This window comes from Leuresthes tenuis, unplaced genomic scaffold, assembly GCF_036924035.1.
Source record: "Leuresthes tenuis unplaced genomic scaffold, fLeuTen1.0.hap1 SCAF_21, whole genome shotgun sequence".
Lineage (NCBI taxonomy): Eukaryota > Metazoa > Chordata > Actinopteri > Atheriniformes > Atherinopsidae > Leuresthes > Leuresthes tenuis.
In genome coordinates, this window is record NW_027325375.1 from 16,137,988 (window position 1) to 16,198,935 (window position 60,948).

A 60,948-nucleotide genomic window follows, 5' to 3' on the forward strand; every position below is an offset into this window, starting at 1 on the left:
AGTTAATTCTGCTTGGCTTTTGTAATGGTGGTGAAACAAGTTTCAAGTTAATCTTTAATACCAGAGGAGTATATTTCTTTCAATATTTGGGGAGTTCACTAACAGTTTGCTGATTTTTTTTTCTTTAAAATGTACCAAATGTACAAATGTTGACACCTAAAGTTGTTGTGCTGTATTTTGTGCTAAGTTACATGTTTCTCCTTGCATTGTTACATGTTTCTCTCTCTTGCATTACGATCGTACTTGGGAAGGTGTTGTTGCACAGTAGAACAGTGTACAATTTGCCAAAGGCTCCTCCTTTTGGAGTCAAATTGGGATTTGGATTTACTTCTGTAGCAATAATACAAGCGTGTCTCTGTAAGTGTTTCCTGGTTTTCCTACCTCAGGTTGATGAAACTGGGGAAACAGCTCCCTGAAAACACTTCGCTATCTTCTAATAGTCTTCTCCCAATCGGGGGCCATCAGCAGTTTCAATTCAGAGTGCTTGGTAGTTTCCTTCAAGAGCCTATGGCTGCTGATTGTTGGGAGAAGTTTAAAGGAGTATTTATCGAACGTTAAAATTTGTTTCACTCTAAATTTGTTTTAAACCAAAAAACACACCAGTAGAAATTCAAGTAGAAATAAATTCTCAAACCATTCCACAAGTGAAACTATATTGCAAAACACAATCAAATTAACATATCTGGAATAACATGATAAGATTATTCCCATCTCATCATGTGCACAGAGCTTCAATAAACTGTGCCTTGAAATGATCCGTCTACAAGGTCATATGCCACCTTTTCTTCATCTGCTGGTACTCCATAAAACTTCACAACATTATGCCAAATGCTGAAGTGAGTGAAAGTGAGTGAATGTGGTTCTTGTTGGTGTTCAGCGTGGGGACGGGGAGCATTGGAGTGATTTTTGTGCCAATCTCCAAGTATATCTGATTAGGCACATGAGTCTGTGTAAGTTCTATCATTAATGTTAAAACGCCCACACTGTGTCCTGATTCCATATATAAAGACGTACATAGTTAAGTAAAAAAGGAAGCAGAAGTTTCAAGTATGTATGTCTCAAAATTAGATTTCTGTTTCTTTTATCAGACACCAAAATGCTTCAGAAATTGTGCATGAAACTCTTCCTATTAAAACTATATGTTAACTCATGGCTGCTTAAAGCATTTCCAGACAGTCACTCTGCTCTAATAAAATCCCGATTATATAACCACAGCATCATCTGACAAAATAACCATTCCAATAACTTCAAGACTACAACTGTACAGTGCATTCGGCTACACTTACACTTACTTAATCACATTGATCCCCAGGGAACGTTCGAAGGGGCAAAATGTCTTAAATGTTTTTCCACACAGTGTTGCGGCACCAGATATACTTGGGATAACTATTTTCTTTTCATTCATTCCTCCCATCACACCCTCTCTTTCTTTTTGTGAATTTTACATTAAAAATCACTTGAAATGGATACACTCCAAACATCTAGTGCCAGCACTCATGCGTCACCCAAACCTCTGGCCTCAGTCTGTCGTCCTCTGAGTTTTTCTGTCTGTCTCTCCTACACAGGGCTTATATTGTCTCTCTCACACTGCTTGAGATTTGGAATCAGTTTCAGATGTCTCACTTTCCCTTCGCTGCCATTTTCATTATTTTTTTAATTTGTAACCCAGTCCCAGCATACTCATTTTGTTCTATCCTCAGGTCCCACTGACTGTTTTCCCCTATCTGTCCTCCTCCTTCCACTCAAGTCAACTCTAAAAGTCATCTCTTCCCATCTTCCAGTCTCCCACTTGGGGGAGACAGAGCAAGAAACAGAAAAATAAGTGGAAAAGAGAAGGGGGCAGGAGAGATGAAGACATAGTTGGGCTGGAGAAACCCCCTGGTGTTTGAGATTCACCTGCACGAAATCCCTGCTTCCCCCGCTTCTTTTCTCATCTGTATTCATGGTCTCTCTTTCTCCTGTTCTCTTCCTCCGCCCACATCATGCCTCCTCACCTCTCTCCCTCTGTCCCCCTCCCTCACTACCTCCCTGCCTCCCCCTCTCTGTCCTTCTGTGGTTCTTGTCATCCTGCATTGCTCCACCTGCACTGTGGTGCAGCACTGAGAATCAGAACTCTGCACACACACACACAAGGGGGCGCAAGCGCATACACACACATCGGGAGACACACGCCCACCACTTCCGGCAGCCCCCCTCCCTCTTTCACATCTCTCCACTGCAGACACGAAACATTCTACAACCCCTGGTGTGCCAGGGCTTCTGCTTGCACTACATCAAAACTGGATTCTGCATTCACACACAGTGTGTGGCTTCTTTGTTTATGCCAGATAGAAATAAAGGAAAGAAAGAAAATCCAGTACAGTGAATGAGTTAATGATACTGTACCAATTGCATGAAAACAATGATCATGACATCTATGATAAATAACGGTAATAATCGGGAATATGCCATTTCATTATTTGTTCCAGCTTTCTTTTGATTGCTTTAGTTGAATATGAAATGCAATAATAAAAATGGGATTGATAGATAATCAGATAAGACAATATAAGAAAGACTTAAAGCCTTTAATCACACTTAAAATAAGCTAAATGAATAAATGTATGATCTGAAATATTGAATTATTGCAGCTCTTGCTGTCTGCATTTTCTCTCCCTGCTGACAGCCTGCTATGTGATTTCGGGGTAAAGTCACTTTTACAGTGCAAAGTTACGACCACACACATAAGTGTGTTCTTAATAGTATATCAGTGAAGTGAGCCAAGCACTTTGGATGAATTATTGAGTGACACTATGGAGACACAAGTATAGAAGTAGAGGAGGTTCTGGATGAAGAATAGTGCGTAGGAGACAATAGGAAGGACAGGAGATTCTGGCCCTTTAATTTGGTGTTGCTAGGGAAATTAAGCTGTTTACTCTAGCATCAGCCACACCGATGATGTCTGCCTGAACTCTTCTACCTTATTCTACCAACCTGTATACGTGTACACACACATACATACATACATACATACACGCACACACAGATGCTCTCCTCATGTAACTTAGAAAATCAGTCGACATCAAACTCAAATGAGTGGACGACAGGAGAGAAAAGATGATGCATTGATTACATAAATTAACAAATCCCTACAAAGATGGGTAAAAATTTGTTGTTGGGTCAATCTCAAGGGTAAAAAGAGAGTAAGGTTAAAAAAATTAGACTACATAATCAATCCTGACATCTAGTGGACATTGTATGGAATATAGTAAAGTGTGTAAGTATTGCATGCTGGAAATCTGTCAGTTTCTTTATATAATGTGTAGACCTTTAAGCCCCCTTCCCCCAGGAAGCCCCCCTTATGTAGGTCAAGGCCTACATAATAATTATATAACCACACTTTCATAAGGATATCATTTCAAGGAAAGAAAAAAATATTTATTTAAATAGGTTAGAGTTTTAAATTTAACCTAATTAAAATGGCAAAAATGGGTGCTTTTTATGATCAAATATCCTTATAAATGAACATATCTATGTCTGCATAAGTGGATAGGCTGGAAAATATCCCTATTGAGTAATGGGTTGTAATATAATAAAAGTAGAAGAAGCAGTGCAACATATAAAAACTAATTTTTAAGTCTACACATTAATGATTTTTTTTCCTATTTCAAAATTAAGTTGAATTTTATTTGACCAAAATAATAAACTTCTTATTAACAGAATTAGTTGCAGTATTGATAATGGTTACAGTGGGAGCACGGATTAATTTGATCTAATTTTAACATCAGCACCCAATTAGCTATTCTTGTACAGCCATTACACAGCTGTAAATGTCCCTTTCCATCTACTGCTAAATATATATGATACATTGATTTGTTTATTGGCCTAAACAACGAAATAAACAGGACTTTTGCTTTCTATGTAAATATATATTTAATTTCTTATCCCTTTGTTTGTTTGTACATTACCTCTTTAATTAAAGAAAACACAATGTATATGATCAGGGTGACCGTACCCCACAGCTGTCGTCGCTATAGCTTCACAGGGTGAACATGTTTGTTCCAGTTAGGCCACCATAATTGTTGTTTTCGTGTGAGAGGAAAGATGGCGAACGAACTGGATAGAGTGCGAATCTCAGCTGCGGAACTGCGAGCTGAAGCTTCGAATTCAGTCAACTTTACCGACTGTCTGAAAGGTGAGGGGAAGTGAGTCAGATATTTGGAAGAAAAACATTCGGGGAAAAGTCGATCATTTCAAATAAAGAAGTAAGTAGCTTACCAAGTTGGCTAAAAGTGGCCTGGGGAGGAAGTTTGTAACAAGCTAATGTTGTTGTTAGCTAGCTTGCTAGCTTTCTGGCTGTCTATTCTCCAGTCCCGCGCGGTCTGTTTAAACGCCCCCCTTTCAAACTAAAACCCCTGCCAGATACTTTGTGTGTGAGCATAGTCACATTTTAGGCAATCCAGGTTTAAATGTTATCGCTAATGTTTCTTATATGTATGCTATATAGTATAGATATCTCACAATATTGACTGTGTGTTCTCTGACGTTAAGTCAACGGAAGGTAGGTAGGGAACGGTTACATGCTGCCAGTTTGACATGGGCCTCCAATTGTCGGAATGGCAACACTTAAGTTTCTATCCGATAGGAATGACGGCATGTTTTTATTTTTTATAAATACCGCCTTTCCGACAGTTAATTTTAATAGCCTATTTATTTGGCATTTGGCACAAACTCACAGCCGTTGCGCAAGGCTTTATACAGCCTGTTGATGTCTTAAGGACCGAACTGGTCACACCTGGGAGTAAATGTCTTGTAGAGATTGATTTTATATGTAAGGGGAGCTGAATATATAGCTTTCATCCATAAACCAACGTGGGAAAACCCGAAAACGCATGTGCCAGACGCACAGAGGCATGCGTAAAACACCAATTTTGATCACTTTATGCTGTTTAGTTGCTTTTTTAAAGATAACTTTCGTTTCTTTTGGATTTTTGTGCGTATTAAGGAGCCGTTTTGGTCCATCTATGTAAGGCTTTTTTTTCCCCCTGGATTAAATTTTCGGAAGTTGAAACAAGTGGCATTGAAGTGTGTGATTGCAAACCACCAGGGTCTGCTTCTTCTCCTCCAGCTACCGAGACTTTGTTTTTAATTAGCTTATCTGTAAACATTTGTTAAAACATGTAAAATGCATGATCAGAAAGAAGGGACTCGCCTGTTGATACCGCACATTTCCTAATACGGAAAGCCTCATCGGAATGGTGGGACGTTTGCATGTCGGAATAGCGGGATGTCGGTCTGGTGGGATGTCGGAATAGCGGGATGTCGGAATAGCGGGATGTTGGACTGGCGGGATGTCGGAATGGGTGTTGCCACCCTTAGGAAACTAGATAACGGTTGGTATGGCTGTCATTTGAACTGAACCAGCACGGGTCCTAATTTTACGGCTAGTTTCTTTTAATTTATTATTTTTTTAGCTAAAATAAAAAAAAATAGTATTAGCATCTTCACTGACAAACTCCATTATTGTTCAAATATATAAACAAACGTGACACCTTCACAGGATTAAACAAAGTTGATACAAGGCAGAGACCGATGTAAATGTTTGATAGAACATATAAGTAACACTTATAACTGTTCTGAAAAAACCGACAATTGGCATATTTATTGCAGATAGATGTGGTTGTCAGGATTGGGTATAAAAGGAGCATACACCTAAGATTTAGTCTCTATGCAAGGATTTGGGTCATGATTCACGACTTTGAATTATTGATCATCTAATATATATGAGTTTGAGTATAACAGTTTTTCAGTATTCAGGGTTCATTGCAGCTGCCAAACGTAGGAATGCATCTCTGTTTGCTTGGCACAAACTCATCTTTGTGGGACAGTAAAACAGTGGACTTCTTTTGTGGTCAGATGAGTCCACATTTCAGCTGCTTTTAGGGGGAGGGGAGAAAGAAGTATGGTTCCATGTGTCAAAGACGAGAAAGGACACCCAGGATATTATCAGCAGGCTTTTTCATATGCCATTTCAAGCTGGGACTGATGGACACTCGTTGCGCATCATATCATGTGTGAAAGTACAGAGGTAGAACATGATGTTGAGTTGATCTGCTGCTGACATGACTCAGAGATGGCAAGGGAGTGAACAATAGAGGCAAGACAGTGCTAGCTTGTAGGTGTTCACACACTTAAAGCTGGCATCGTGGAATCTGCCACTCTAACTAACATTGCTGTCATCACCCAACTGATTTTGCAATGCTAGCTTGATCTGTATAAGCATACACTGATGCCGGGCTGTTCCTCCTCTATCTTTAATGTGCGAGGAGAAACAGTGGCGGGTTAACAAGATGTCTTTTTTAGCCTATAAACACAACCCATATGTAAAAAAAAAAAAAAAAAAAAAAAGGGCAAACAAAAGGTGCAAAAGTCTGCATCTGTGATGATATTTGGATGCGTCACTGTCCGTGGCATAGATGGTTTGCACGTGTGATGGTACAGTTGACACATATGCAAACATCATGGTGACTTTTATGGTGGTTTTTAGGGTGGTTCCTGGTTATTTCAGCAGAACAATGCCAGACCTCATTTTGCTTGACTTAAAAGTCCATGGCTTTGTCGAGACAGTGTTTGTGTTAATGAAGGACTTACTTGTTGTCCAGATTTTTCTTCTTCTTTTCTTATTGGAAAAATATCTTGTGCAGCATGAGGAGGAAAATTAAACAACGACAGCCATTAACTGCTGAGCAGCTGTAATCTTGTCTTTATCAAGAATGGATGGATTCTTGTTGCAAAACTGCAGCAATTGGTATCTTTAGTACCCAAATTATTTTAAATTGTAAAGTAAAGGTGCTGTAATGCAAAACAAAAAAAGTAATTATGCCCAGATTTGTTTTGAGGGGGTTGCTAGATACTAGATTAGCTTGTTAGTATTAAAGAGTTAACACTGAAAATCATTTGCTTAGTACTGGTAGGTGCAATCAAAGTTGGACAGAATTACCAAATTAAACATTTTCTGTTGCAGTTAGAAAATTAAACTTTTCTGAAAATACAGTTTGAAAATACATCTGTGTTCAAGGGACTCTTTTTTTCTTTTATTACTGTATTAATTTAGTTGAATAAAATAGAATAGAAAAATACTTTATTTATGCTTTTAATGAATGCTTTATCAACTGTAGAAATTTTATTTTCTACCTTACCGTTGTTGAACTTGTGGGTTATTGTAGCTACTTTTCTTGAGAAGAAACCGCAGCAAGATTACAAACAAGATCATGATGTTGTTAAAAACATTAATGGTTTTTCCCATTTGGCTCTGGAGCTATAAAATTGATCTTTTTCAGCGTGACTCCAGTCCAGAGAATTTGTGGCACCTCTAAAAAGTGTATTATGTGCATCAGCAATAATGTTTGATATGGACAGAAAAAAGTTGACCTTGAGCAAATTACATTGCTAAATGTTACCAAAAAAATAGTTTTAAGTGAAAAATCAACAGCAGCACTGAATGCTTTTCGGGTTATCACTATTCACAAGTGAGTTTGCAGAGTCATCATTCTCTGTATCTTATTTTTTTTTTCCTTTCTACAGAGGGACATCAAGACCATCTCTTACACAAACAGTCCAAGAAGCGTGAAGTAAAACGTCCTGATCTACAGCGTTACCATCCAGCACCTGGACAGGGACGACGTCAAAGGGACAGCGGGGAAGGAGAAATCAGCCAAAACAATTCCCAGGCTGCTGATACACACAAGTGTGATCAGTCATTACAGAGTGAGACAAACCGAGTCACTGACATTGTTTTAGAGCGACAAGGGTGCACAGATGGTGGGTCTGGTATCAAAAAAAGGGATGAAGACAGAATGAGAGGTGACGGCAACAATATCCAGAACTCTAGAGAGGGCAGCCAGTCACAGGTTAAAACAGATGCAAGTGATGAAAAAGGACTTGTTGAAAATGACCGAGAATATCAAGAAGCTGCTGGAGCCACGAAGCCTACAAAGAAAGTCCGCAAACCTGACAGAGAATTTTATCAACCTGGAAGCCGGAGGAATATCCACGGAAAGGACTGTGGAGTTGGAAAAGAACAAGAAAAGCCTTCCTCTAGGAGGCATGAGCAAAACCCTGAGCCAGAATCCCAGTTTAATACAGGGGCAAAGGAAGTGGATGAAAAAAAGCCCATACAGAAGCAAAGAGCAAAAGAGAAAATAAAAAAAGTGCCAGAAATAGTAAAATTAACTGAATGCAATGAGGTAAACAGAATGGAAGGGGACCAAGATTTGGAAAAACCTCCATTACCCATTGATATTTCTGTGAAGAAAGTGACAAACAAAGTTGAAAAACTCAGCATAAAACAGAAGGGTAAAGCAGCGTGTGCAGGTAAAGCTGTTGGAGAGTTAAGCTGGAGGGGATGGGAAATGACTGATAAAGAAAGAAGAGGTCAGGGTACAGAAACCAATGATGAGGAAGAAAAGGAAGAAAAGGCAGAAAAGAATAGAGAGAAGGGAAACTGTCGGAGAAGAGGAGTGGAAAAAGACAAGAATTCAGATTCCAGAAAAGAAGGTAGTGGAGGAAAGACTGAGAAGGAAAAAGACAAGAGAACTGCGGATGGGAAAAAAACAGATAAGATAGGAGAGTTGCACCAAAACAAAAGAAAAGAAAATCGGAGAGAAAACAAAAAAGGAGGTAAAAACAACACCAATTCCAGAGATTCTGAGAAAGATGCGAGGGCAGCAAGAAATTTAGACAAGGCTGCAGAACGAGGCAATCACCACAGATCCAATGCAAATGCCACTATGTCAACCTCAAAACGCTATTCCAAATCTGATATTCGGCACTCACGAAATAGAACTTACAGCAGCAGCTCAGCTAGCAGTGTGACTAGCCAAGATGGTCCTGGACGTGGAGTGGATGTTGAGAGCACAAAGTGGACATGGCTGCACCGTCAGCATAATAAGAAAGAAGGGGTGAAAAACAGCGAAGAGTGCAGGCGCCATTTACAAAGCTGGACAAGTAATGGGGATTCATCATCAGAATCATTGGAGGGAAGTGAAATGAGTGACAGAGCAGAAGATAGACGGAGGAAGAGAAGAGGTGGGGATGAGGAAATAAGTACAGAGAGACAAGAAGAGAGGAGGAAACTAATGTCAAACAAAGGTGGAGGTTCTGGAGTCCTCAGGGTCTCTTTAGAAAAACAATCAAGTACTCGATCACATAGTGGGGATGCACAGCATCACAAGCAAGGCATAGGTCCTCGCAGCAGAGGTGGGGGTATCCTGGTGCTTCCAGCCCGCACAGACATCTCAAATTCACCAGAGTTAGGGCAAAGGCTTCTTTCTGGTGGGACTAGGGGCGGAGCAGCTGGCAGGAGTAGAGGAGGCAGAGGAGGAGGAGTGAGACGACTCTGGGATCCAAATAACCCAGATCAGAAACCTGCTCTTACTGGCACTCAACCCTCACAGCATTCATCTCTCAAACAGCCCGTTTATCTTCAGACTGGGACAGGATATGGACAGCTTCACTTTCTGGACACAGACGACGAGGTAGCAGGCAGTCCTCCAGTCCCACAGGGAGAGCATTTTCAGTCCCAGCAGGCTGTTGCGATGGCCTACTACAAATTCCAGAACTCTGACAATCCCTATTGTTACCCCATTCCAACCAGTAACCTTCCCAGCACCACCACCAGTCAACGCTATCCATATCTGTACAACATGGGGCCCTACCAAATGGCTCACCCAAATGGTATATACCCAAGCCCTGGTGTAGGTCAGTTTCTTGGAAGTTGCAGGGGAGCAAGTTATTCCCAGCCTGGAGTAGGAGGTGGTTTGACATTTGAAGAGGCAGAGCAACAAACCAGAGGGGAGATGGGGAGGCTGTTGAGGGTGGCAGATGCACATGAGCTTCAGCTCAGCAACCTGCTGTCCAGGGATAAAATGAGTGGTGATGGACTGGATCGTATGGCCCAGCTCAGGTGAGAGTTAAGGCGAATGGGAAATGTCGGTGGCATATTTCTGTGTGTGCTTTATTTTTTCCCCTCCTCTGTTTTACCCATTTCGTTTTCAACCTTTTCAGACTGATTCATTAAACATTGTAAACATTTAAAAAAAACATCATCCCACTGTGTCCTCCTGTTTTCCAGAGCGGACCTTTTTGGACTATATGAGCAGGTCATCCTGACAGACATCGAGTTCTCAGACTCTCAGAATGTGGATCAGGCTTTGTGGAAGAATGTGTTTTACCAGGTCATCGAGCGCTTCCGGCAGCTCCTCAAAGACCCTGGCTGTGATAACACCCCTCACATAAGAAACATGCTGCTCACGCTTCTAGATGAGGTAAATTTTGCACTGACCTGAAGAACAATGTAGTTTCAAATAGGGCTGGGTATCAATCAAAATTTTTAAATACCGATACCAATACCTTCATTTCCATACCGGTTCCTGAACAATACTTTTTTCAATACTAATTTTATAATATCAATTCTAAAAAAAATTACATTTGTACAACAGTACAAATCTTCAGTTTTATTTTTCAGCTCAGTATTTAAATTTCCCGGAGGGAACCTCCCAAAAGGATTAATAAAGTCGTCTATTTTTCCAATCCAAGCAGTTTTCTTGCAGAAAAAATTAACAAATAATTTCCAGTGCAAAACAGTTGCAAACAGGTGACAGATTGGTGTTTAAAACTATCCTACATACTGAGGATACTTTTCACTGAGCAGTTTTTCTTCAGAAAAATCAGCATGTCTGCTTTCTGCACATATTAAGTTGCAGCAACATTGAGATTACTGCCGACTTTCGCTGAACGTTAATTTACCTGTTAAAATCCCACACACTGCGCCGTCCTCGGTACTCTTAGATGAAGCGGAGTCCAGTTGTGGAGATTTTGAATTAGGCCGCTCGAGCTCTATAGCTTCCACAGGCTGACTTGAATGCTGAGAAGAGGATGGTTGCGGTCCAACCTTCTTGCAGTCAAACACGGAGCGACATTCTGCTCTTAAATTGATTTTATGGAAGGCCAATTAATTCATTAAATTAGTCGTGTTGCTGGCCTTAGCAGCGATGACTTTTTGGCATATATTGCCTCGCGCACTATTGGCATCAATCTTGGTGAAATGGAGCCACGCTTTAGACCGCTTTAGGTGGCATTGTTTAACTGGTTCGGCGACACACGCCCAACACAGATACACATAAACCCCATCAGTGAGCGTAACCACATTTTCCTGTATGCTGCAAAGTGTAACGTTTATATGGCCAATTGAGGGAAGCATGATCAGTTCTTGGATAATGTGATTAATCTCTGGGTACCGAAACTTGGTACCGACAGACGAGGTATGTTTTGATACTCGGTACTACCGAAGCATTTCGGTTGGTGCCTTTAAAGAACCGAACTTTGGTACCCAGCCCTAGTTTCAAGTCCTGTTTTCAGATACTTTAAATGTCAGGACTTTAATGTCAGCTCTCTTTGGCCTTTGTGAGGTATACAATTGCAGTTTTCTTGATAATTTGCTGAACTAAAACTTCTTATGATTGTACTTTGTCGAATGATATAGAGTATTTACATTTTGCTGATATCAAGGAACTTTTTGTATCCAAAATGGTTTCATAACTTGAATGGTAACAGACTGTAATGCATTGTATTGTATTGTATACATTGTAATACATAAGTTTTGTCTGTGTCATAGGATTTTGAAAGAATACAGTTTGTGTCCATGCACAGACTGAGGATGACTATGCAAATAAATGTGTTGTTTTTTTTCATGGCCTTTCTCTCGCAGGGAGCCCTTTTCTTTGATTCACTGCTCCAGAAGCTTCAGACAGCGTACCAATTTAAGTTAGAAGATTACATGGATGGCATGGCTATCAGGGCTCGTCCACTGCGCAAAACAGTACTGCTTTTATTTTTTGTTTGTGCCTAGATTCAACCTCTGATCAAAGTTGTACTGTCGAACTGCACTGCATGAAGAAATTTAAACTAGGAACAAATAATACATTTGCAGTCAGATCATTTATACAATGTTTAACTCAGTTTGATTGTGTCTGTGTGTTAGTTTGTATAAAGACAATTGACTTGAGCTTTGGCATTTTTCAGGTTAAGTATGCACTTATAAGTGCTCAGCGCTGTATGATTTGTCAGGGGGATATAGCACGGTACCGGGAACAAGCTAGTGACTCTGCCAACTACGGCAAAGCTCGCAGGTAAGCTGTAAATTAGCATTTACCCATTTCAAGCAAGTAGATTTTTATTGAAATTGTATGAACTTACAATGATAACTCTTTGTTCCACGAGTAAGATGTCAGTCCTGTATTTTATGTAACAATTTTATGCCAGTTTATTTTGTTTAAGGGAACTAATTAGGACACAAAAGTCGAATGCCTAACAACTCGTGTAGGTATCTTAATTTAAGACTCTTGCATCTTCAGATACTGTCGTCTTTAATATGTGCTTCCAGAGTTGTTTTCTTTTATCTTTTCCTTTGCTTTGTCATAATTTCATGTCTTCATTTTCTTTTTTAGCTGGTACCTGAAAGCCCAGCAGATTGCACCCAAAAATGGGCGACCTTATAACCAGCTGGCCCTGTTGGCAATTTATACAGTAAGCGACACGTATACATTTATTGATGCTCCAAAAACATCAAATCTGTGTGTTAACTTGAAATAGTGTATATCAATAGTTGTAGAAATGTATGAGAACTGCTTATGAGATTCAGTCTCTTCGATACAAAGTTTTCACATAATGTTCGCGTCTAAACGGTGGACATTTTGTTACTTATGGTGGCTGTGTGTAACTCGTGTGAGAGTTCACACATTAAATAAGAACTGCCAGTTAGATTGCGGTGAACATATTAAGGATGCAGACGGTCATTCATGCCTGCAGCCATAAGCTTATAAGTAAAGATGTACTGATACCAATTTTTTCCCCCCCGATTCCGATGCTTGTGCTGTGGGTATCGGCCAATACTGAGGACCGATACTAGTATGCTACAAAAAAAAATACCATACTCTGCATGACTGTGATATAATTATTGTTGTTATAATTACTGTGGTAAGGCCTGGCTCAGGTTAAACCCTTTAGCCATTTATTTTTAAATAGAACAGTATAAAAAACAGTAGTGTAACAGCAACATAACTAAATAAATCTAGGAATGCATATTTTTTTTAAAAATAAATAAACTGCAGCCACAATATCTTTAAATGAAAAAGTCATTTAAATAGATTCATATAAAAAAAACAGTAGTGCAACAGCAACTTAAATAATAAATCTAGGAATGCTTGTTTTAAAAAAAAAAATAAAACAATTGTGCAGCCACAATATTGAAGAAAATAAAACAAAAGTGCAGCCACAATATTGTAGAATATAAAAGGCATTTGAATAGAACAGTATAAAAAAGTAGTCCAACAGGAACTTGAATAAATACATTCTTTCATAAAAACTTAAAGTGCAACACCAACCTATAAAGTAAACATTCAAAAAAATAAAAACCAAAAGAGCAGCAGCTACATGGTAAACAAGAAATACTTTAACAAGTAGGCTACACATTACAGTTGCGTTTGAGCAATTTAGTATTGCTCATAATTTCAAGAGAAAAGGCAGATTCTTCTTCAAGAAGATGAGCATTTCTGCTCTCTCTCCTCCTAGCCTGTTCCTTCTTGCATCAACAATGTCATATGTCAATGTCACTGTCATAACTGGTACAAGGAGCACAGAGAAACTTTGTAGCAGTGGCAGCCAGGGTGGGAAACCGAATTTGGTTGACTCCCCAGTACTGGAATGGGCTGTCTGATCGTCGGACCGTTTGTTCTGTCAAATATTTCTATATTTGAACCTGTGTGCTTGTGCACGTTCCTCATCATGCATGATTTCCTCAAACAGACCTTTCAAGCTGCTCTTTCTGCTGCTGCTGTATGGCTGTGCTTCCATACATGGGGCTTTTTGGGGGTTGCCTGGTACTGCCTCTGCTCCCTCAAGTGTGGTCCTCCTGCTCAGTAATGCCTCCATCCTCTCCACCCCTCGGGTCAGAGCATCCTTGGCATGCTTGATACTGTCTGCACCTGTGAAGTATCTGAAACAACAAATAAAAAATATTAAATGTCTTAATGTGTAAAATAAGCAAATAAACAACCTCTTCCATAGCAGCTTTTAATGGTAATGTAGTGACCCACAATAAGGAATTTAGGAGAGACATTCACTAGAGGGCTTGTACCTTTAAGAGCAAGGACTTATGGGATATGCCGGTTCCGGATTCTATATAGTTTACATGTTGCCTAGCAACAAGGAGAGTTTCTTACGTTTGTTCTGAGATATATCATTTGTGGAGAGTAAATGGACTCGACTCGACTCGTCTCCTGTCTCATCAATATTATTTACGTCTCCACAGTAACATATTAATGCAATAGTAATCAAATAACTAGAAAATTTCTGAAGAAATTGATGGGCGCCGAGCTGCTGCCCGTCGAGAAAGAGAGGCTGCGCTGTGCTGAGAGAGCTGCTAGTTGCACGTCAAGCATAATATGATCATAATAAAGTCTGAAATATGAGATACTGGTTTGTTATGGTGAAACCTGTCTGTTTTAGACAGCATGAGTGAGGGAAAGCACAGAGAAGGCCTGTTTAAGCCAGAGAGACACAGGGGAGGACAGCTTGCGCCCCCTGAGAACAAACAGCTGTTTGAATGGATTTTTAACTGACAGTAAAAAAAAAAAATTCAGTTTAAAGGAGAGGAGGGCCTGTTTATAATGGAAATGTGTGATTTTGCTCTGAATCTGAGGTGATTTGAGGGAGAAGCATATGTTAAAGTACAAAGAGGGAAAGAAGACATAAATAGTTTCATTTTGAGTTTGAATTTATCCTGGTTTAAGAGAAATTGTGGATATTAGAGAGGTTTGGGCGTGTGATTAATGTGGAGGTGTGAGTGGTTTCCTTAGAACAAACAGCTGTTTCAATGGATTTATAGGTCACAGTAAAAACATTTTTAAAAACTTTTTAATAGGAGAAAGGTCTGCTGAAGACAGTAGAACATTTCTATCAAGGTCCTGTTTAAAATACAGGTTTTATAGCAGTTTGAATATAGCCCTCACTATCAGCTTAAAGGAGAAATAGCGAGCCTGTTTATAATGGAAATGTGTGATTTATCTCTGAATCTGAGGTGATTTGACAGAAAAGCATAAGTTACAGCAAAAAGATTAAATGAAGATATAAAGCTCCAATTTGAGCTAGAATTTATCCAGGTTTAAGAGAAATTGTGGATATTAGAGAGGTTTGAGCATGTAATTAATGTGGTGGTGTGAGTGGTTTCCTGAGAACAAACAGCTGTTTGAATGGATTTATAAGTGACAGTAAAAAAAAAAAAAAATTAACTTTTCAAGAGAGAAAGGTCTGCTGAAGACAGTTATGTAATTTATATCAAGGTCCTATGTATAATACAGGTTTTATAGCTGTTTGAATACAGCCTTCACTATCAGCTTCAAGGAGAGAAGGAGGGCTTGTTTATAATGGAAATGTGTGATTTCTCCCTGAATCTGAAGTGATTTGAGAGAAAAAGAATAAGTTAAACCACAAAGATTGTAAGAAGACATAAATAGCTCCATTTTGAGCTAGAAATTATCCAGGTTTTAGAGAAATTGTTGATGTTAGAGAGTTTTGGGCCTGATATTAGTGTGGAGGCTGAGTGGTTTCTGTGGATTTGCCTGTATTTCTAATGGAGAGGGACTGTGCTGTTTCTCAGGTCATTTTCTCAAAAACCATTTTAGTAATGAGAGAAAAAAATACAAGCACACCTCTACAGACCCAGACACACGTTTTGAGAGATGATGTGTATGGGTTCTGTGAAAACTGTGAGAGGAGTAGCGCGCCGACTGTTGTGACACATGATGGAACTTTCAGTTGATGTGTTGAGAATATTGGGAACATGGGAGTGAGTGCGCGCTGTCACGCGCATTTGTCTCGTCAGTGGCTGGCATGAACCTGTTATCACACATATGGCCCGGCTGATGTGTTCAGAATAATGGGAACATGGGAGTGAGTGTGCGCTATTGCGAGCATTTGTCTCGTCAGCGGCTGTCATGAACCTGTTATCACACATATGGCCCGGCTCATGTGTTCAGAATAATGGGAACATGTGAGTGAGTGTGCGCTATCGCGAGCATTTGTCTCCTGAGCAGCTGGCATGAACCTGTTATAACAGTTTAACCATGTTGGCTGCCCTGCTGCTGCCCGCTGAGAGACAGAGGCTGTCATGTTATATTGTATTAGGAGCACACATAAAACAGGCTGGCATAAAGCTGTTACAACAGGCCAGCCATGTTGACTCTGCCCTCATCAGCCATCTTGGCTCTGGCCTCATCAGCTGTACTAGAACAGGGCAGCCATCTTGAGTGTGGTCATCATTAGTTGCTATGGGCAACAGCTGTGCCTGCCAACTGTCAAATCTGCACCTCACTTTGTCCCCTTAAAATCATGGGGTTTTTGAAGCACAAGTCTGGAACAAACGGTCGCTGTTTGAAAAGTAGAAGTCGTGTCCGAATAATTCTTTGACCATGAGCGCCAGAATGGATGGGGGAAGCCAGCGGTGTAATTTTTATTCTTCTCCTGTGTGTGGCTCCTTTTTTATGGCAGTTTTAAAATGAGTTTTCAGACTGATTTCATGGCTCGGCCGTTTTATAATGGGATGGAATGTTCCCTCTCTGCGCTCAGAGGTGATTTGTGAGAAATCTGTGAGGCCGAGCTCAATGAGAGTAGCATTGAGTGAAAGAGGACTTAAATACCTACGTTTTGGTGTAAAATCTGTCCAGATCAGGCAGATATTTTGGACGTGAGATATTTTGTTTGAAAATTTGTTTTTTTTTTTAAGAATTTTAGAGTGGATGTTAGGGTGTAGGCGGCATGAGAGGAGCTCCTCTGGCTACCTAAAACGTAAACTGCCGTTTTGTAAAAGCTGTATAAGCTATCAACGAGCCCTTTACCACAGTTAAAGTTGAGTCTTTCCTGTCACATACAAACTTTGAATGATGTCTGTGATGCCGTATGGCTGAGTTAGGAGGCCTCGTTAAGGCCTTCTCAATGCATTTTCCCATTGACAATTTTCCCGTTTTTTCCCAATTTTCCGGAATTCCTTTCGAGTAATGAGAGAGAAAAATACAAGCACACTTCTCCTGGTTAGCGCGCACGCAACGATGTGTTTTTTATTCTGATCGGACCATCGCTGCGGGAGGAGTAGCGCGCCGAAATACAGGGTGGAAGCGGGAGAATAATAAGTATGAGCAATAGTGATATGTTTGCCTTGCCTTTGGCATTGGCACCCGTAATAATCCAATATGTAGCTATCCAAAACACCATTTTAAAAAATTGTTTATAATATAGACATTTATTAAAATATGTGACAACATCCCTGTCTTTGAATTGTGGGTCTAAAAGAGGGGCAACTGCATACAAGGGCTCATTCTCAATGGTCTTGAATCTTTTCTGGATAGCCTCAGGAAGGTTTTTTTTTTTTCATGTTTTTTATACCCATGTTCTCCCGAGCAAGCAGGCGTTTCAACACTGTGACCGAAGGGATGGCTTAAGCTGCAGATGAGGTGGAGGAGCTCCTCTGTCTGGTCAGTTCTTCAAATGGTGTCAGAACAGTGATTATTTTCTCCAGTAAAGCCCACTGGTTAGCTGTAAGGGTCACTGGCAGGTTTTTGTCAGCTCCATATGCTGAAATTGACAGCTTCTGCTCCAGTAAACTCTCGACCATATAGTAGGTACTGTTCCACCTCTTTGCTACGTCTTGGTGCAGACGTTTGGTGGGCATTTGGAGATCTTTTTGAAGATCCTCTAGGCGTGTAGTAGCCAGTGGCGAGTGTTTGAAATGCGCGACTATCTTCCTACCATTCGCCAGTGCATTACTCACACTTCTCTGTGACAGTAGCCCTTCATGCACCCCCAGCTGGAGAGTGGGGGTGAAGCATCCCAAACTTGGTACATTCATCTCGTCCATGGCTTTCTTCATGTTGCTAGCGTTGTCGTGCAAAACAACATGAATGTTGAACTTGTGGATTTTCGACTGAACTAGCATCCCCTCAATTGCTTCGGCAATTCATTTGCCAGTATGTGACCCTCGGAACTCGTTGGCGTGCAGCACCCCACTTTGAGGGGTAGATGTTGACTCTCTGTCCACCCTGTGTGACATTAAACTTAGCAAAGACATGGGACATTCTCGTCTTTCCTTTTCCCCTTTGATTTAATAAATTAGTCATGCTCTTTAACACGATGCATCTTCAGGTGTTTTATTAAGTTGCTAGAGTTGAAATTAGCAACACTCGTGCCACCACTCAAACATTTTCCTGGTACATGTTGCATGTTGCAGTCCTGCTGGTGGGAGCATCCAGCGTGTAATATTGCCACACCGCTGACATGATCAGTGGGGTATCAAGGACATTTTGACACGAAGATAGTGTGGGGTTGCCATGGCATAGCAAAGTTTAATTCCATATACACAGCCAACACACAGTATGTTTGTGTATTTATGTATTATGCACATTAATTCATGTTCTTCTGTCTTAACTTCTGTCAACTGTGTTAACTATATGTGTAATGATGTTTAAGACGGTTGTAATTGTATAACTGGAGTGACAAACAACTAAAATGTGAGCCTACATGGTAAATTCAAATTATCCAAGCATGACTTACCATCCAGTGCAGAGGGAGCTGACTGTTCTTCATCACTAATATTGTTGAACCTAGACTGCTGGCTTGTCTGGGCCTCACTGCTGGTAGTAGCTGGGGCTGGCTCTAACTGTTTTGTTTTTTTTTGAGGTAAAAGCTGTCTCTGCCTATTTAATTGTCTAAAAATATGTGAACTGTGAAGATGAGCTAATTGATAGAAACAAAAAGTCCTTTATCTCCAAGAGAAAAAAACTTAAATCACAGAGCAAATAAATAAATCACAGTTTGTTCTTGTGTTCTAGAACACAAGTGTGACTGTCACACTATATTTCACACACTGGTTGGTCAAAAATATAACAATAGCTATATTGAACACGCACATCTGCAAAAACACCCTCTGTCCAGAAATGTTTCATATTTAATGGCGGTATCCAAATAACAATTTAAAAAAAAAAAAAAAAAAAAAGCTTAATGCTTGTTAAATGCTTAACTCATACCTGCCAATACTGGGCAATGAAAAAGAGGGAGATTTTCTGTGGTGGCGGTTGAAATACTCGACACGGCCCAACACGGTTTATAAAATTTCACTTTAAATTTAGCTGCTACTTTGTGCAACATAAAATTTTCCATTGACTGATTTTATCTGTTTTTATCCAGCGGTAGGTGACGCTGTCTGTAACTATCCTCCTGATTCACTGGGCCAGCAGCAGCACGCAGATGCAGCATGCATGGCAATTGGCCAAACGCCCGCTGAGCAGAAATCAGCTATCATAGCCTCAATATGACCGTTACTGCTTTAGTGAGAAATGTAAAACTGACCCTAATTCAGCTCATCGGCTGTCATCATTGATCAACAGCATTTCTCTTGTTTCTTGTGTTGACAAACTTGACCAACTACCTATCAGATTTGGGGTGTCCACAGGGTTGGCCAATGAGCTTTCAGGGGTGGTCCGTGTCACCCCAAAGAATCGCCACAGGACATGATAGTGCTAGCTCATTATCTAACATGGTGATCGATTCTTCTTCGGCTCTTTAAAAAAGCAGGCTGCAGATGGCAGCACAGCGGAACTGTTTTAAGAGCGGCAAAGAAGAACTGTGTCAGAGCTAACGGAGCTAATCAGTAAATAGCTTCCTATTTTAATAAATTACGTGGTATCGGATCGGCGCCTGGACTCCAGTACTCACCGATACCGATGACAGCATTTTCGGCTGTATCGGTGACATTTCCGATACTGTTCAGATCGGAATAACTCTACTTATAATGATAGATGGTGGGAAAAAAATATGATGTGCCTCGGGGTTAAATGAGGTATTATTTCCAATTTTTATTTCAAAGTAAGTTGGTTTGCCAAAATCAAAAGTACAGAAAACTTTGAAAAGAAAAAAAAAACAACAAGGCGCAAGGAAAACTAGAAAAAGGAAAATCAGAATAACATTATCGAGATGTAGGAAATCAGGCCTCAGAGTATTCACCGACTCTAAGCCTCAAAAACACACACCAAGTTGCAGTTTGCAAAGAACAGAGGAGCAGATACCCCTCCACAGCAGAGGGTTATGGTGTAGCTACTCAGGATGACTGTACACTCTGAGGATGGGATGGCTGTTGTGCATACTTGTTCAATGGGATTTAATGAGACTCAAAAGGGAACTAAGGCATCAAAAAAGTTCATCATTTCGGCTGTACTTTTGATTTACTTACTTTGATGATTCAAAATGTCTGCCCTGAAAAAGGACTGTGGGGTTTGGTCTGTCTGTTTTTTATGCGTGACAAATTTTTTTCATTAAAGCACGACGCAACCGATAAATATGTCCGTGTTATGATTAAACATTTGTTTACACCCACCATAGTGTGCAAAACCTCCTTCCCTTATTCTTGTCCCGTCTGTTTCACTTACAGAAGCGGAAGTTAGATGCTGTGTATTATTACATGCGGAGTTTGGCAGCTTCTAACCCCATTCTGACAGCAAAGGAAAGTCTGATGAGTCTGTTTGAAGAAGCAAAGCGTAAGGTAAGACACAATATTTGTCATCTGTCTAAAATATCATTAACAATAATAGCATAAATGGTTTTAGCGTAAATGCACAGCTCTAAAAGGGAAGCAAACGTGGAATGTTTTAAAACCGGAATATTATAGGGCTTTCACTGTGGTAATTGCTGCGGTTGCCGCAGGGGAAGTGCTCAGAGTAGAAGAGAACGATGTACATTCAAAATTCACATCTAAAGTCAGTACTACGGCAACCGAAAAGATATCCAGGAAGTAGCTGCTATTTCCAGTTGCCGAGTTGGATGCAGCATGTATCTGTCAAGCTGTACAAGGAAAGTCCTGACATTGCTTTTACTGAAAAGGAGACGAGCAGCAGCTAAGAGGGTGTGGGCTTATTTATCCTTATAGCAAGACAGGAGCTTAGATAGTTTAGGCTCATCCATGGGCTGCAGCTGCCCAGTGACTGTTTCCAGGTCTACTTCAGACTGTTGGACTGTTAACATCCTGTTGGAGAGAGTCACATGCAGAGTCACAAAAAGGAGGACCAACTTTTGGCTGCCATCACTCTAAACCGTGTATGGCAAAATGGCTGAATCCTGTATGTAGCCCATTTAGGATAACATAGAAGAAACAGAAATAGTATGATTTTTTTTTTTTTTTTTTTTTTTTTTTAAAATAATAAAATAAAAATGTTTTAACACAACTGGCTTTGCAATAGAGTTTTACGTGTTATTGTATTAATATTACAAGGCTAACTCACCACTGCTATGTATTGATGTAAAAATCTACACTAATAATTTACTTAATGAATTACTTAAATTTGGAAACTGTTCAGGTAGTTTACAATAAGTGGTTGATTGCATCCATTTTTACGGCACAACAGCTGCTTGTTGCTTACAGACTTTGCTTTCATAGGCAGAGCAGCTTGAGCGAAGAAGAAAACAGGAGCATGAAGGAGGCTCCCGGGGTCCAGCAGTAAGAGGGAGAGGAAGAGGGGAAGAAGGAGTGCGTGTGGAGATTTGGATTCGTTCCAGTGGACAAGCAGCAACCATCTCCTCACAAAGAGGAGGCAGTGAGTCCAGCAGAGACTCTGAACAGGATGGAGAGCTGGGCAGTCTGAGCGCTTCGGATGTAAGAACATTACATCATTTCTCTTTTGCCGAGGGCATGCCTTCTTGCTCTGTATTGGTGGATATATAGTTTAGTTGAAAGGCAGCACAAAGATCAGTAATGTTATTTTTCTCTTTCAACCTTCGTTTTGTTTTTTCTCTACAGCTAAACAAGAGATTCATACTGAGTTTCCTGCATGCACATGGAAAGCTCTTCACTAAAGTGGGGTGAGTGTCGTAGTGATCAACCGATACGGGTTTTTTAAAGCCGATGCCAATACTGATCAGTCTTAACCGAAATTTGTTTGGGGTTTTTTTGCCGATTCTTGAAGCCGATACTGTTTTTTCTCCCTCCATTTACAGTATTAAAATGACACGATGATAACAAAAGTTACACGTCTCAATTTAAACAAAAAAAGAAACATTTATCAACAAAACAAACGAAACATATTAACAGTTGCAAACAATGTAGAACATTTAAATATATAACAATAGAAATAAACTATCTTAACACCTAAATGTTTGTGCACTTTACGTAGCAGCATGAGTCCTTTGTAGTGCAAATGACCTTCCTGAGAAGATTTGTTAACAGTTATACAACAAAAAAAGAAATTAAAAAAAAAAGAAACAATCTGAACCTGAGTGTTTTTTACACTAGGCCATTGTAGTGCAAATGACCTTCCTGAGAAGATTTGTTAACAATACAGTTACAAAAATATATATATATATAGTTTAAGAAATGTGAACAATCTAATGCGCTAATTGATCGGCGAACGCACGCACGTATCTGCCGATAAAAGTAATAAAAAAATTTTTAAAAAACGCAAATATCGGCCCGATATATTGGCCGGCCGATGTATCGGTCGACCTCTAAAGTGATGAGTCGTGTTTTCCAGCTCTTATTTTCATGGACTTGATGTGTTTGAGGGGAAGACAAAATCTTCAAAATGTATTTTCTTCTTGCCTTTTTGTCAGTTATATATTATGAATGAGTGCATCTCCTCTCCATACAGTATGGAATCCTTCCCTGAAGTGGCGAGCCGTGTTCTGCAGGAGTTCAGAACGCTGCTCCAACATGGCCCTTCACTACTTGGCAGTACAAACATGCTGCAGATAATCACCATCAACATGTTTGCCATTCATAATGCCCAAAGCAGAGGTAATGCTGCTCTCACATGAACACACACTGATTATCATCATCTTCAAATTTCAAACTTGTTCATTGTGTTAACACAAAGCAATACAAATGTGCGACCTGGCCAACCTGCTTATTTGATTTCCATTCAGGAGATTAACATGGATTTCATTAGCTACAGAAATCACTGTAAAATGTGACTCAGTTAAAGAGGTCGAGTTGAATTTGTCAGAATGTTTGAACTTGAGAAGGTTCATTGTCCTCTGAAGGGTTGGTGGTGGTTATTTTTTACATCTGACTACATGTTGAAAATGAGCTCATGTGCCGTGATTGCGCTTAAATCACCGAAATACCATTTCTATTTCTCCATCAGGTGAAGAAGGAGAAGTTCGATCTGTGCTACTTGAGCAAAGCACGGCACTGGGCCTCAGCATGTTTGCACTGCTGGTGCAGCACTGCACAGAGCTTCTCAAAGAAACTCCTTCAGGTACGCTTTCGCCAAACTCCACTTCTTATCTTTGGCTGATAACAACCTGATAAACTTTAGCTGTATTAATTGGAGATGCAAGATCGCAGTTGTAATTGTCTGACCTGCCAGTTTGATGTATATTGGACTTTGTTTTAATTAAAAAAGTTTAATGAATGTTTATCCTAAAACATTAACTGTAAACCACTTCACTTTTTTGGAGCTGTGTTATGCAGTGATGTCTGCTATTCCTTTCTTTCAAAACCAGTATCCATGGCAGAAGGAGAAGAAGAGGAGGGTAAAGCGGATGGGCTGGGAGTGGGGGTCAGAGTCTCTGCCTTCCCACAGGGTCTGAGAGAACTATTTCCAAGCATCAAAGTCTGGTCTGACTGGATGTTAGGACACCCAGACCAGTGGAACCCACCACCATGCAGTATAGAGTGAGTATTTCAAGCCCACAATACCAGCTTTTCGTTGATTCATTGCCTCTTAGTAACAATGGAAACAAGCTGTCGACGTGACGTGGCATAAGTTTATGTTGTGAAATCTAGATTATCAGCTACAGAGTCTGCCTACTTCGTATTTATATAGGTTTGGCTGCAAATGCGATGTTAGCCAACTAGTAGACATAGCTGCACTGTCTGCAGTGTGGGGCTGAGCAGATTCTACAGAAGGGGCTTTTTCAGCTTTCTGCTACTGCTGAAAACACTTGAATCATGAGAAAGTGCCAAAAACTTCACACAGAATTTTAATAACCTTTCTCTTTTGAGGTAGTTGCACTTAAAATGTCTCACAATCACCTGGGATTCTTCCTCTATCAAGTTGCAGCCCTGATGTTTGGCAGTGCCTGGCTGACCTGTGTAATGTGCTTGCACGAGTGGATCATGAGGAAGTGCCGCTGTACAAAGTTGATAGTGACGAGGTTGAGGGAGACGAGGAGCTGACAGTGCTTCAGTTGAAGGAGGACAAGCTGCTTGCTGGCTTTGTACCACTGCTGGCTGCGCCACAGGAGCCGTGTTACACAGACAGACACACTGACATGGTGAGTGGAAAGTGTGTCTGGTTTATTTCATTTTTTTTAAAGTTTATTTAATTTTACTGCAACACAGGTGTCCTTGTACATGCTTATGGTCAGGTGGAATTACTGAATATTCTACAGTTATCTTTTTGCCAAGTCCCACATACACCTGCTGCCTGTGTTTATGCGTAAATACACACATCTTCTTTCCACAGGCAATAGCAGCAGATTGTAAGAGAGTGACTGTTCTGAAGTACTTTCTAGAGGCTCTGTGTGGACAGGAAGAGCCTCTGCTGGCCTTCAAGGGTGGCAAATACATCTCTGTGGCAACTTCTCCACCTAACCAATCAGTAGATGCAAGAAGCAGACCGGAATCTCTAATTGACAAAGAGGTGACTTCACTTAGCCTCCTTTGGTCTTTTCATCTCTTTTTGAGAAAAAAATGTATTGTAAAATGCTCATAGTGGCCGAGGCTTTTTTTTTCATAGTAACTGTCACATTGCAGAAAGTGTGTCTTATCCTTATCTGTGTGTGTCTGGCAGACTGATGATGTCATACTCGAGGCAGAATCATCTCTTTCTGCATCAGAAGAAGAGGAGGATTTTGAAGCGATGGAAGACGGTGAGAATGAGGAGAATGACATCAGACAGTTGAAGGCACGTCGCCATGACCTCGCTAACAAACTGGCACAGCAGCAGAAGCGCAGGGACAAAATACAGGTAATCAGACATCATAGGAATAACCTTGCAATAAGTATATTCAAATTAACACAAGAGTTTTTGTATGCCTATGTATGTTATGTCATTTTAGAGAAGAGAAGAGGAATAATGAAAAACTTTTGGGGTGAACGAAAAATCTTAGATGCGGTGTTTGGCTGCTGATGGATGTTTACCAGAGTACTTTGTAGATTTACATCATATGTAAATGTGTTTTTTTAGATGATTCCGAGAGTATTTATGGTTTTCTTCTATCTTAAGATCGTACAGTATTGGTTAATTCAATAGATCAGACATGTACCGGTAAACCATCCTTAAAAAAAAGTTTAACTTCATGCCACTTTGACTGTGTATGTTTACCAGGCTGTGCTGCAGTTTGCTGGCCAGTTGGAACTGGAAGTGAGGCCTCTCTTTTTGGTCCCAGACACCAATGGATTCATTGATCATTTGGGAGGCCTGAAGAAACTCCTTGAATGTGGAACTTACATAATAGTTGTACCACTCATTGGTAAGATGAATAGAAAGATAAGAAGAAAATAACTGAAAGAATAAGAACTTTCAATAAAATTGAACGGTGGTGGACTGATTTGTATTGCATTTTAAAAATTATGATAATGCTCGATATTGCAAAAAAGGTGTCTTACTGTACTCAATGTGTGATTTGTGGTTTCTCTGCCAGTGATTACAGAGTTAGATGGCTTGACTAAAGGCCAGGATAATATGGGTGGAGGAGTGGGGTCCGGAGGGCGCAGCACTGGCAGTCGTGGCAGCTATAATGTTAGTTCGTCTCATGTGCGAGCAGTGCAGGAGAAGGCTCGGTTAGCAGTGGCTTTCCTAGAGAAAGGCTTTGAAGCCAGGGAACCATGCCTCAGAGCCCTTACGAGCCGAGGAAATCGGCTCGAGTCTATTGCCTTCCGCAGTGAAGACACATCTGGACAACAGGTAGGAGCCTCAGTAGTAGTAGTAGTAGTAATTATACATTAACATGAGGCTGTTCCTTTGTCTGAGGAGCAGTTGTTATATGCTGGTGAAGCGTTACTACTTACATCAAGTCTTTGTGCTATTGATCATTCTTATTTGTATTTGTTCTTCTTCAGGGTAACAACGATGATGTGATTTTGTCCTGTTGTCTCCACTACTGCAAAGACAAGGCAAAAGAAGTCATGCCTCATCAGAGAAGTATGTATCATCAACTTTGTTCCTGACCAATACTTGTATCTCTTCTTATTTTTGCAAACACTTTGCATGTATTATTGTTATGTCTTAATTCAGTGCAGTTACATGCAGGCAATCGGATGGGATTAATGGCTAAATTACAATAAGATTGAGTTTTTCAGCTCATGTAACAAACTTAATCCGACAAGAAATTGAATCGGATCGGGTTACTTGCGCTCGAATTAAGACTCCTGGATAACTCGATCCGATTGCACATTTAACATGCCTGGAGACGACAGTGGATAGGATTGAGCGTTCTGTGCATGCTCGAGATTTTTATCGTAGATCGTCACCCGGAAGTCGAAGGAGACGATATTACTGTTGTTGTCTTCGCCATCAGAAAGAAACAAACAACGCGATGGAGATCGCATTTGTGCCATAACCATGCTCATCACAAATGTAGATGGATGTAGCTTCATCTTGCTCTTCGTTCGCCATCTTTCTCGAATGCCTTAGTTTTGTTGTTGGTGGTGGTGACGACGTCAACCAGAAGTGGCTCTATTAGCGATAGTTGAAATGGGTACAGCGCCACTTATCTACTGTGGCAGTGTGTGCCAGTGATTCGATTCATTCACCACCATGTAAGAAAGGATAATTACCCTTGCTCAGATAAGGAGCATAACCCAATTATAGCTAATAATTATAGCTAATAATAATAATCGAGTTAATCTCATCATGTAAAACCCACTGACTGTCTCTGCTTCGTTTACAGATGGGACAGTTAGGCTCCAGAGAGAAGTGGTACTCCTTACAGATGACCGCAATTTGCGCGTTAAAGCTTTGACGCGCAACGTTCCTGTGAGAGACATCCCTGCTTTCCTCAGCTGGGCTAAAGTGGGCTGAATCAGACTAAGCCTGAATCAAAGGAACCCAACTGCTGAAGCCTGCTTGTCACTCAGCCAGTAGAGAAGACACACTAAAGCAGAGGAAGAAGAAGAAGAAGAAAAAGAGGTGATAACTGGGGAGAAGAAATGCTGAAGGAACACAAAGAACCACTTCTGATGAGATGCAAACAAATTAGTGCGGGATGATGTCAATGAGCTTTTCTCCTCTTGTGACGAAGTGCGTGTGTGTGTGCGCAAGTTTGTATGTATTAAGATCAGCGAGCTTCCCCTGATCGAGGCAAGAAGACTTGTTAAGTGTCAGGAAGTTTGGAACATTAAGGAGTAAGGGGGTAAAATTGAGTAATTTGGTCCATAGGCTGTTGTGTTCAAACTCAAACCTCTGTATCTATTTAGTGTGCGCCCTGCAAGCAGCATTACCTTTGAAGCAGATAAGATAGAATTAAAACTAGAGAGGGAGACTGTCTATGGTCATTTAAATGATTAAAGACAGCAGTAATGAATGATGTAAATGGCACTTCGATGCCTCTCTGAGGGCCCAGGCTTTAACCTTTCTGCCTTTACAGCAGAGCCAAGAGAATGGTAGGTAGAGAAAAGCACAGCTGGTAGGTGTGTATCAAGACAGTTTGAAGAGGCTGACCGCAGTCGGGGTTAATTGAGAGCTCTCATGCAAATTCAGCAGCAGGAAGGAACCGCAGGCAGTCTTGGTACTCCTTGCTCTCCCAGGATGAACAAATGCTTAATGCCCATTTGGTATATTGGGCTGTTCCTCCAGCTTGCTGCAAAGAGTAAGCTTTTGTGTTGTAAGAAAAAACATTTTTAAGTCTACAACAAAAGCGCTTATGATCATTTATTTTTGCTGGTTTTAACTTGTTCTTGAGTTCCAGTGTAAAAAGTTTCCTTTCTGTTTTAATTTTGTTTTTAAGAGTTTGATAATAAGCATCTGCAAAGTTTGTCCAAAAACAGCATGAACTATAAATGATCACATTTGCTTTTTCATTTGCTTTTTCTGGGTGCCGTTATATTTGTAAATACTGTCCTCATTTCTTGCTATGAGCAGCGAAGCAGACGGATTCTTTTGCTTGGGCTGTCAGGTTTCCAGTTCCAGGAAGTTATGCTACATTGGTTTAACTTTGATGGACTGTGATTAACACTGGGTAAAAATCTGTGACACAAGAGCTGTGCACATTGTTTGACTAAGCTCTCTAGACAGCTAAAATATTAAGACTGTTTTGTGTTGTCATTGGCAACAACTTTACAGAAACTATTATCAAGTAGCATTGGCAATCATTTCTCTTTTTTCCCCTCTCTCTCTCTTCATCTCAACACACTGTTTTTGTGCTCTTGTTCAGTTTTGGTGTTTTTGTTCAGTTTTAGAACAACAGCTTACCTCTTTGTGTATTTCCTTTATTCTTTAATACTTGTTTTACTCTTCAGACTGTCACTTCGTGTTTCCTCACATGTTAAAGCAGAAATGCATATGGTATCTTATGTGTTGTAAAATTTCCATCAACTTCAAGCCACAACAGCAAATCATGTGGTGTACAAAAACTGAACACGGATGCAATTGTGCTTTTGCTTGCAGTTTATTGTCTGGGGCATTAGATCAGAATATGTCTCGTAGCCCATTTGGGACGATCTAGATGTTTTGAAAATTGTTGTCTCCTGGTTTTTTGCAGCTATTCATCAATTCTTAATAACTATTAATTTGTGTGTGATTTCAGACATTGTTATCCTGCACCTCCTCAGCCAGACTTCTGTCAGCAGCTCTTGTGTGAATCATTAAGAAAGGCGCAATCATTGCTTTATGTTGTGCTTAGTGGCTCTGTCGCAGCTTTAGCGCTGGAGCAAACATTGTGACATAATCGGCTTTTCACGTCATCATCATTAAAAATGTTTCCAAACTCTTGTTTTCGCTTCACTGGTGTTGAAATGAAGCTTGCGAGTGCAAGAACACTCTGATATTTGACCTGTCACTCATGACATCAGCAACACTTCCATTTTATTCAGATCTGCCAGCAACTTATGACGAGAAGTGACGTGCCTCACGCTGGAATCCACACGGAGCAGCATGTGTATACAACTTTATTGAAAACTTTCCATTTTATGAACTATTTCAGAATCGCTGGCAGAGGGGCAAGATCAGTCACTGAATGTTGACTAATTTAGCGCCGTTGACACAATAATTGTAAATAAGGCCATTGATTATTACATGAAACAGCAGGCCACGATATTCATGTTGCACAATCTAAATCCTTGGCACACCAAAACCTTTACATGTATGCCCTCATGTGGTAGTTGAAAGTGACAGATATGAGGGATGCACTCATGGAGTGCTGTGCTGTGTAACTACTTATTTATGTATACATCACTTCTATACAGAGAACATTCTGGTGCATCGACAGAAATAACTTTATTTTATGAAAACATTTCAAATTTGCAGTGACGAAGGCTCATATAATTCCATAAACCAGCTCCAGGTACCAACAGCATATGATCACTGCTCGCAGGTTGACTTATTTTCTTCAGCACGATATAACTGACTTTTCTATTGAGGAGAGGCTCTAACTGAATGTGTAAATGCTAATATCCATAGTCATATTCTAGAGATATGTGGGTGGGGATAGCATGCATTTACAGTATACTTATGCATATGTGTGTGTTTGCGTCAGAGACCGAAAGTTCTGCAGCCCATCTATCAGTATCATTTGCTTCAGTATACTGTGCCTGGATACAGACCACACAGGCAGGCCCTGACTCCCATCATCATGACAACAGGGATACCAGGCAACCAATCAAAGCTCTGTTAGCCATCCTCTGGTAGCTGATTGGTTTCTGAGCCTGCAGCCTGTTGTGGAATGTCCATCTTTAACCTCTCTGCTGCCATGCACATTGAATTCACCGCTTATTTTCCCAGTGGAGATTATAGCGGCATGTGTGAGCTATTTGGAATACAGAGTCATGCATATCTTGATGTCACATTAAGCTCTTTTGGTTCCTATCCTCTCTTGGCTTAAACACAACATGGTCAATAAGATGTGAAAAATTTAAACACTGTTAAGCAGCTACTGTGTTTTTTTTTTTTGTATTCTCACCATGTATCTGCTATTGAACAACACTCCTTATGATACAAAACTATATTGTAGGTCATAAGAGGGCCTTAGTGGTATTCAAGCTGCACTTATTTGTCAAACTATGCAGTTTTGAACCGTATATTTGTTTACGTTAATAAATAAATTGCAGCTCATTTAATCCCCCCCCCCAAAAAAAAAAAATCACACACAGGCCATGGACTCTGGTCTTTGGCCAAATGTTGCCTGGATCCTCACTATACTCCCTGACATCAGCTTTGATCCTGCGATATAAACAGTTAGTTTTTTTTAACTTTGTTTGAGAGCTGACTGTCTTTCTATTTATAGTAGAGATCAGATTAAGACCGAAACAGTTAATCAGGTTACGAGCTCAGTGTCTGAAAGTGCATAAGGATAACGCACACGGAGAAGATGAAGAGAATGCCCAGTCCCATATGATCTACTGCAATTAAGTGTACCACAACCAATTTGTTAGAGAAAGCCACGTACGACCGTCAACACAGACATCGATGCTTTCATCTGGTGGACCGTACAGCAGTGTTTTACCCTCAGAATAGGGAGGGGGCAACATTTCCTCTGCGAGGTGCATCCAGTCATCTGAAACAAAGCCATACAAAACTACCAAACGTCTGATCTCAAGCCGGATAAAAAGCTTCGTCCTTGTTCTGTATTTTATTTTTTTTCCCGAAGATTCATGTGCTTCTGTCACGGTGGAGGTTAGGTGATTCTCTTCGCCGCCATTTTTAGGGAACTGCCTATCAAAAAGAGAAACTTTGCTAGCTGCTGCTTACGTTAGCAGCTAGCGAGCTGACCAGCAGTCCGCTTGCCTGCCAGTTCGTTGTGACAGTTAACGCTTAGCAGTCGTTGCCAGGTCAGCTAGCCTGCTGTCGATTTAAACTATTATTCATGCTCCAGCCAGCGTAGATAACAAGAGACGGTTTGTGCGAGACTGTAAAATTTGGGAATACTTGAATTCAACGAGACTGTTCGTGTTTTGGGTTGGGCAATAATGCTGTTAGATTAGCAAATTAGCATTGCTACCTTAAGAGCTAGCGAGTTCACACTTTGATTTCTCTGGACTGCATTGCCTGCCTGTGATTTAGCCACCTTGCGCTGCTGTGGTCAGGGCAACTGGATTAATCGGCCGCGTACATTCCACGTCTCAGCCTGTGAGGAGCCAGGTGAGTTGGTTGCTAACTTCAGCCTTTTTGCCAATGTTCGCTAACGAATGTTTTGTTTGTTTTCAGTTGTCCAGTGGTACGTGATGTGATGGGGCTTGATTTAAAGCCTGCGAGCTAGCTACTCAGATATATGGCTATTTGCTTGCTAACCAGAAGTTAGTCTCAACTTGTATGATCTGTCTCATCGAAAGATTTCAGTTTGCCTAATTTGGCAAGTTCAGTGACCAGTCGTCAGTATAAACGTGTTAATTTTGAATGTCATTATGACATATCCGTAATGGATATAAATGATTTACAGAGAGTAAGCCTTGGTTGCATAATCGAGAGTGGTTCGATGTCAATAATGGACACATATTGCTTCACCTAAGAAGTGTTAGCTAGATGCGTTTGCTTGCTAATCCGCTTTATGCAACTATCGTTGTAAGCAGTGCCACTCCCTCGTTTTTGTTTTTGTCCGTAGTAGCGGTACGTTAGCGCTAATTCAGGCTCCACTACAGAGGTGTCCGAATGGGAAGTTTCCTTATCCCAAAGGGGCATCATGAGTCACACACTGTATGAATAGGTGGCCGTGTGGCGGCAGATGACATCGGCCAAGCTGCCTCCTATATATATATGTGTGTGTGTCTGTGTCGCACGCAGGTTTCATGGCCTGGCATTGTGTTTACAAGCAGCAGAAGCCAGGGGAGTTGGACCGATCGTTGCTTCAGAGTCTGTCCGACTGTCGTGTGAAAGCGGCGAGCCGAGCCATTGGCTGCTGATGGGTGTTTTTTGTGCGCTGACGTGAGTCGCATTCCTCAGCTTTCTGTGTTGATATTGCGTAACACTGGCTGCCAGTCGGCGAGCTACATTTCTTGCTTGGCTTATCTGTGACTTTGCCGCTTAACTTGTGCATGACACAATGGAACAGCGACGCAAGAGCACCGTGACGATTTATCACCCCCCAACCCCCTCCCTCCAACAAAAAAATAAATAAATAAAACAATGCGCTGTGTTGGAAGTGATCTCTCAAATGTCACGTCAGTAGCTTGAAAACTCGTGTGGTACACCCACATGGTTTATGTTGTACGTGCTGTGTAGCTGTATATTTATGGATTCAGTCGGGTTAACGCTGCAGTATGAGGAGTTCACCTATCTTTTTTTTTTTTTTTTAGTGCAGCCTACATGCTTGATCTAAAAAATCTGACAGGACTTAACCTCTCAGTCATCATAAATATCTTCTTGGGCACTTGTCCCGAATTCCAGTGTTCTACCCTGTCGATCTGCGCACCTCTCATTTCCTTCATTTGCCTGCATGCCTGCCACAACAACAGTGTGTCCACAGGCTGGAGCAGCTCCCCCTCTTTACTTACCAGAGGTACCTGCAGGCTAATGATGATAAGAGTTGTGCAGCAGTTATTGACTGCGAAGTGAAGCCCTGGCAAAACATTTTTTTTCTTTTTCTTGTGTGCCAATTCTATAACAGAGAGTGCTGCACATGGGCAGCGTGATGGATTCAAGTGTCTCCCAGGAAAAATGTATTAGATGCTGAGTCCAAGCCTGCCCTACTCCCCCTTGTCTCCATGCAAGGCTGCCAGTGAAAGTCTGCCACTGCAGAGCAAATACTGACTCCACAAGATCATCCACAACTGTATTTGATGTGTCTTCATAGCGCCGACCGCTCTGTTTTTTTGCTTGTAACGCAACAGTGTTGGTGTTTTTCTTTAGCTGTCATAACAGTCTTCTTATCATATAACAGTCATCTTCTGGTTTTGATTGTGCTGTTCAATTTGGCAGGCATTGGCATCTACATTATTCTTTTTTTGTGTGTGGTGTCTTTCCCCTAATAAGCATAAAGACAGCTTTTTACAGTTATTACTCTGACTTTTTCTGCAGCTCTATTTTGAAGCTCTATGATACAAGCAAATAAGCTAAATCAGACTTTGAACACAGTTCTGTTAATGGGATTTGTTCACAGTAAGTAAAACTTGTTGTTGCTCTCGGTTGCCTTTTTTTGTTTAGTTTTTTATTGGAGGCTTGCTCAACAGTTCAAAACAAGAAAAATGTTTGAGGAGTCAGACCGAGAAAAAGGGATATAAGGCTCCCACGGGCACGGCCGTTTTTCTTCGTTAGCAGACCGAGGAAACATTCTGCGCGACAAAGTAAATGTCTACAAAAAGTAAAGTTCTGGGGTTTATTCAGATATTCAGATAAGTCCTATTTTCTGCAGTCTCATCATTTCCCCCTCCTTATAAATCAATTGAAGCTTTTAATGGCCTCATTTAAAAAGAAAAAAAAGGTCCAGTTTACGCTTGCATCTCATAACCTTTCTGCCTCATTTGAGTGACTTTATCCACTAAGGTGACATTGTGAATTTCAATGTTTCGCCTCCTTTATGTCTGGCCAAAGATATCTCTTTTTGCCCAAATATTTTTCTTTCTTTCTTTCCTTTCTTTACAAATGGACTTTGGTAGTTTGTTGTTGTCACTGTTGTGACATTTATCTCAACAGGAGGAGGGTAAATGAAGCCCTGTGAGAGAAATGGGATGGCTCAAATCCTCTTAGTGTTTGGTCACTTCATTCCTCTTTTCCATCAACATCATCTCTATAGCAGTAGAAAATGGGATATGTTGTTGTTGAAATTTGTTAGAGAGAGTTTTCACTCCCTCCACTCAGGGAAGTTCACAATCTGTAATCAGTCCGGGAAGCAACAGCACAGACACCCCACCCTCCATCTTGGGGGATTGAAACATAGTGTGTTAGCTATTTGGATAACAGCGCTCATGTAGGCTGTGATGTTGCAGTGTCGCTTTTATTGAGCAGCTGACTAATGATCGGTGTGTAATCCAGTAACCACATTCAGTTTATCGACTGTTTCCAGCACATACAATGACCATTATTATTAATATTTCAAACTCTTTTAACCTTTCCAGACCCGAGTTTGGCTGTTATTTCACGGCAAAAGTAAACAGATGATGAGCATAATTTCTGAAGTTTACTGAGCTGTAGGTGGAGACGTGCTTCTCTTTGGGGATAAACATTCAAATCAAGTTGTTGTAAAGGTGCATCGGTACCTTTTGCAGCGAGAAACTAAGATGTATTTTATGTGGATGTGGACCAGTTACATCTAGCTGATTAGTTTACAAAGATATATCCCCAAAGTGCATTTCTGTTTTGAAGTATTTAGCAATGCAGCATTAAGCATCACGTTAAAATACAATCTGAAAGCTCATGTATTAAAGGATATACATACATATGTGTGTGTGTTTGTACAGGTGTGTATGTAGGTATACATATTGGATATGCTTAGTGCTGAGGCATCTGTGCACAAGTGAAATGAAAATAACCAAAGTGATCACTAGATTCTCTGTACACGCTCAGATGATTTCAGGTGTTCTGGTTGATAACATTATTCAGGGGCCACACTCTGAGAGTGGGTGTCATCATCAGCCAGCATGACTAAAAACATGAATTTCGTACCATGACTGTATATGTTTCTGTGTAATTTCAACCAGTATTCTGTTTATTGTAGAGGCCAGCAGACCTCTGTATCAAAGGAAAGAAATGATATATAACTCAACATTGGGTATAAACTTCTGTTACAGTTGTGTTTCCAGTCTTTATCAGTCTGTTGTAGCTTTTAAGACCTTGGGCAGTTGCCTAGTAAGAAACCATTGGTGTCTGATTAATAATCGACAGGTGATTGAAGTTAGGCATTTGTCATCTGTGTTTTTGCTTGAATTTGATCAGCTTTTCCTGAAATTTCAGTATTTTTTTGCTCTTGAAAAATCAACTGACCACAGGATGCTCCATTGTTGCTCCTCTGTAACTGACCCTGCGAAGTTAAGAGAAATTCACCATGGGAATCAATAGCCTGTTAGATTATTTATTATCCCCCTCCATTTCTTTCTCTGCCTCCCCTCCTCTGTGCTACACCTTTTGCTACTCAGCTTTTGTGTGTTGGTTGCCTCTTCATTAGGCCTCTTGGTTATTTTACAGTGCAGAAGAAATTGGTTCCACATAATTCATCAGGAGAGAATCCATTTTCTCAAGTAGAACGCAAGGCAACTTTCGGTGCTTGTCTTGAACACACTGTTCTTCTTGGTAATTACATGTGCAGACACGCATCCTGCAGTCTTGCTCACCCCATCCAGATTTATTCTTGTGAATTTGTGCTCAGTGTGCTGTTTCATAGAACGTGTGACAAAGGGAGAGATAAATACCTGATTGTATTTTCACCTTTTCCCCCCCCTCAATGCTGTATTGGGTGTACATTTTTAGAATAGTGCACACAGTCCAACTCAAGTCTGGTGAAGCCAACTCACCCGATAACCCTGTTGTAGGGATGGAGTGATTTTCGATCGGATCGGCGATCGAAGGGACGATCCTGGTCTTTTTTTAAATGGCAATCTTTAACGCGATCTTGAATTGATTTAATGCCATAAGATGTTAAAGAAAAAATTCTAGAACCTGAGCTTTACTGTGTACTTAAAAATGTTTCTCATGGAGCAACATGTCTGCATACAGAGCCCTTTGATCTGTGCTACTGAGTAGTGAATATTTAACTCTTAATTACACTCGATAGAATGATCTGAAGACGGGGCCGATTTCACATCCCTATCCAGTTGCGACTGAAAATCAAAGCAAGAAACTAAGATCTTTATTAGTAAGAGCAAGAATCTGTGGAATTCCATTTTATGGCCAGACTCCACATGATGGGCTGTCAAGGCAGCCACTTATGTCCACAGGACAAGTTTCTGATATTAGTCATTCTAAAAGAGATGGTGTAGAAGATCTATATCCTCTAAATGAATATGACATTGGGAGAACAATAATTTTTTTTCATGTACAGCTTACACATTGATATCAGTTTCTTCACTTCGAGATGAGTTGTGCTTTTCGAGCTTCAGCTCGTCTTGTCCACTTCAAATTTGTAAGTTTATTCTAAAAAATATATTTTGAAAGCAGAAGATGGACACTTTTGATACTCCGTCTTGTTTATTGCTCACTGTTTACAGCACGGGACTGTCAAAAGTTTTAGAACCATTGCTCGTTTTTTAAAAACTATTTTAGATAAATTCCTGAAATTATGAAACTCTTTCTCGAAGAATAAAACACAAGATTATTAAGCTTTCGAATGACATTTAATTTAAACCGACAGAAAACAACCACCTCTTTGAGGCTCGGACATCATCTAACAGCCGATGTCTGTAAAATAAACAAGTAAATCTTATGAGACACGGAAGGGTTTTTTTTTTCTGATTGCAACTTTATTTTTTGATGACTTAATTCCACTGCTGTCCTGGGGAAACTATGATAACTTCATATCTTTATTGTATCTGTGTTCAAGTGTCGGCTTTTAAATGTTGGTATGTTGCATTGCACAGTACACATGGGGCGGACGTAGCTGAGAAAGCAGAGTAGTTGTCTTTTGACAGTAGGTTTGCTGATACAGTCCCCATCTACTCCAGTTCACAAAACACCTTCATTCTTTAGAAGATGCTGCCCTGTGTTAGTTGGAAAAAGATGAGGACTCTATCCAACATTGTTAAGTCCTGCTCATTGATTCTGTTGATGCTTTGTCAGCATTTCAAGCTGATTCAAGGCGTAAGACGATATATTCAAAGTTTGGAAGTGAATCGTTTTGAGTGGAGGACTCAAGTATCCTTTGATTGAAATAACAAAGCTTGCTATGGTAAAACAAGGCTGTTACATGCAGTGAAGTGTAGATCGTGTTGTTGAAAAATGTTGATCAGCTGGACTGGCAACACATCCTAAGATACTATCAATGAAGCCCTTGAACGCAGGTCAAGCGCTTTCGGAGAGATCTAGTCTGCCTGTTAATGTGGGATGAAAAATGTATGTACCGACTGCGTGTTGTTTTAGTGACATGTTTACAGCCCGTCTTGGAGATCCTCGTACCTCTGTGAAATAAGTCATTTTCCCTTATTAAGGCAGACCCCATTCTTTTTACAGAATGGGGTATAGGGCACTCTATATCAACGACTCAAAATGAGATGCTATAGAAGATGCATTTTTGTTATAAGTTATGATATGGTAAGTGCTTTTCTTGCCCTTTGTAAAGTAAGTGTTAATTGTTTCAACAGATTTAGTGACCATACAGTCTGCATGCAGTGACTCATAGCTCTTCAAGCTTTATGACGTGCACACACAAAAAAAGAAAAAATATCGTCTGCTCTCGAGAATCCAACAAATAAGAAGTTTGTGATGTTACAAGTTTGTTCTCAGTAGCTTTTTAAACTTCTTTCCACCAAGTTACTTGTTGTCCTTCAAGGGTGTGTCTGTCTTAATGGAAGAGGTTTAACTCCATCGCCGACCCCACCCCACAGTCAGCTGGATAACTTCTTCAGCCAGACAAACCTCGTGACATTACAATGGTAACATGACTTTGGTACAGCCGGTTCTTTATCACTGATATCTATTCAATTCGATTCAATTCAGTTTTATTTATATAATGCCAAATTACAACAAATGTCATCTCAAGGCACTTAAATAATATAGTCCAATTCAAGCCAATTGGAATTCAACATAACAGCACCTATGAGCTAACAGAGCTATAGTACACGTCATCATTCATTCTTCTTAAAGTATTGGTGAAATAAAGACAGATAATGCCTTATTTAGAGGCTGCATCATCCCTGCCCTGTTCACTCCGTTATATGGATATATGCCTATTGCGAGTTATCTATATAGCTCCTGAGGGACGCCGACTTTCGCCAAACTGTTCTCGGTGAGTAGATAAATGTATTTCATGCCAGAAATAAGGTTTAAAAATACCGGAGTTCCCCTTTTAAAGGAATACATGGCTCAACAGAGCTCGTACTCGGACTCTTTGTCAGCCTGGCAACAGTGCTGAAAAGAAACCTGGGATTATTCTTATTCTCTTCTATCAATGATGAATAATATGCAGTTCAAGCTTTATGAAGGGCTTTCTTATACGTTATTAAACTATCTTTCCAGACTATTGCGATATGTGACAAATGATTTGAGTTGGTTTTTCAAACCTCATCTAATAAACGGGAAGCTGTATCGATCTCTATCTTAATTACATTGCTTCATAGTTGCTGGATAGTTGAATCTCAAAACTTTCTAAATGATTTAGTTGCATAACACAAGAAACAACACATTACTCGCTGCTCACTGAACTCCACTGGCTACCCGTGGCTTTCTCAATCAAATCCAGGTTATTAATGCTTTCCCTCCAGAGTGACTGTGGGGTCAGCGCCCAGCTACCTTGAAGACTCCTCTCTTCAGAGACACCTCTTCTCCTAATACTTCTAACACTCGAACAAACTAGCTTGAAAGTCAATATTTGATATTGCCACTTTTATTCTTCAAGAAAGCTTTGAACCCTCTTAGACAAGCTTAGTCTTCAGGAACAGTTATCCCGGCTTCCTGAAGGACCTCCCGAAGCTCTTCTGTGGATGTTGGCTGCTTTTTGTTCTGTTCTTTGTCAAGATGATCCCACACTGCTTCAATAATGTTGAGGTTCAGGTTCTGAGGAGGATTCATCACTTCTTAAGACCTGTTGCCACTGATTTTCACTGCATTTTTATGTCATTTGGCATACCTCAGCCTTTTCCCCTTATTTCCCCTCCTTAAGAAGAAGAAGACCATTTCTGATGAGGCTTCAGTGAACAGTAGATGGATCAACTGAAGGATTAGATGCATCTCACAGGTCCTGTGTAAGGGTCTTTGCAGGATTATTTCTTAAGGAGGTGACTTTCAGATAATGTTCATCTGCTGTTGATAGTTTTTTTTTTTTTTAGGCCTGACACTTCTTATGTCCTTCTTTTAGGACACACTGCACGCCATGCTGAGATATGCTACTTTCTGCTAATAGTGCTTTGGAAATCACCTTGTTGGTAGACAAAAAAAATTTTCTGCCTGTTTTAACTGTGTTATCATTTGTCATTGATGTGTAGGAACATCTTTTCAACTTGCTGCTCCCAAAAAAGTGCCTGAAGATACTATTTAAAGTTTGTTCTTTGCCAAGTCGTCTTTTATGCGTCAACACAAGATTGGTTCATTCCTTGAGTTTGGGTGCCCTTTTTTTAAGCTTGAATGATTTGTGAGTCAGTGTTAACAAATGCTTTGTGTATGATATACACATTCCGATGAAATCTTCCAGTTACAAGCCATTGATAGTATTGATAACCATTGATTGACCTTCAGAAAGCTTAGAGAACTATTCCCTAAGACCACCTTAAGAGTTTACAAAAGTTTTGGCTCTTTTGATCAAATTCTCACTTAAACAAGCAAAGAACAAGCTGCGATGTAAGGTACATCATAAACATGCGGTCACATCCTGTCAGCATGTTGACTGCTTAGAATAGTGCATGTGAGCACATACAAAATAACAATCCTACATGAGTTACACGAATTGAGTGGAGCGCAAATTGATGAATCCAGTTTAGAGAACAATTCTCGTCTAAATTGATCAACCTGCATCTCAACCCTCATTACTGTAGACCACCTCATAGCAGTAGACATGAAATCGATCCGTGAGCTGGGAAATTTGCATCGCCCACATCTGTAAACCCAGTAGCCGACAGATCTACCTTAATTGTGGAAGCAATGTGAACAGATGCACTAGTGATGACTCTGCAATCAGCTGGTTGTATTAGTGTCAGCACCTAAGGGTGTAACCTGGGAAGAGAATCACAATGCTTAAAATATAGCCTCTTGTGAGGACTTGGAGAGCTGCTGTGGCACATTTGAAGGATGCTTTTAGCTCCCCCGTGTCTTACCAGTCATTACAAATTGAGTTGGAAATATTTCTGTGGCTGTTGTTAGGCAGGCAGTATTACGATCGAGGAATTGTTATTTACTATAACTTATTTTTCAAGATTCCTAATAATAGCCCCTCATACACAATAGTGAATTCATTTAAAAAGCCAAATATAAGGTACCTTGTTTGGTGTGGCCAAATGTGCATCAACATTTCAACTCACTGAAGTAAACTGCCTTCAGCCAGTTTAGCAAAGTGTGGAGGTATTGTGGACGACTGCATTGTGAGGAAATGGGTAGTGCATCACAGCATTTTATTTTTGCCTCCTTTCCGGCCTGTTGACTCATCTCACTTGTATCTTGTTGCTGCTCTGCAGGGTGAGCGTGTTTCATCTTACTGTTGCTCACACCCCAATCTCTCTCTTTGTCCATCCAGGTGCCCATGTGCAGGTTCCTTTGGCTCATCCATTACTGCAAATGAATCTTCAGCTGTTGTGGTGTAGCTCAGCAACCAGATAGTCCCGTCCCCTTTGTGTGGGTGATAAGGGACTACATCAACCAGGATGCCCTCCTCTGTAAGGGCAGGGAGCCTGAAGGATCCCGAGGTGGCTGAGCTTTTCTTCAAGGAAGACCCAGAGAAGCTTTTCTCTGACCTCCGAGAGATTGGCCATGGCAGCTTTGGCGCGGTCTACTTTGTATGGCAACTACATCTTTACACCCACTCAAAATGCGCATTAGTTTATTTATGGACAGAAGTGTAGGTGCTAAACAGTAAACTGATCAGTTATGTAAAGGAAAACTGTCAGTTGTGAGTCATACTTGTTTAGTAAATACATATAATTCGTGACTCATATTAGTCCTTGTGTGATTCAGAATGACTTCGAATTAAAGCTAAGAACTGAATCAAATACAACTTAGACTATGTTTCAGTATGTCTGTCGTCACTGTAGTTTATCTCATCATTTTAAAAGGAGTAGAGTTGTCACGATACCAAAATAAGTAACCATGATACTATACCAGACAAAGTATCACGGTTCCGTGTATTATCGCGATACTGTGGCCTTTTTTTTATTATAATTTTCATGAACTGCAATGTATTTGTACAAGTTATAAATACTTAATAATTACATATGTTGTTATGTGCATGATAAACATAATACTAATATAAATAATCGACTAAGGATAACAAATCCACTGCTTTTTTTAAAAATCTATTTGACAATAATGCTTCTTCTCCAACATAAAACATAGAGGACAAAATACAATAAACAGATTCCCTGTGAAAACTATATCTTTATGTATTTTCTAGGTGCTTTAACATCTTAACTTCTCATTCTTCAGTCTGTACACGGAGCATATAGCCTAATATTAGCCAATTAGAAAATAAACGGGAAATACTAACCTGGTATTCGACATATAAATCTGGGTGATGACATTGCAGGTGTTTTATGAGGTTAGATGTGTTGCCTCCTTTTGGTCCTATATCTTGGTGGCAGCGCCTGCACAGTGGACGGCCATCGTCTATTGCTTTACCGTCTGAGTCTTGGAGCAACCCAAAATAGCAGGTTTAAACCCCAAATAGTTCCAAATGTGGCTTTTGGAGTTTGTTTTTAGTGGTGCCACTTGCATGCTGCGCTACGCTCAAGCCCGGTGCTTCTGCCATGGTGTGTGTGTGTTGTCTCGTGTTTGTGACCGCTATGCACGCGTCTGGGCGAGACAGAACTTTAGTTTTGAAGTTTCTGTCGAAGCGGAGCTGTCCACATGGAGTTCGTTCATCTGTCAGAAACACACAAACAGCCAATCAGCTAACAGATGGGCAGACCAAGCAGGCGGAAACAGCCTATCTTATCCCGGAGGCCACCAGTAACAGGCAAACAGCCAATCATTCAGCAGCTATGTAGTTCGGTTGCAGTGGTTGCCGTGTCGGTTTGTTTTCAAGGGAGTAGCAAGCGGTGAGAAGCCGGCAGGATGGTCGAGGCGGCCGCTGTGTCGCGGAAACTGGCACCGTTAGTATCGTAATCCACGGTAGTATTGTCGTGTACCATTTCTAATATAGTAGGAACCGTAACGATTTGGTACCGCGGGGTACCGTGGGTATCGTGCAACTCTAAAAAGGAGATGTGATTTCTTTGACAATTAAGATTTCTGAATGATTCGGACTTTGGTTTAGAAAAAAACACACCCATTATATCACAATATTGTGCAGAGATTCATTTTTTCAATGCATGTAATTGCTGAAATGTGTTACCAACAATGTGTTTCCCAGGCACGGGATGTCCGCACAAATGAGGTGGTGGCAATTAAGAAGATGTCCTACAGTGGAAAGCAGTCTAATGAGGTGAGAGAAAGAATGTCAAAAGGTATGTTTTATCCAAGCAGTGTCAAAGCTATTGGGATAAAAAGAAAGATTTGTTATATTAATGAGAAAAAAAGCTCATCTTCGTTAGCTATAAGATAGTTTTTGTGGCATTTCTTAAAGGAGAACAATTATATTTTCCACCAGTTCAGAGGCACCTTGATGACATGTCTGTGAAATCATTTGATCAAATTCCTCACTGATCAAGCACAGCAGCCCTCTCTGTATGCTCTCTGTAGCACTTGTGCGCAAGGCGGTCGGATTTTCGTGCAGCTGAAGCGGTTGCTGCGGCTGCTGTAGCTGCTAATGCACACTTAGCCCCCCTCTTGACAAGTTGAGCTTGAGCACTGGTCATGGCTGCACACACACCGTTGCAACTATATATGTTTGAGCCAGAGTCAGACCCTGAGAATGTAATATAACACAAGCTGCTGTATAAATCATATATTTCAGCATCGTTTGTACCTGCATGAACTAGCGGTTAGCATTAGCTCGTGGTAATTGGACAAAAGAAACACAAAGCACACTTACATCGTCAGTCCTGTCACCACGGATGGTCGGTATCGATCCCTCTATTAGGAAAAGTTTTGCTGCTAGTTTTGCTGTTCTACGCACTCCAAATTCAAATATATCCGTGTGGAAGAGCTTGAAAAGTGATTTTTGCATAATATGTCCCCTTTAAATTACATTAATTGGATTACATTACTGGATATCCAAACATTCAGGTCCATCAGAACCAAAACCACCAAGCACTTGAACAGTTTTTTTTCCCCCAGACCATCACCCTCTTAAATAAGGACATCTCAGCCACTTCCACAGACACTTAAAGATCACTTAATTATATCATTCATTCCTGCCATCCTGTGCATACTCCTGGTCAACTAGTTGGTTGATTTCATTCTTTGTTGTATTTCATTCTGAAAAATCCAATTAATTCAAATTGTACATATTGTTCATTTACCATATTTTAATATCTACCATATTTTTATTGTTATTTCTAATTTGTTATTTTATTGCTCTGTGGTGCTGTTACCAGGTCAAATTCCTGTGTACATTGTACATTTGGCAAAATAAAGCGATTTCTGATTCTGATTCAAGGAAAACAAAGATTCTTTTCCTGGTCTCCCAAAAACCGTCATGAAAAATGCACCATAGAATCTGGTCACCTTCACTTAGATTTTGGTAGCGAAAGGGCACATAAAGATTTTCTGGGGTTGCATTTCTATTTATAATCGCTTAACCTTAAATTTCTTACAAGGTCAGCCTTTTGTGCTCACTTTCGTTGTCCAAATTGCAGTCCACTCTGCTGCTGGTTTTAAGGTTAGCTATAATCAGATTATACATAATCTGTGAACAGAACCGCCTTACTTGTGTTTGCGCTTAAAGACAAGATTGCACACACATGTAGTGTCGTCGTCTCCCCCCCCCCCCCCCCCCCCCCCCCCATGCAGAAAGTAAAGCAAAGCATTTCCCAATTTAAGTACCTTCTGTACCCAATAGAAATGGCAGGACATTATCAAGGAGGTGAAGTTTCTACAGAGGATCCGTCACCCCAACAGTATAGAATATAAAGGGTGTTACCTCCGTGAGCACACAGCATGGGTGAGTCACCGCTCTGCAACTCATAGATACCTGCCTGTATGTGTGCTGCATTCAGTGTTGACATTTTCCTTGTTTCTAGCTGGTGATGGAGTACTGTCTTGGCTCAGCCTCTGACCTGCTAGAAGGTGAGTGTAGAAAAACAGAATTTACACTCTTCTAAAAGACATGTGATGCTATCTGGGCTCTTTAAAAAAAAAAAAAAAAAAAAAAAGACATTTGTTTGCCTTCATCAGCTGATGTTGATGGCTGCTGTGGCTGAATTTCTCTCATACAGTTCATAAAAAACCATTGCAAGAGGTGGAGATTGCTGCCATTACACACGGTGCTCTGCAAGGACTGGCCTACCTTCATTCCCACAATATGATCCACAGGCAAGGGATTCTACATGACCAACGTTTTAAAAAGCATCTGTAAACAGTACATCTCTTCACATATACCCCTGCTCTGATGCTTTTTCTCTCTCTCAGGGATGTGAAGGCAGGTAATGTCCTGCTGACTGAGCCTGGCCAAGTCAAGCTGGCAGACTTTGGCTCTGCCTCTATTGCCTCACCTGCCAACTCTTTTGTGGGAACTCCATATTGGTGAGCGAAAAGTAGAAGAACTGTGAAAAGCACTTTTTGCGTCTGTGTTAATTATTGAACTAACCAAAGTTTTGACTGTCCAAGCAGTATCTAATCGAGTGTCCAGTTTAAACGAAAAAAAGCTTTGCTTTATGAAATGGATTTGGCTGTAAAAAGAATTTGCATGCTCAGGACACAGGTAAAACCTGCCTGACGTATTCAAATGCCTTTCTGCTGTGATCTATTGTACATCAGATTTAGGCAGCACCAAATTTTTTTTAATTTTAGTTTATATTTATGTGTGTAAGATTCAGTTAAATACTGCACAATTAATCCCAATTTACTTTGAATAGTTATGTCAGTGTTAAAGAGAAAAAAAAGTGACGATTCTATTGTGTATTCTATGAAGCATAACACAAATGTACTGAATAGCAGATAGAGACAAACATATAAAATAATGCAATACAGTAATACTTACCATGATCTAATTGAAATGTAAATGGGTGAATTTTTTAAGGCAAGACTTTTAGATAAGACTAAGAGATGACAAATGGAATAAATACCTGTTCTTTATAAATCAGTCGGTTTGTTTCATCCTCCAATGCAACCTCAGAAAGTTTGACTTATTTTAAGCAACCATTTAAATCAACAAGTGATGCGGTCACAAAAGATTTACTTACACACAGGATTATTTTTTGCATGTGTGACTAAATGCTGATTAACTTTAATCCCTTAACTACCCTCTAAAAAATGTCCCGTTTGAACAAAAATACTATGCTCTGCTCCATATAAATGTATATTTTGAAAAGTTAATTCTCTGTTGGAGTCGACGACAAACCCAGTCAACATGAATGCTCCAAGATGAAGTGCTGCCCATGTGCACATTGAATTACTCATAGTGTGGCTAGTAGCGAGTTTACAGTGTTTCTAGGGGGGACAGTGGATTCAGAATCAGTCATATAAGTAGTCCATTACCTCAGAAAGGGGGGCAAACCTTGAACCATGACAACATGAAGGGGTGGCATTACACTGTATCCTGCATCCTGCTTTGGACCACGATTTCTGATAAGCCCGTGGAGGTCAGTGAGTTGCTGCTCTCAGTTTCAGTGCCTCCACTTGAATATTAAGGTCACAAAACTTGTGTGACCTACACCCTGTCTTGCAGCCCTGAGTACAGCACCCTCATTGAAAATCAGCATGTGCACATGGGTTTTATGTTTCCATTTATACAAGTGAATAACTGTGACTAGTGAATGCCAGTTAAACACTTGTGCTCAATTGCCCGATGTTGGCAGGTGTTGGTGTTTTCTGACCAGTATAAAAGGCTTAAAGAAATAACTGAGTGAGTGAGTGCTTTTTTTATTATTTTATTTTATTCAACCTTCTCTATTTGCCATTCTATCTTTCTATTCCACTTTATCCAGGATGGCCCCAGAGGTGATTCTAGCTATGGATGAAGGCCAGTATGATGGGAAGGTGGATGTCTGGTCTTTAGGGATCACCTGTATAGAATTAGGTTGGTGAGAACATGCTTGTAATGTAAACCTAGCACTTCTGATAACTTGAGAAAGATAGTTTTCACCTGCAATTGAAGGGTTACTTCAATTGCATTTATTTACAACCATGTAAATGAATAATGGTGAATACACACTGACTGCTGCCATTTCTGTTCCAGCTGAGAGGAAGCCTCCATTGTTTAACATGAATGCAATGAGTGCCTTATACCATATAGCGCAGAATGAGAGCCCCACACTTCAGTCCAGTGAATGGTGAGGTGCCACACTTTATATCTATCTTTATATTATTGTTACAGTGAGAAATGTAAAGATGATATTGTTACTTTGGAGGCTTGTGCCAAAGTTCCCATTTTACATACATTTTACACCTTTAGATGGTGATGTTTCCTTTTGATGCAGGGCCTTTCTGCAGGTGTCTGTTTAGTTTTGACACTCTTTCTTCTTGTCTGTTGCAGGACGGATTACTTTAGGAACTTTGTCGATTCTTGCCTTCAGAAAATCCCCCAGGACAGACCACACTCTGATGACATGTTGGGTGTAAGTGCACTGTACGCTATAGAGCGAGGTCAGCGTGTTAAGATGGGAGACTGACAAACTCTCTAGTGATAAATGTCTCTTTGATGCTTGCGCACTGCTCTGACCCCCAAAAGCTTCTATTTTGATTCACTCATCCTCTACTTCCGGCTTCACACAACCAAGTCATGCACTGACACTGTTCTTGTGTAAAGAACACATATGTAATTACTGTAGTGATGTGACTTCTGCAGCTGTCACTATAATGGACTCTCTGGTCCTAATGGAAGATGTCCATGGGGTGTGGACACCTTATATTCTGTTTTTCTTCTTTAAATTGTAAGGTCCACAGCAGCGCCGGTCCATCTTAACCATTGAATTCTGGTGTGTGCTTGGCTTTTTAAATGGAACACAATCAATACAGATGTGTTACAGTTGACTTGCAAATGATGACTGCAGTTTAAAAAGGCTGGCTATAGTTGTTATTTTCAGTAGAGGATTTAATTTGTATTATTGATCAGCTAGACAGGATGAGGATTTTGTTTTGCTTTTCCCTCCATGAGGCAAAGCATTGATGTTTGAGTCAGACGAATGACAACATTGAATGGCCGTAACCCCACACCAACAGGTCACATCTTCCTCCCATTTAAATCCATGGCTCTGGTGCTAAAAGCTAATGTTGCACTCAGAGCTAACTTAGACGCTTTCCTCTTTCTTGCTGCCTACAGTTTGTAGCAGCTTCAGATACTGATGTCCTCATAATTGCTGTCTTATGGGTTGTTTTTCTGCCTCTTAATGCTCATCTTAAGAGATATTACTAACCTATCAAATAAATGTGAATTCCAGCACCACTAAAATGGGTGTTATTTGTGTTCTGTTGATGTTCAAACTCACTTGTTTGCTTTTCTTCCCTTTATGACTTGTCTATTCAATATGGTCCATCTCTTGTTTCCCCATCATCCTTCACTCCAGCATGCATTTTTGCAACGTGAACGTCCGGATTCCGTGCTGATGGATCTTATTCAGAGAACCAAGGATGCCGTGCGAGAGCTGGATAACTTGCAGTACCGCAAGATGAAGAAGATCCTCCTTCAGGAGGCTCATAACGGGCCCACCACAGAAGCACAGGATGGAGACGAGGTGTGTTGATTTAAAATCTGCACTAAAGCAGCAGTGCAAGAATAAGATTTGTGTTTGCATACAAATGCATTTGCCACTTAATTTAGAGAAAATAACGAAGCACACATTGGTTTTTGTGCATGTCTGTCTGTGTCTCTTGGTCTTTCTTGTGTTCCCCCTCTTTCTCTCTGTCTCTCCTTTGCTGTCCCTCTCTGTACTCTTTTCGCTCTTCTTCAGGAATTGGAGTCAGGAGGCGGTCGGACAGGAACGGTGAATAGCGTTGGCAGTAATCAGTCCATCCCTAGCATGTCCATCAGTGCCAGCTCTCAGAGCAGCTCTGTCAACAGTCTGAACGAGGCAGCCCAGGACAGCCGCAGTGAGCTGGACCTGATGGAGGGAGACCACACGGTCATGTCCAACAGCTCCGTCATACACCTCAAACCGGTGGGTGAAGTCGGACTGAAACTACACTGATTAAAGGACTTTAGATCATTCTAAACTTCTATTAAATCAATAGAAGTATCTGGTGTTTTTCACTTAGTTTCTTTTTTTAAGAGCAGTCTCATACAAGATATTTAACTGCTGTGATATTTCTGTTGCTGTTAAGTCAAGAAGTTATATCTCAGTTGATTCGTTTTCTTTTCTTTAGTGTGTTATGGAAATTTCTGTTTTTATGAAAACGTTTCTCTCAACATAAACTCAAGGTGCAACATCGTTCAGAAACAGTAATCTATTGAGTTGTTCATTTGCTCCATCTCAGTAGTTTTTCATGTATAAATGGGGCGATGATACCTTTGCAAAATATTTGTGGCATAGTGGTACATTCTTTTCTTCAGTTGTTTTTGGCAAAGCTAGTCAGTCTATCCTGTCTTTTCCATGTCATGAAATGCCAATGCTTCTATAATTTCCTCTCAGCCACGGGCTGTCTTGTCATACTGGGTGATGCCGGGAAGCAAGAGATCTTGAGAAAAATGCATTGTTACAATTCCACTTCACACTTTCTATTTTGGTGCTGCAGCGGGTTTGTTTTTCTGCTACTTGAATACTTTATACGGTAGACTAGAACTTTACACTTCACACAACTCAGTGGACTGTTTCAGATTGAACTGTGCAAAATGTAACCATTTCCATGTTTCACTGGGCTAACATGACTGTCTTTCTTTGGTTTAATTTCATCTAAAGCAGCACTAAAGAAATCCTTCCCCAAGTGGAAGAGTTCCAAGTATCTCAGGGTCTTGTTCACGAGTGAGGGACGAATGGAACGGGAGATTGACAGGCGCGGCGTCCGCAGTGTTGCGGGCTCTGCACCGACCCGTCGTTGTAAAGAAGGAGCTGAGCTCAAAGGCGATTTACCGGTCAATCTACGTTCCTACCCTCACCTATGGGCACAAGCTGTGGGTAGTGACCGAAAGAACGAGATTGCAAATACAAGCGGCCAAAATAGGCTTCCTCCGCAGGGTGCCTGGGCTCTCCCTTAGAGATACGGTGAGAAGCTCGGTCACCCGGGAGGGGCTCGGAGTAGAGCCGCTGCTCCTCCGCATCAAGAGGAGCCAGATGAGGTGGCTCGGGCATCTGGTTAGGATGTCTCCTGGACGCCTCCCTGGTGAGGTGTTCCAGGCAAGTCCCACTGGGAGGAAACCCCGGGGAAGACCATGGATGTATGGCTGGATGGCAGCACCCATAGTTACTTTCACTTGTTGTCGACCATTAAAGCTGACATTCATTAGTCTCCAAGGAAACTGTGCTAACTTTCAAGTAACTACACAGAACTGCTAATGCTGGCTTTGAAGAGAAGGCAAATGAAGCACTTGTCTCTATTGTGCTATTCAGATGTTTTCCATGTGGTCCAAATAATCAGATTGATTCAATATTGATTTTGCCCAACCCTATGAGGTCCTGAAGGCTGCTTCTTTGTACACTGTTATAAACTGAAAAAAAAAAAGTTTATTCAATTCTCTTATCTGTCCAGGAGGAAGAAGAGAGTCTCTCTGGAGAGCAGGCAGCCAGCAGTCAACCTACTGAGCCTCCGGCAGCTCCAGCTCAGGCCCCAAGGAAGCACTACCGCAACAGAGAGCACTTTGCCACCATACGCACAGCATCACTTGTGAGTTTTTTTTCGTGCATTATACTTCTACTAATTAAGTTCCACAGTCGCCTTGTTACCGGAAGGGCCACACGAAATAATAAACTCTTCTTGGGTAATTGTGACATTTCTGTATTTAATCATTTCAGAATAATTTAAGGTCTATGTAGATTGCATTTTTTCTTGCATCCATTTCTTGAAGGTAACCCGTGAGATGCAAGAGCACGAGCAGGATTCAGAACTGAGGGAGCAGATGTCGGGGTACAAACGCATGAGACGGCAACACCAGAAGCACCTTATGGCCCTGGAGAACAAGCTGAAAGGGGAAATGGATGAGCACAGGCTGAGGCTGGACAAAGAGCTGGAGAGTCAGAGGAACAACTTCACTCAGGAGATGGAGAAACTGCTCAAAAAACACCAGGCAGCCCTGGAGAAAGATGTAAGCAGACAAGCGTGTTAAGAAACGCACACACGGAATGTTAACTCAAACAAAAACATACAACCTACTGATAATGGATTTAAAGCAAAAGGAGCCTTTTCAAAGCATTTTCCTTTAACTGAAACAAGCACAAAAAAGAGGTCAGTCACTACTTTAAAAAAAAAAAAATTATTATTATTATTTATTTAGCTGAAGACGTTTGCCAACGATGAGAAGAAGTTCCAGCAGCACATTCAGGCTCAACAGAAAAAGGAGCTCAGCAGCTTTTTGGAGTCACAGAAGCGGGAGTATAAACTACGCAAGGAACAGCTCAAAGAGGTAAAACACATGGATCCTGCACGTGTGCACAAACTATGATAATGACTCACCATTTTAACTAAACTAATTGACTAAATGCTCATTGAACATGTCTGTATTTTAGATTTTTACATGAGGTAAAAACCTGTTGCACTGTACATACATTGACTTTTTTTCACGTCTGCCCAAGAAAATAAGCAAAGTTGTAGAGAATGAAAAATGTCTTTAATTTAACTTTAAAGCTGTGCTGTTTGGGTTGGGAAAACATAATCTATTAAGAGTTATTCAGTGGGCCTGAGTCTCAATATCTTTGGGTTGCTTGAACTAAGTTTAAAATTGGTACAAATCTAACTAGATTTGTATGTGGAGCCAAATGTAGTTGGCTCCACATACTCTTAGTTTATTAACAAGAAAAATGCTTCAAGGAAATATGCAAGTGCACATCCTGCCCTTGCTTTTTTTAATATGAAGATGTTATGAAATGTTGTAGTGTTCTTGGAGCCTGTGTTGGCGACACCTTTTCATAATGAATTAACCTAATTGATGCTTGTGTTACAGGAACTGAGTGAGAACCAATCGACTCCCAAAAAAGAGAAGCAGGAGTGGCTGTCGAAGCAGAAAGAGAACATACAACACTTCCAGGTGAGCATTTCTTAGTCAATATTCACACTTAAAGACCAAGCGGTGACTTTAATTCAGGCTGATCATTACTTTACTGTCAATAGAATTGGAAATAGTACGGCTTACGATGCAGCTCCACTGCCAAAACCTTTATTTGAATAGTCTTCTTGAATACTGTAGTATGAGTTTATATGGTTTTGTTAAGGTGTCATTTTTCCAAATTCAGGCAGAGGAGGAGGCCAACCTGCTGAGGAGACAAAGGCAGTACCTGGAGCTTGAGTGTCGGCGGTTCAAACGCAGGATCCTCATTGCCAGACACAACGTGGAGCAGGATCTGGCGAGAGAGGTACATAGAGACATGAGAGCCATCACACATTTTTTTTTCATTGTATGTTATTTTCCTGACCTCTTTCACCTTTCTTGTGCTTTTAAGGAGCTGAACAAGCGGCAAACACAGAAGGACCTTGAACACGCGATGCTGCTCAGGCATCACGAGTCAATGCAGGAGCTGGAGTTCAGGCACCTGGGGACGATCCAGAAGGCCCGTGCAGAGCTGATTCGAACCCAGCACCAGACAGAACTCACCAACCAGCTGGAATACAATAAGAGGAGGGAGAGAGAGTTGAGGCGCAAGCATGTCATGGAGGTCCGACAGCAGCCCAAGAGCCTCAAGGTACAAATCCGATAGTTCTTTTAATATAATTTATCTTTTTTTAAACCTAAATGCTGTGCTGTAACTGACACTGTGGCAGACCATAAACACAAAACCCAGCAGAACTTTAAAACCCCCACTAACCATTTCTGCTTCGTTTCACTCTTTTAGTCTAAGGAGCTTCAAATAAAGAAGCAGTTCCAGGAGACGTGTAAAACCCAAACCAGGCAGTACAAGGCTCTTAGGAACCATCTGCTCGAGACCACACCCAAGTCTGACCACAAGGCCGTGCTCAAGAGGCTGAAGGAGGAACAGACCAGGAAGCTGGCAATCCTGGCTGAGCAGTATGATCACTCCATCAATGACATGCTCTCCACACAGGCTGTAAGTACCTAGAGGGAAGGTTTAAAAAAAAAAATAAAGATAAAAACTATATCCAACATTAATTATTTCTGATCACACAATTGAACATTTAGAGGTGGTAAACATCAAATGAAAAGTCAAAATCAAATGTTCTTGTTTTCAAGAAAATTCATGCATTCCATATCTCACTAATATTAGATCAAAAGCAAACGTGACGGTGCTTTTGTGCTTGTCCCGTCCCCAACCCCCTCTTTGACTTGTCTGCCCTCAGCTGCGGTTAGATGAGGCTCAGGAGGGGGAGTATCAGGTGCTAAGGATGCAGCTGCAGCAGGAGCTGGAGCTGCTCAATGCCTATCAGAGCAAGATCAAGATGCAAACAGAGGCTCAGCACGACAAGGAGAGGAGGGAGTTGGAGCAGAGGGTGTCTCTGCGGAGGGCTCTGCTGGAGCAGAAAGTAAGGCAGTCTGTGGAGTCGTTTGGTGTTATCTCATGTCAGGATGTGTGTGTATAAATTAGGGAAAGATGGTAAACTCTTGAGTTGATCACAGGACATATTCCCATACTGCATATCATTTCAGAGTCAGAATTTAACATGATTAGAGCGAATGATTGATTTTTGTTTCCAAAGTAGAACTTTTTAGTTTTTATAGAATTATTGTTTATTAACTTGTGCTGTACCTCATTGTGTTTTTGAGTGATTTGTTCACAGTTCTTTTTTTTTTTTTTTTTTTTTTTCCCTCCCCAGATTGAGGAGGAAATGCTTTCTCTGCAAAACGAGCGCTTAGAGCGAATCCGCTCTCTGCTGGAGCGCCAGGCCCGAGAGATCGAGGCTTTCGACTCAGAGTCCCTACGGCTGGGTTTCAGCAACATGGTGCTTACTAACCTTACTCCTGATTCCCAGGGAGGCTGGGGTGGAGGAGGCCAGGGGGGTCAGGGGGGAGGTCACTGGCCCGGAGGAGGTGGCCACCATAGTCATCACCACCAGGGCGGCTCCAGCTCACAGCAGCCTTGGGGTCACCCCATGCTAGCTGGGGGCCCGCCACCCTGGAGCCTCCACCATCCTGGAGGAGGGAGTCAGAGGAATAGCCAGGGAGGCGCGGGAGGGGTGAGGAACAGCCCGCAGGCTATGAGGAGGACGTCATCAGGGGGGAGGAGTGAACAGGGCATGAGCAGGAGCGCCAGCATCACCTCTCAGATCTCCAACGGATCACACCTGTCGTACACCTAGAATGCGCACACACAGAAGCAACACAATATTTGTCTTAAATTCTTGTGCTCAAAGGTAACACTGCATACACACACCATGCCATACCACGTAGGTTTACAAACACTAGCTGTCATTTCTCATAACACACTGCACAGTACTAAGACTGGGTACATTTCTGTCACCACTGCTCTCTTGTACCAGTCTACTGCTGGTAGCATTCTAAGGAAACCCAAAAGAGTTGAGAATAATCTAAGATAGCTGAGGTCCATTTACAGCGTGCCACGGTGCGATAGTGTCATTTTTATTAAAGCCTGCCAGGCTGTTTGATGTGCTTGTTTTAAGCTGTGTTAGTCTCCGTTGCCATAGACACCATGAACATTCACCATGGAGCTCATCCGGAGTGGTTAGCTTGCAGAAAATTGTTCTACTGACACGTCGGCTAGATTGGACGTTTGAAGATGTGGTCGCGCAATAAGATGTATTCTGCAAAAAGTTGCTGTTCTCAAAGTAACATTTACAAAGTAGTCTCGTTAGATGCTATCAAATCGCTCACAGCTCAAGATTGAAACCCAGATGTTTTCGTATTATCGTTCACGCAAAGTTATAGGTAAATGAGATGGCAGGATGACGGTCAATGCGGGACGGGTAGGGAAGGAAATGAGAGGGAGAATGGAAGTCATAAGTTGGCACCTGTGGTAAGGGATCACTTTATAGTCATAGTTCAAAGACTTTGGATGTCATAGATGGCTTAAAGTATGCAGCCTTTAATCCCATAAAAGTTTGCATAAAAGCTGCATGCTTTCAAGTTTCAGTGCCACATGAGTTTCCAGTCCCTGGAGGTGAGAGTTATGAGGACTGTGAAAGGAGACTGTTAAGATGCCAGTTGCGAGAGATACAGAGTCAGATTTGTCAGAACTTTTTGTGCCAACGTACATTTTAGTATTTACAGTGCCAGAGAGCTTCACTGCACTGTTGAGTCAGTTAATGCCACATGGCCAAGTAGAAGTAGTCATTCCTCTTGTACACTCGGATCTATCAGCTCTGCTCTTGGGTTTCCACAGACCTCTGCCCATGAGACGGACAGTCTGAGGGATGCTGTAGCCATGGTAGTACAGTCATCACGACAGCCGTGAGTTTTCAGCTGTACCTAACCTGAATTTGAATAGTTTGGAATCTGGTGCTCACCTGTCACCTATTTGCTGTAATTAACTGATGGAATTTGGCAGCGTCTTCGTGATGCAGGAAAAACCTGAATCATGTGTGTTGGCCTACCTCAAGATTATTCAAATGGAGCTTAGCCACAGGGTCTCGTGACAGTGAGTTGCACTTTGGCACGGGCCTTCACCCACTCTAAATGTTAACCAGATATATTTACAAACACATGCATACAGATATTGATTTTTATTCCTGTCAAAAGTATGTAACTTTGGCTGATGGATGCATGTGCAGGGAAAGTTTAACTTAAGAATTTTGGAAAAACAGCACACTGAACAGAAAGTTGTAAATGAGAAAGTCTCCGAAGTAAAATGTAAGAACACAGAGTGAAGGGAGGAGCTTTCTCCATCCTTCTGGCGGTTGTTGACTGCTGAATGTCTCAGTGGATGGATGGATGAATGAGCGGTGATGCTGTGATCTCCGCTGCCGTGCCCCTGCAACCTTCCCCGGTCTGACACCCTACTCTGTCTCACCCCTGAAGACCACCATGTCACAGTCTGACCACGATCTCCCCGCTTCCCTCCATCTTCATTTCCTCCCCCCCGAGCGTTCTTGGTGGTCGTCGCCCCCTTCCTGATCTACTGCAGAAGAGTTCCTCAAGTAAAAGAAAAGAAGAAATGGATATGTGTTATGGATATGGAAATGTCTAAAAGAGGATTATAGAGAAGTAAATACATAAGTCACATTGTGAAATGCAGAGATTATGCATTGTAGGATTTTCAGAGGTGGAATGTACAGGCAACATGTTAATATTGTATAGTTTGAAGTTGAACATACAGAAATCTAAGCAAATCAAAGACAAATTGAGTTGTAAAAACTGCACAAAGTTGTGGCTTTAGACCAGCGGTAGTCAAATGAGCGTTCGTTGAGTTTTCACTGTCCTATTTGCAGCTGCGAGTTCGGAAACTTGTTACAGATATTCTGTTGTGAGTGATAACACAACTTTAGGTCATTGCCTTCAGTAAATTACAACACTTCGTTTGATAGTGTTAGAGGATGATTTTGCACATTATTTGAGATGTAGTTAGGTGTAGCCTTTGCTTGAGCATTGGCTATGTTGTACTGACATTATAATATACCCAAGTATAGACCCTGTCTGTTCAGGATCTTCATGGTTTTTAGAAGACTCTCAGGCCTAAAGTAAATGTTTTAGTAACACCGATAACTAGATGTCTTTTAAAGATCTATAAGAAGCTTGGGGGGGGTGCTGAATTCTGAAATATTTGCTGCACTCTACAACCTGAAGTGGGTTCCAAATTCTTGCACAATACTAGGAATCTGTTTTTCTGTTTGTAAAAAGGGTTAATCTAGGCCTTGTGAGATCCTCCTGAGCTTAATTAGACTTTTATTCCTGATTTATGAAACATGCGGTCTGTTTTAGTTCAAAGCAGGTTCACGCTGCACATAATTATTTGCCTTTGGGGAAAAAAAAAGAAAAGAAAAATAATCTTTCCACCCTGCACTCGAAACATTTTGGTTCCCTTAGTTCAGAAACAGAATTCCCATATGTCATTGTACCAAACCTCTTTTATCAACCTTCTCTCCAGCTCCTTGGTGTTTTTTATACCCTGAAGGGTCATAATTTTATTTTCCGGATGTTGCCTGCAGAGGGTCAAAAGAGCGGCAGATTTTTAGACCTCTTGTTTACTGGGTGTTTTGTGAGGCAGTGGGGGGCAGAGTCTAGCTTAAGACCTTGGTCACTCTGAACTGGGTCAGTTGCACTGATTGCACAAGTAGCTGACCAGATCAAAGAGTCTACTGTGATGCCCCAGCAACGTGCCGACGGGGCAGCCGCCATTGGCTGAAAGTAGGCGGGAGGCAGGGTCGTGTCTCTGTACAGTCTGTTATCAGTATTCCTTTTATCTCTCCTGTCATTTGGTGGATCTTGCTGTTTTATTCTCCCTGGTCCAGAGATCTGTATTAAACTGTATTAAATTGTATAGATTGTGCAAAACGCTGAATGTTGCATAGCAGAAGAGAAAAGATATTCCTTCAGATGAATAAGTGATTTGAAATGTATAAAAGAAACTCGGAAGCAAAGTTTAGGGGTTAAATGTAATATTTTGTTTGTAATTACTATTTTTTGTTGGAAGAGGGCTACTGGATAAAGAATCATCTGTAATAAAGTAATTTTAATATTTCTCGGTCTCACTGTGCTTTGTGTGCTTGTCTGAGACGGACAAGATATGGTGATGGAAATTGCTGTGAGAGCTCAAGGAAAAACTATATTTATTAACAAGCGCTGGAAACACTGCTGCCTTCTCTGGGCCCAATCTTATTTGAGAATAACTTGGGTGGTAAACTGATCTGATATCTGTGATGTGAAATTTCAATTCTACGTGGAAATCACAAATTACCACAAGCTGAAGAGAAGAATGAATATTTCCCTTGCCATCAGCATAAAGCTCATAAGTCAGTATCTGTGATGGAATGTGAAGCTTCAACACTAGTGAAGGCACCATTAATGCTGAATACTGCAGGTTTTGGACCAGCACATACTGTCATCCAGAGTGTTGTCAGGCAATTTATTGCTGGCATCAAGTTTAGTATGAGAACATATTTCATCAAACAGGTTTTTACATATTTACCAATTAAATCGGGCTTAAACTTATCTGCAAATCCTCGGATTGATTTTGTTTGTAAATCTTTTGTTAAACTTCAAATAATCTAAAGTGGATGAAATACCTCTGCAGATCTCTTCCATCATCTCCTCCTCCTCAGCGGGTATAGGACCTCTTCCATGTGAAGTTCCCTGCCTCTTCGCCATCCATACAGTGTGTTCAGACTCCTGTGGTCTCATTCTCCTTATCAATACCAATCCTAAACTTTCAATCCTTTTCTTCTGCCCAGTCTGACTATTCAACTCGAGTGGGCTTCTCCAGTTCACCCCATCTCTCTCCCCCTCCTTTAGGAAATCAGCCACCACTCTGAAGTACTCCATAACTGTGATATGACTTCAGATGCGTTCACCCTCCTCTTCATTCCACGTCCTCCCTCCCTCCATCTCCTCTCTGCCCTCCAGAGTAAAATCGCAGTGCCCTCCTCTGTCTGTTAACAGTAGGTGGAAATAAGGATTGCTGAGGAAAAGAGATAGGAGAAGGGTGGAGGCAGGGGGAAGGAGAGGGTCGTATATGCTGCAAATACAGAGCACCGGGACTGCAACCTCATCTGCATCTCTCAGTGGTTCGTTTCTCCCCCAGTAGCTCTCCCAGTCCTTGGCTGGGTAAGCCCTTTCACCCGGTGTCCAGGCCACTGAGGGTGCCAAGCTCACAGCAGCCTTGGGGTCTGACATAGAGGGAGATCCAGAGTTTAAAGAGCTTTCTGGAGACAGAGAAACTCCCTGCCAGAGCTGGGCTGAGGAACAGAAAAGAGTTTCTTCAAAGTCTCTGAGGGAAAAACAGCTGAGGATGCGATCCATATCCAGGACACCTCTGAAGGAACTTCTTTCTTATACCAGTACCATGTGGAAACAACATATATTCAAAAGTATATCTCTACTGTAGCCATATCTGTGCTTTTAATATGCAATTATTTGTCTTTTATATTTCTCTGCAGTTTCTCTGCAGTTTCCGGTGAGATAGCACCCCCCAATGATAAATAGGAGGCATGGCTGTTTCGAACCACAGTTGGCTCAACAGCATGGGTGAGATGGAAAATTCAGTGTTGCCCAGAAAGTGGCACCTTTCATTTCTAAAATTGGTTTCATGAACAAGTAAACTTTCAATTACAAATAAAAGGGTAAAAAGGAATGCATGAGGAGGCTGCAGGAAAACTTTCTACCTGTTCTAGATCAACTGGGTCTCCAAACTCCATCAGTCGTGCTGTGGTCAGCGCGGACACCGCTGTGTCTTGATGATGAAACACCACCACATAAAAGCCCTGCCACAAGGCCAGTTGGCAAAGCATCTTAAAGTGGGAGGTCATCCCTCCCCAGCACTGAGGAATAAGAAGGAGGACAGGAGGTGTAGAGATGAAGCAGCCAAGCGCCTTCCTCCCCTCCCACCTCTTTCTAGCCACCCTCTCACAAAGCCTTGTCCCCACAGCCCAATCCAGAGCTACGATCCCCCCATCTTTCAATAAAAGGTGGTCCCTGGTGAACTGTATCATGTCTCCACGTTGTCCACACAGCAGACAGGACGCAGTCTGGAGGTGGGGGTCACCCCATGGCCAGGCAGCCAGTTTTAACTTGACCAGAGAGCCACAGTGCTGCAGCAGATATTTGGCCAGCTCTGTGGGTTTGCAGATGAGCCTGGCTCCATCTGACATCCGATCTGACCCTGGTAAAATACCTGCCTCTGGTGATTTGACCTCTTTGGTCCATGTTCTTGTACTCCTGCCTGTATTGGCAGTTTCAGGATCAGGCAAAAAATGACCCACAGTCTCCAGCTTGCAGCCGTGACAGCCAGCCTTGTCCATCAACGTACTCTTGGCCAGTGGAGAGCCAGAGACAGTACAAACAGTAACAGGGTTGGAAGCAGACAGAACAAACAATCCCACAGAACTGATGCCATGAGTAAATACACTAAACTGTCATTGAATCTAGTGCTTTATTTGGACCGTGAAATCTTCTTTAACTTTGAACCCCCATTTTTTTCCTTGTTGCTACAGAAACTGATGTCAAATTCTAGCCTGTAAAGTTGACAGATGTCAATAGTTGCCCTCTTTCTTGAGCTTGCTTGGAAAAAGAGAAAAAAGAAGAAAACTAGGAATACAAAAGGAGTAATATGAAGAAATGTCCTCAGTGATTAGCAAAGAAACATTAAAAAAAGAGAACTGGAGGAAACGTTTGTAACTCCCCACCTTTCTCCTCATCTTCCAAGCAAACACAGACAGCATAAATCTGTCCCATTTCTTGTGATTCGTAGTCTTTGACCTTGCTTGTTCCATTTCTGCGACTATTCCTTTTCCTTTCTTGACTTGTTCACAGAAAGGTTTTTGTAATGGTTTTATTACCGCTCTAACAAGAGTATTACACTAATGTAATCCTCTCACTTCCTATTTTGTGGTTGTCAGGGGAGCAGAGACATGGTTTTAAGTAGAGTGAATAAAATCACATAATATGTTATCAATACCATTTCGCATGCAATCTGAAGCCAATTCAATCTGGAAACCAAAATATCAAAGTTAAAGTGTTTGCATCACATCTTCGTCACTAATGCAAAATACATTCCTCTTGAGATCTATTTGCATGCTTTGAATTTCAAGCATGAAAGAATTGTGAATGTCCTGAGATATTAGTTCAAATGAAGTAACATTTTATAGTTGGAATATTTGATTAAAATGTTAAAAGTTAGTTACAGAAACTGTAAAAGTCTTGTATTTGGTGAAATTGAAATACACCCAAAATTACTGATGACTTTTAGAAATAACAGCTGCTAAACCATCTCCTCTTGGGTCCTTTTTGCGAGACGGCTAGCCGTGATATTTATTTATCCGTTTTTGTATTGATTTATCTTACTCTGTCATTAATTTTTATATCTGTCTGTTGTGGAGTCTGTTCTCCATGTCATTGTCAGGCTTAAAGACGATGGGAGGACCTTCCCTTCAGGACGTTCCAACAAAAGAGGCTTTCTAATATATAGTCGCAAACTTAACATAATCAGACAGCGACAGAATGCTGAAAAAATTCCTTTGATAATGTCGGTGACCTCATAACCAAAAGCAGCAATGCTGCCAAACAGCATACAAAAGCTTCCCCATGTTTTGCTGTAAGTTGCATGCTCTTTACCTGACAGGTTTGATTACATATTTTGACCTCCAAGTAAAATCAAGATAAAAAACTATTCAGCTTTGTTTTAGGAGTTGTGTGAAAACCTTTTTCACAAGCAAGTCATTCTTTTAAAAATTCTAAATAATATTAAAGAAAATAAAGATTATTTTTCATTGTTCTTCATTCTGCATTTTTCTTCCTTCATCTTACTGAAAACCAGTAAATAAGCAAATGATATTAATAGAAACTCAGAGGTTCTCTCCAGGTACTCCGGCTTCCTCCCACTGTCCAAAAATATGCATGTTTGGTTAATTGATTACTCTAAAATTGTCCTTAGGAGTGAGTGTGTGTGTGGTTGTTTGTCTCATTCATCTCTGTGTGGCCCTGTGATGGACTGGCGACCTGTCCAGGGTGTGCCCTACCTCTCGCCTGTTGACCACTGGGATGGGCTCCGGCCTCCCCTCGTCCCGACAGACGGATTGAGCGGGTATAGAAAATGGATGGATGGAGAATCTCAAATGTTTTTATTTGACTAATCCTGATGGTACAGCATGTTAGTGTCACACATTAAACAAAAGAGGTAAAGATAAACAACAA

At 41.0% G+C, this 60,948-nt stretch overlaps 2 protein-coding genes and 2 pseudogenes across 4 annotated transcripts; 2 read left to right on the forward strand and 2 right to left on the reverse strand.

The window, feature by feature from the left end:
• Nucleotides 1–4,056: 4,056 nt before the first annotated feature.
• On the forward strand, nt 4,057–29,206 carry smg6 (SMG6 nonsense mediated mRNA decay factor). The gene is made up of 19 exons (XM_072375542.1): nt 4,057–4,171; nt 7,561–9,940; nt 10,109–10,301; nt 11,744–11,854; nt 12,058–12,164; nt 12,483–12,561; nt 20,510–20,620; nt 21,512–21,727; nt 21,872–21,933; nt 22,719–22,864; nt 23,214–23,327; nt 23,575–23,746; nt 24,129–24,348; nt 24,540–24,716; nt 24,867–25,043; nt 25,404–25,548; nt 25,720–25,982; nt 26,138–26,219; nt 26,968–29,206. The coding sequence occupies exons 1-19, from the start codon at nt 4,081–4,083 to the stop codon at nt 27,096–27,098; spliced, it is 4,977 nt and encodes a 1,658-aa protein (XP_072231643.1). The 5' UTR covers nt 4,057–4,080; the 3' UTR covers nt 27,099–29,206.
• Nucleotides 29,207–30,692: 1,486 nt separating this feature from the next.
• On the forward strand, nt 30,693–55,841 carry LOC140279973 (serine/threonine-protein kinase TAO1-like). Of its 3 annotated transcripts, XM_072375213.1 has the most exons (22): nt 30,693–31,370; nt 32,010–32,150; nt 40,534–40,792; nt 42,364–42,435; nt 43,954–44,055; nt 44,135–44,180; nt 44,330–44,426; nt 44,523–44,636; nt 46,040–46,131; nt 46,291–46,384; nt 46,588–46,669; nt 47,618–47,785; nt 48,002–48,208; nt 49,734–49,868; nt 50,050–50,286; nt 50,476–50,604; nt 51,142–51,225; nt 51,431–51,550; nt 51,638–51,877; nt 52,028–52,240; nt 52,491–52,673; nt 52,965–55,841. In XM_072375213.1, the coding sequence occupies exons 3-22, from the start codon at nt 40,661–40,663 to the stop codon at nt 53,445–53,447; spliced, it is 3,030 nt and encodes a 1,009-aa protein (XP_072231314.1). In that variant the 5' UTR covers nt 30,693–31,370; nt 32,010–32,150; nt 40,534–40,660; the 3' UTR covers nt 53,448–55,841. The 3 variants fall into 3 exon arrangements, with proteins under 3 accessions (XP_072231314.1, XP_072231315.1, XP_072231316.1); XM_072375214.1 differs by lacking the exon at nt 32,010–32,150; XM_072375215.1 differs by lacking the exon at nt 32,010–32,150 and having other exon boundaries at nt 30,693–30,910.
• Nucleotides 55,842–57,281: 1,440 nt separating this feature from the next.
• On the reverse strand, nt 57,282–58,329 carry LOC140279281 (protein ABHD15-like; annotated as a pseudogene).
• LOC140279282 (protein ABHD15-like) lies at nt 58,326–59,188 on the reverse strand (annotated as a pseudogene).
• Nucleotides 59,189–60,948: the final 1,760 nt, after the last annotated feature.

What these genes read in the sequence shown, in the direction of transcription:
- smg6 (XM_072375542.1), top strand. Translation starts at nt 4,081, where the DNA reads ATGGCGAACGAACTGGATAGAGTGCGAATCTCAGCTGCGGAACTGCGA. An exon ending in AATCTCTAATTGACAAAGAG is followed by an intron (nt 24,717 to 24,866) that starts GTGACTTCACTT and finishes TGTGTCTGGCAG; the next exon opens with ACTGATGATGTCATACTCGA. An exon ending in AAGACACATCTGGACAACAG is followed by an intron (nt 25,983 to 26,137) that starts GTAGGAGCCTCA and finishes GTTCTTCTTCAG; the next exon opens with GGTAACAACGATGATGTGAT.
- LOC140279973 (XM_072375213.1), top strand. Translation starts at nt 40,661, where the DNA reads ATGCCCTCCTCTGTAAGGGCAGGGAGCCTGAAGGATCCCGAGGTGGCT. An exon ending in TTTGTGGGAACTCCATATTG is followed by an intron (nt 44,637 to 46,039) that starts GTGAGCGAAAAG and finishes CACTTTATCCAG; the next exon opens with GATGGCCCCAGAGGTGATTC. An exon ending in ACACTTCAGTCCAGTGAATG is followed by an intron (nt 46,385 to 46,587) that starts GTGAGGTGCCAC and finishes TGTCTGTTGCAG; the next exon opens with GACGGATTACTTTAGGAACT.